The 72,089-nt window shown below is 41.2% G+C and overlaps 1 protein-coding gene across 3 annotated transcripts; it reads left to right on the forward strand.

The window, feature by feature from the left end:
* Window positions 1–4,306: 4,306 nt before the first annotated feature.
* Window positions 4,307–17,121, forward strand: LOC124545105 (pupal cuticle protein 36-like). 3 transcript variants are annotated; one of them, XM_047123920.1, is made up of 6 exons: window positions 4,307–4,412; window positions 11,784–11,965; window positions 13,365–13,459; window positions 13,538–13,946; window positions 14,539–14,993; window positions 16,356–17,121. In XM_047123920.1, the coding sequence occupies exons 1-6, from the start codon at window positions 4,404–4,406 to the stop codon at window positions 16,442–16,444; spliced, it is 1,239 nt and encodes a 412-aa protein (XP_046979876.1). In that variant the 5' UTR covers window positions 4,307–4,403; the 3' UTR covers window positions 16,445–17,121. The 3 variants fall into 3 exon arrangements, with proteins under 3 accessions (XP_046979876.1, XP_046979877.1, XP_046979875.1); XM_047123921.1 differs by having other exon boundaries at window positions 13,365–13,438; window positions 13,517–13,946; XM_047123919.1 differs by having other exon boundaries at window positions 13,365–13,946.
* The last annotated feature ends 54,968 nt before the right edge of the window (window positions 17,122–72,089 follow it).

Genomic DNA, 72,089 nt, shown 5'->3' on the forward strand with positions numbered 1-72,089 from the left:
GGTATAACAAGAATGAAGAAGACATTGGGGACGATGTGGAAATTCTGTACTGCTGTCTTAAAACAAGGTCTGTTAGGAGGATATTTCTGATGTTACCTCCCTTCGATTTGTTACGATGTGCCATGTCCTTGTTTGTATCGCGTTTATCTGATGAAGCAGTTGCACACGTTACTACTGGGTAGTTTGTGATTTTGATGTCTAAGGAAACAAAAGCAAGGAAGGTTGTAAGGCCGGACTCCCCCAGCACATAGTATTTTCCTGTCTTTCAGAGCCAACTGCCGACCAATTTTGATGTACATATCTAAACCACTGACTGTAATCAACAAGAACAGTTTCTTAGGAATTATCTGGAGGTCTGCGTTTTTGATCGAGGCCGTAATGCACACCTGAGGATGTATCTCATCCTTGTTGGCGGAACGCTGTTGAGGTAAATTGTGTATAAAGGCAACTGTTCTGTCGTCTAGATGCCCTAGAAATAGCGTGTTTTGTCACCATTATGTTGAGAGAGGAGTATATAAATCTTTTGGGAGTCCAACGATGTGAAATCGCGTCATATTTCCCTATAAAATTCTACAGTGCTCGACAGTTAGATCCCTCTGCTAATATTTTCTTCAGGATTCCACTGGTGTTCCTGGAATCCTGATGAAGACTGCAACAAGAAGGACCAAAACGTTGAGCTGTGATGAAGTTTTGAATGGAATATAACACGAATGAACGGCTCAGAAGATTGCATCTTCAATGACAACATCGCCGAAAGCTTGCAGACGTACAACACCAACACTTCTTGGAGAGGTCCATTAACACTTCAGTTTCTGTTAAGGAATTCGATACTATCAAGTTTATTAACAATAATTGGCGATAACCATTATCAGTTTTATCAACGGGACCACATTAGAGCTGTTTCTACAAACGCAAGAAGTCCTGTATTGCATGCGCAATCAACGACATGCTGTCTTAAACTATTAACGTACGATGTCGTAGAACCAGCTTATTGTATACGACTTTTGGCATTTTCAGGGACTTATCGCTTAACAAATACGAACTTGTTACTGTCGAAATTGTTTGTGAATCTGACCATTGCAGTGAATCATAAAACTCACTATTGAACTCTTCTTTCTCTCAGATCTACATCAAAGATCTGTCGGGCATCCATGTGGAGTGAAAGAGAAATCCTATAATACAGCCAGTTACAACTAATTTAATGAAAAAAGTGGACACCCTATTCAAGCATTTTCCGGCGTAATAAATGTAGCTGTGAGTCTGAAACGTGTTGGGCGGTGTCACCTAGCGCTGGCCGTGGAACGATTTTTGCGGGAGCGAGGGTCTGGGACGTTTCGGTCAGGCTCCGACTTACTCTGGTTGACCGGAAAGTGAGGAAACTTTAAATACGTGGCTTAAACTCACTAACCCATCACAAGTTTTTCCTTGTATTTACATAGCAATATGAACAGTGTATATGTGTGTTTCAGAGGGTTGGAGAATGAAGAAAAGAAGACAACTATTCAAAATCTATGCATTGTTTGGTAGTGAGAGATGGGCTGTGGGAAAACGGAAACAGAAGAGAATCGGAGCATTTGGAATGTGGTGCTACGGACGAATGTTGAAAATTAGGTGGGATGATAGGTTAAGAAATGAGGAGGCTCTGCGCAGAATCGGACAGGAAAGGAATATGCCGACTCTGACAAAGAGGACAGGATGATAGGACATTTGTGAAGATATCAGGGAATGACTTCCATGATACTAGAGGGCGTTGTAGAGAGCAAAATCTGTAGAGGAAGACAGAGATTTGAGGCCGTAGGTTGCAAGTTCTACTCTGGGATGAAGAGGTGGGCACAGGAGAGGAATTCGTGGGGGTCCGCATCAAACCAGTCACACGACTGATGGCACGAAAACGTTTATTATTTCCGTAGAGACTGCTGGAAAAGTGACAAGAACCAGCATTATGTAAGGAATATAGGAATACAATGCAGCACCCGACGAATCGGTCAGGGAGAGATTAGACTACTTACAGGGTAAACAGAAGCATTTAAGAAATCATTCCTATTGCGTTCTGTATGTGAATGTAATGAAAATAAACTCTAACAAGTAGTACATGCATTTCACGGTGGTTTTTCAGAATATCTACTTAGATCAAAAGAGATATTCATTTACTTTGTCTAAGAGGATGGATGTGCCGTTTATGACTGTAAAAACCTGTTTACTGTGACAGAAGAGCTGATAAGAAATCTTTTATTTTTGAAAGTAGAAAAACATACGAATTATAAAAGAAACAAACGTATTTTGTTCATTAACGAGAGAAACTTAGCGTAGTGAGTGATTACTTCCAAACAGATTTTAACGTCAGTTAAAATTTCATATATTACGGTTTTTTCCGTTCAGATAAAATAATATTCCTGGTCCGGCCCAAGTGTTATGATGATTCATCAATTACCATTGAACATCGTGCTAATGGCTCCATCTTGAAAAGAAAATAAAGGTGCCTTTTCAGGGTAGACGAACGAACATGTCTCCTGAGCGTCCTGAAATGTTGACTAATAAGAGGCTGACCTCTAAGACAGAAATGAAGCTGATTGCAACGCAGAAGGTAGAAAATCGGATAACTCAGGCCTCTTCCAAGAAGGATGGGCATAGCCGCTTTCTGTTGATAGGCCAAAGGCTATACAAGCAACTGCGGACCATTTGAGGCAGCATAGTCTGCTATAAGTTCCTTGCGATATGCTTATGACTGTATCACGACAAATAAATTTTTATTGTTCTCGATTCATATTTATATCTCGGCACGTATGTACCATTATGATTACCATATTTATCTTGATTTACGGAGAAATGATTCATTGCAGCGATACAAGTATTTGGCAGAAAATGATGTAGTAAATAATGGACGAGACTCGATTGCGGCAGGTGCATACTTCTAATGTGCCTCTGTAGTCGCATGCACTAACGACTTTGGTGCACGGCTGTCGCCCTCCTATCTCATTCAACAGACTCCTAAGAATTCGAAACTCGATATCTTGTAAACGCTTGAGAAGCGCACAGCACAATTACTAGAGCAGCATTTTTTACCTGCCTACTACAATTATGCGCAAGTACAAAACCGGTGACCCGTTAAGTGTATGCCTTCCACTGTTTCGGCGAAGCACCTAGTTGTCATCTTCAGGTGATCATGTAGACCATTGGCTGGCTCTGAGCACTATGCGACTTAACTTCTGAGGTCATGAGTCACCTAGAACTTAGAACTACTTAAACCTAACTAACCTAAGGACATCACACACATCCATGCCCGGGGCAGGATTCGAACCTGCGGCTGTAGCGGTCGCTCGGCTCCAGACTGTAGCGCCTAGAACCGCACGGCCACTCGGGCCGGCTGTAGACTATTGGTGGTACGGTAGAACATTTATCAACGACGTGGCGAGCACCGGCGCCGCATTTAGTTAAAGGAAATAAAAATGGAAACAAATAAATCGGACAACTATAGAGCTTTCTTAATCCTGGGCTGGTAACGGGCTAGATGCCTCTCCGTCTGTCCGTGGACGAGTTGTGACAGAGTCTGTTCCTGTTCGAAAAAGTAATGGTGTAGTAATAAAATTGAAGTCAGCAGGGGGTAACGCAGCAAGAAAAACCACTTTGCGCCTTAAAATTCGGTTTTCCTCCTGATGGCCAAAACGCACTGATTTTCCGAAAAACACACAGTCTTCGTGGCAGCCTCGATAAGGACTGTTCATTCATCCACGCAGGTTTTTGGTGTGGTAGAAGTCTGCTTGCGGAATTCCGCCATCGTGCGACACCGTCGTCTGAAGATGAGCAGGTGCTTTGTAGAAACGTCACAGAGTTTAGCGACACCATTCGACGCAACGCGGGAGAGCTTCAGCGTGGCAAGACCGCTGGGACGACCACTGCACTACATCCTTGGGTAATCCTCACGCCGTCGCGTCCGCACCCTTGCCTCGAGACCTGCCTCAAAGCGACTTGGACGCTCGGTGGCTGTTCCAGAGACGTCCGGATGGGAACGCCGTCCCTGGGGCCGTGAAGCGCCCGCGTGGACGTACGGAGGTTTATATCGGCGTCGCGGCCTCGTCACCGCCGGCGCGGACGTCCAGCCCGCGGCCGCGCGCGCCTAATCTAGATGCTGCCGCGGAGCATCTCCAGGCTCGCCCCCCCTCTTCGTCGCGGCCGCGCGCCTCGCCTGATCGCGTTTCGCAAGCGGCCGCCGTGGCCGCGCCGGTGTGCCGCCAGAGTGGGGGCGAGGGCGGCGGCGGGAGAGGCAGAGGGTGCGTTTCGCGACGCGACGTATAAATACGGCGACAGCGCCGGACTCAGGCAACAGCTCACACGACTGCACACTCAGCAGCACCATCACCACCCACACGGTGATCTGACCATCGCAAACACCGACCACCGACATCATGAAATTGGTGAGTACCTGGATTCCACTCCTGCGGACCAACTTTAGTAGCTACCGTCAGGTATCTACATCTACATCTACACCCATACTCCGCAAGCCACCTGACGGTGTGTAGCGGAGGGTACCTTGAGTACCTCTATCGGTTCTCCATTCTATTCCAGTCTCGTATTGTTCATGGAAAGAAGGATTGCCGGTATACCTCTGAGTGGGCTCTAATCTCTCTGATTTTATCCTCATGGTCTCTTCGCGAGATATACGTAGGAGGGAGCAATATACTGCTTGACTCCTCGGTGAAGGTATGTTCTCGAAACTTCAACAAAAGCCCGTACCGAGCTACTGACCGTCTCTACATCTACATCTACATCCATAGTCCGCAAGCCACCTGACGGTGTGTGTCTCCTGCAGAGTCTTCCACTGGAGTTTACCTATCATCTCCGTAACGCTTTCGCGATTACTAAATGATCCTGTAACGAAGCGCGCTACTCTCCGTCGGATCATCTCTATCTCTTCTATCAACCCTATCTGGTACAGATCCCACACTGCTGAGCAGTATTCAAGCAGTGGGCGAACAAGCGTACTGTAACCTACTTCCTTTGTTTTCGGATTACATTTCCTTACGATTCTTCCAATGAATCTCAGTCTGGCATCTGCTTTACCGACGACCAACTTTATATGATCATTCCATTTTAAATCACTCCCAATGCGTACTCACAGATGATTTATGGAATTAACTGCTTCCAGTTGCTGCTATATTGTAGCTAAATGATATGGGATCTCTCTTTCTGTGTATTCGCAGCACATTACACTTGTCTACATTGAGATTCAATTGCCATTCCCTGCGCCATGCGTCAATTCGCTGTAGATCCTCCTGCATTTCAGTACAATGTTCCGTTGTTAAAGACTCTAGATATACCACAGCATCATCCGAAAAAAGCCTCAGTGAACTTCCGATGTCATCCACAAGGTCATTTATGTATATTGTGAATAGCAACGCTCCTACGACACTCCCCCGCGGCACGCCTGAAATCACTCTTACTTCGGAAGACTTCTCTCCATTGAGAATGACATGCTGCGTTCTCTTATCTAGGGACTCTTCAATCCAGTCACTCAATTGGTCTGATATTCCATATGCTCTTACTTTGTTCATTAAACGACTGTGGGGAACTGTATCGAACGCCTTGCGAAAGCCAAGAAACACGGCATCTACCTGGGAACCCGTGCCGGCCGGAGTGGCCGTGAGGTTCTAGGCGCTACAGTCTGGAACCGAGCGACTGCTACGGTCGCAGGTTCGAATTTTGCCTCGGGCATAGATGTGTGTGATGTTCTTAGGTTAGTTAGGTTTAATTAGTTCTAAGTTCTAGGCGACTGATGACCTCAGAAGTTAAGTCGCATAGTGCTCAGAGCCATTTGAACCATTTGGGAAACCGTGCCTATGGCCCTGTGAGTCTAGTGGACGAATAGCGCGAGCTGGGTTTCACACGATCGTCTTTTTCGAAACCCATGCTGATTCCTACAGAGTAGATTTCTAGTTTCCAGAAAAGTCATTATGCTCGAACATAATACTTGTTCCAAAATTCTACAACTGATGGACGTTAGAGATATAGGTCTATAGTTCTGCACATCAGTTCGACGTCCCTTCTTGAAAACAAGGATGACCTGTGCCCTTTCCAATTCTTTGGAACGCTACGCTCTTCTAGAGACCTACGGTACACCGCTGCAAGAAAGGGGGGGGGGGGGGGGCAAGTTCCTTCGTGTACTCCGTGTAAAGTCGAACGGATATTCCGTCAGGTCCAGAGGCCTTTCCTCTTTTGAGCTATCCCTCCGTCATCTATTTCGATATCTACCATTTTGTCATCTGTGCGACAATCTAGAGAAGGAACTACAGTGCAGTCTTCCTCTGTGAAACATAATATATATCGATTACTCTCCTTGCAGTGAAGACAGTTCTAGCTAAACTAGGAACCCACTGGCTTCATCGTAAAATGCACTGTGTCGTCATCTACTGCTCCAGAAACCGTCTTACGGTGTGTGGCGGAGGGTACTCGTGCATTTCTGTCACTTCCCTCCTTTCCCTATTCCACTCGCGGTTAGAAAGATTGGTGGTAATCTTCCGCGTAGACTCGAATCTCTGAAATTTTACGTTCATGGTCTTTTTTGGAAGATATATCTATAAGGAAATATTGGCAGACTTTTCTAGCAATGGACGCTCCCAGAATTACAACAGTGCATCAAACTGTGATGCAGAGCGCCTCTCTTGCAGTGCCTGCCACTGGAGTGGAATGAACATATCGCCATTAGAATCGCTTCAGTCATTGAAACTTCCTGGCAGATTAAAACTGTGTGCCGGACCGAGGCTCAAACTCGGTCCCGAGTTCGAGTCTCGGTCCTGCACACAGTTTTAATCTGCCAGGAAGTTTGATATCAGAGCACACTCCGCTGCAGAGTGAAAATCTCATTCTGGAAACATCCCCTAGGCTGTGGCTAAGCCATGTCTCCGCAATATCCTTTCTTTCAGGAGTGCAAGTTCTGCAAAGTCCGCAGGAGAGCTTCTGTAAAGTTTGGAAAGAAGGAGACGAGATACTGGTAGAAGTAAGGCTGTGAGGACGAGGCGTGAGTCGTGCTAGGATAGCTCAGTTGGTAGATCACGGGAGCGAAAGGCACCTGTCCCGAGTTCGAGTCTCGGTCCGGTGAACAGTTTTAATCTGACAGGAAGTTTCATATCAGCGCACACTCCGCTGCAGAGTGAAAATCTCATTCTTCAGTCATTGTTTACTTTCCACAGAAATGATCTTTATGTGGCCCGGCTGTCTCTTATTTGACCTGAAACCGGTGCTCGAAACAGCTCTTCATCGGAAACTACCGCTTGTAATACTACGCTCGTTGCAAAACGGTTAGTTTTTCAATACGGCAAACTGGGATAATGGTTAAGGTAATCCGAACGGAATAGTGTTGCAGTACTCATCGTACCTTTTCATGTGTTTTCCTGTTTCACGAAATCAGTTCATGTGACACCGACGCGTTTTCTTGAAAGCAATGTCTCGTGCCAAATTTATCGTCTTCCAATCGAGTCAATTACTCCGGAACAGTGTCAACATCAGCAGGTCATTTAACAAAGATTATTCGGTTGCTCCTAGAGGGAAAGTGTGGTTATCTCCGTTTCAATGTTTTGCTATATATCTGAGTATCGACGGTGATCATTCTGCTGTGAAACACACAGCAGACTAACCAGCGTCAAATTGGACACTAGAGGGGAAAAGGTGTTTCCGTTTGCGCCACGAATGAAAGCAACACAGGAAGTGATCCTAAGGGAACAGATGAGTGAATCTTGCTTCGCCGTTCTAGGCAGGTCCCACTGGACGTGGTTTCCGACTTGTTATTCAGCTACGTATCCGTGTCCTGTGTTGTAGACAGTGAAGAATTCCTGAAGAGTGGAGTATCGACTTCGGGGAAGAGTGGAACGCGGTGTCAGCACAAAGCCTGCTACTCTTGAGTAAATAAAGCCATCGACTGTAACGCTCCCGTCCGATGCCAGGATCACCACCAACAGCTTCACGTGTCCTTTTTTCACGAGACACTTCGGAGCGAGCAGCAATTTAATCCGTGATATTGACGTAAAAATTAGTCGTCAGGAACTTTACGCAGCCATCTCTGTTCCCCTTATCGGCAAAATACTTGCACTGAAAATTTTCCAACCCCAGGATTCAGACCTGCTTACATCCGAGTCAAGAAGTACTGCAGATATATGTATGAGCGGCCTCGGTTACGGAAGCGGGTTCTTGCAACTATTACGCTTTACAAAATATCGAGGTTTGCCCACAAAAGCGAAGAGGAACCCGTAGCCTGGCCAAGAAGAGGGAACACGTTGATAGAAGCCTTCAGACATCAAGGAATAACTTCTACGTTGCTAAAGGAAGTAGTAACTGTAGTAAATGATAGAGAAGTTTAACCAGTCAAGCGAAGAATAACGAAGAAGTGGCGGGTTTGGGTTAGCGTGTATCTGTGAATGTCACTCGATTCTGCACATGGCTGTAGTTAAATGCTTAGCCACTCTCTCACGCTGTGACATAGTCGACGAAATACAATCAAGCCGCAATGATTTTGTCCTGGCACACTTTGCTCAGCTGACTGCGAAGACCCTCTTTACGCGAGTCTCGCTAAAAGTGGGAAAGAGGTGTACCACACGTTCCCGAAATGGCAGTTCACGTAATCTAGGAGAATTGGCTACGTCACTTTTTGTGATCGTAACGGCCTGGAGCGGCAGGTAGAAAGTAGACAAGCGCGGTGCGATGCTGCTCGGCGCGCTGCGGTTAGCGTCTGGATGAGGGGTCGCCGGCGGCCGAGGCTTTCGCCGGAGGCGGCGTAGAGCGTCTTCTGGCGGAGCTGCTGCAGGGGTCGCCCCACCGGCCAGCAGAGATCAGGCGCGCCGCTTACGTAACGCTGCATTTCCGCCACTGACCACTGGACAACATCGGCGCACCTCCACGCTGTTCAGTCCTAGGAATTTGGAAGGTACTGTAGGGCGCAGCGGAAGGAGGCGCTAACTGTAACGACATATAGTCAGTTACTGTCAGGTATGTACACACCTGACTGACTTCAAAACAGCGCGAGCCCTCGTGGGCTCTAGATAGTAGGTGCCTTATCGTGGCCCGGTTGATCGGGGATAAAATCCTAGCCAAGGTCTCCGATTTCATTCCTAGTTAGTCTATACATTTTTATCTGTCACTCATCACCTCTTTAACCTCTGTCAGTGTTTATTAAGGTGAAAAATGAGTACTCGCAGACTGTAGATTCCCCAGTTCAAAGGATGGAGAACAGCACGCGTCTTCCCACGAGGACCATGCTCAGTACAGCACCGTTGTGTTGAAATCAACCTTAGGGCTGATGAAAGTTTTGCCTAGTTTTATCCTCCGTGGACGAACAGTCATATCGTACAAATGAGATCATACGCTTGCTGCTGCCTCCTATTAAACTTATCCTTCTAGTACCTTCAAAAATAGTGTGTAAAGTACTCGCAGAATACTTGGCACCGAAACGCAGCGAAGGTGACTGAATGGATGATTCCTACAGTCCTAATTCGGTAATTACATTATTCAATTTTTTTTTCCTTCTAGAACCTGCAATGTAAATACACGGTGAATTGAACTGCCGACAAAATGCCTGAGTTTATTTTCTATATTTGGGTAAGGGACCAGTAATCTCGGTTAACTTGTTAGAGATCAATAATGTAATTAAAATTTATTCGGTTTGTTACCACAATCTGTATGTGCGAAATTATCTTCAGGGCAGTGAAAAATCCTGTAATACGAAATCAGCATGTAACACAGAGCGGTGCAACAACCATCATATGCGAAAGTACTGTGATGTGGTTGCCATCGCTGCGGGAATAGCTTATCAGAGCGTTTTTGTACCGCTATTCCACTATATTGCGAAAATTCATACACTAGATGCATATTGGATAACCCTTCATCAACAGCCTAATCTTAATGCTGTGTGTTACTGTTAACAAGCAAGTTGCACTTCTGCAAAGTGGAGCCAAGGTGGAATCGAGCGAAAGCGAATGCTAGTTTGAGGATAAAAATTAAAGTGGGCATTACTGTTGACAGCAGTAGGCACCACGAGTTCAGGTAACAAGTTCGTTCCCAAACTAGATACACGATGCTTACCGTTGACATGTACACGGTTGTGCGGGTAAATACTGCAGGTAAGTAGTCATCTGAAAGGCCATTACTCTGTACCGCGCTACTGGACACCACATGACATCACAATACTCAGAAAATATCCCGGAATAGTTTTGGTTCACTTAGTGTACACATTCCCTTATTACCGCAAATATACCAACAAGACAGATTTCTGCATAGAGATAAGCGACCATAACTATCAAGTTTTATGACGCTTACGACGACATTTAGTTTCACCACGTTATTACTGTCTTAAGCTGTTGCAGTGGAGCTAAAAAAGCAACCGGGCGTGGCGCACTGAGGTGAGACGCTGTATTCTCATTCCTTAGCAACGAATTTTCAGTCCCCATTCGGAGAAATGATGTGTGTTTTGTGCGGTTTCCACGGTTGTATAAGTCGAATTACGATATGGCTCCCTTGGAAAGGACACGTCCACTTTCCTTCCATACCCTTAGTCTAGTTTTTGCTCCTTCTCTAAAGGCTCATTAAACCCTTAGTCTCCATTCTCTCGAGGGCTTTCTCTCCATCGCTTTACGTCGTTAGTAACAGAAGTCAGCTTGTTTGTATATCTTTCTAACGCCTTAATAGCAACCTAAAGCGACGAAAAGGACTTACAGTTATGTATACGTTAGTAGTAGATCTCCTGTCGGACTTTATTTCTGCATTTAAAGTGATATGTTCCTTTGGTAACTGACATGCCGATTTCATCTTAACTTATTGTAACGATCTGGAAGAGAAAGTCAAGAAATAGTTCGCCTGGTGTAGTGCTGCGCGCTACAAATGACAGTTTTCAGATGTCGTTGTCATACTGTTACAACACTTGCCTTTCTAGTTAACATCACCAACTTTCCCTAGTACGAGTATCCCAATGTTTAATATGGACGCGAACAGTTCGATTCTCACAGGTATACGATATCATCTAGAGCGTTCCCAGGTGCGAGAAATGGCTCTGAGCACTATGGGACTTAACTTTTGAGGTCATCAGTCCTCTAGAACTTAGAACTACTTAAACCTAAGTAACCTACGGACATCACACAACACCCAGTCATCACGAGGCAGAGAAAATTCCTGACCCCGCCGGGAATCGAACCCGGGAACCCGGGCGCGGGAAACGAGAACGCTACCGCGCGACCACGAGCTGTGGACCCCAGATGCAATAAATCTATAGTTCACGGTGTGCAGTTAATAAACAGGTAGTTGCATTGGGATGCATTCAAAACTGATCTACCTAGCCTACGTAATTGATCTAGTTACGATATAGGACCCATCGCCAGTTATCCCTGTTCTAGACGAGTGGATTTAGTGCCAGCACTCTTCTCCCTTACCGAATTACTGCATAATTTCATACACAGATTTTCTACGGTAAACTTCCCCGCAATTATCTCTAAAACTGTTCCTATTTTCCCCAAAACACAGTCTCAACTACGAAGAACTACAATACTAAATTACATTACTGTAACTTCCTTCTTAATTCCAGCGCAATGCGATTTCCCCAGTTCATCGGAAATGCACTGTCTCAAGTATCTCGGAGATTCAGTCACGTATGTCAAGAAAAGAAAATAATTTTAGTTCCTGGTGACGCTCGGTCTAAATGACGCTCGTGTAATTTTTGATGTAAGCAATTGCACGTGGTGCGAAGTGAAGAGGTTCGCGTATGTGGTAACGTATTGTGTTCAGGAAGCTGGTTGCTTGGTGTGTTGCAGTTGCTGTTGGCAGCACTGGTAGCCGTGGTTGCGGCCGAGCGGCTGGACAACTCGTACCTGCCTCCAGCGGGTGCGCCACTGGCCGGCGGTGCTCCAGGAGCCATCGCAGCGCCCTTCGGCGGTCCTGGAGGAGCGTTTAGGCCCGGAGCTGGAGGTGCAGCTGGAAGACCTGGACTGGGCGGGTGAGTAAAGGAGTTTAGCTTTCGATCTGTGTGTAAGGCTGTGGGAGTAGCACCGTTGGACTGCAGAGCGAGCTCTAAAGGCAAACGGAAAATATTTCGCGATATTTGAAGAGGCTGTAGGTAATTACTGTAAGGGAGGATAGGCTATAGGATATATCTAACAACTAAGGACTTTTAGTGCAAGCGCTACTCTGAGATGAAGAGGTTGACAAAGGAGAAAAATTTATGGCAGGCTGCATCAAGCCAGCCAGGAGCTTCATGACTCATAAAAAAATTCCTTCGTTTACGTTAGTGAAAGACAGCTTAGGCCTAATCGTGTCGCAGGTAGCTAACACGGCTATTCCACTTTTGTTGGTCGGGCACATTTGCAACACAGCTTCAAGGTACATGTACAGTATAGCGCAGCGAGAGGTGCACGAATATTGTTTTGTGTCACAAGAAATAGTTCTTTAAGTTCTTTATGCTTGTCGTCAGATGTACAATAGATGAAGCACTAACTCCTTGTAAGTTAGTCTTTTCTAACAAGTACACGTCGTTGTGTGGCCGGTTCCCATTGGGCATGTTCTGCAAAGGTGGGTCTTCTCTCGAAAGGTACCTATGATCCCAATGCTAAAGCATTGCAAGATACGTAACTGCTTGCATTTCATAAGCACTGTGACTCTAATCAATGAGTAATTGTGTGGGACAGTGGAAATTTCTGAAGTATAAGAGGCACATTCACGTAAGATAAGAAACGTTGTTATATACGTTTTCAGAAGGGAAAAAGGTTTACATAACAAAGATTGGTAACAAAAATCATTTATAACTGAGGTCGCTTAACAATTTTATGTTCTTTGTTACATAAGATAGCATCAAATCCAAGAAACTGATACCGATCTAGTATAACTCAGTACTGTTGTCGTAGGCAAAATATTAAGATCAAAACTGTGGTAAGATAGACATGTTTAAGTGTGTGTATGTGTGTTCAACGGCCAGAGAAATTTACAAATAGCTTATGTATTAGAATGTATACTGTGTTTTAAATTAATAGGTAACTATTTCAACACCTAGTTGGTAAAAATTGTTCATTCGTAGTTACCTTTTTGTAGTCGTGTTGCAATTAGTTCCTCAGGGGAAGCCAAACGTAGGAGTGGTGGCAGTCCATCTTCATGACGTGGAAAAATATTATTAGAATTCTATCTATCAATGTGAAATTAATATGTAGCGTCACTTTCGGTACTTCTCATCCTTCCGTTTCAGGTCTATTATCCACGAAGTATTTCATGAAGATGTAGGGGCAACATATGTTGATTTATGGACTCTGACACTTCCTAACCTACAACATTGTCATTTCTGAAAGTCTCGTTGTATCCTGTTTAGTGACCAACGATTGTATAATGTATTGGTGTCGAATGTACAGCATTGGAGGTGCTGGAGGCCCCGGTGCTGGTGGATTCCCAGGTGCTGGCCGTGGTCCTGGAGGTGCTGGAGCCGGTGGATTCCCTGGTGCTGGAGGCGCTGGTGGGTTTCCGGGAGCTGGAGCTGGAGCTGGTGGCGCTAGGCCTGGCGCAGGTGGATTCCCTGGTGCTGGAGGAGCTGGTGGATTCCCTGGTGCTGGAGGCCCTGGTGGATTCCCTGGAGCTGGAGCCGGTGGCGCTAGGCCTGGTGCAGGTGGATTCCCTGGTGCTGGAGGAGCTGGTGGATTCCCTGGTGCTGGAGGCGCCGGTGGGTTCCCTGGAGCTGGAGCCGGTGGTGCTAGACCTGGTGCAGGAGGATTCCCTGGTGCTGGAGGAGCTGGTGGGTTCCCTGGTGCAGGAGGAGCGGGCGGATTTCCTGGAGCTGGAGCTGGTGGTGCTAGGCCTGGTGCTGGAGCTGGTGGTGCTAGGCCTGGCGCTGGGGGATTCCCTGGCGCTGGAGGAGCTGGTGGTGCTGCTGGTGGTCCCGTCATCCCCATCCTCAAGTACGAGAATGTCAACAATGGTGATGGCTCCTACTACTTCAGGTAAGCAGAGGCCAAGTCAGCGCCATCTGGTAATACTTTGTAATACTATTGTACATGTAGACACCGAAACAGCGCCACAGTCACAAATCTAATGAAGCTTTGTCTTCCATTATAACTGGATGTTCAAGTTAGAAGAACACTACACCCCATGGCACATAATATCATGTCACTTTTTATGTGTATGTAATGGTCAAAAGCGAAATGTTCTATACTTGTTTAACTACTGGACACATGTAGTGAATGACTAAACGGCTCTTACAGAGTTTGAGCTTAAGGTCATCTAACTTGATCCAGTGTCTCAATGTCACACATGGTGAATTTCCCCCTATATTAAAAGTTGAACATACGATGACAAGAAATTTTAAATAAGAACCTACTTAGCAGTACACATGCTACCTCACTGTAGTAGCAAAACATTCTGAGCACATTAACAATTCTTGAAAAAGATGACACCACAATTGTATATGACTAGGGGTTTCTCATTGCTGTAATTATTCCAATTGAGTCTGTTCACCTCAGATGCCCCTCCTTCTGGATGATGTAATTCGCTAGATCGTACTGTAATGCTTCTGAATTTTGTAATTTCCAATAGCTATGAAACCGGCAACGGAATCGCCCAGGACGAGCAGGGCTACCTGAAGAACGCTGGAATCCCTGATGCTGAGGCCGAGACCGTGCAGGGCCGCTACACGTACACTGGAGACGATGGTGTGCAGTACACCATAACCTACACTGCCGATGAGAACGGCTTCCAGCCGCAGGGCGCCCATCTGCCCACTCCACCACCAATCCCCGAGGAGATCCTTCGCTCCCTGGAGCAGAACGCTGCTGAGGAGGCAGCTGCGGCAAAGGCTGGAGGAGTCGCTGGTAGTGCTTTCGGTGGTGCTCCAGGAGCTGGTGCTGGCGGTGCCTTTGGTGGGGCACCTGGAGCCGGTGCTGGTGGTCCTTTTGGAGGTCGTCCAGGCGCTGGTGCTGGTGCTGGAGGTCCCTCGGGTGGTGCTCCTGGAGCTGGTGGTGTATTTGGTGGTGGCAGAGCTCCTGGTGCTGGTGAGTTAATAATGACACCTTCGTTAAGCAGTAAATGGTAAATATATGTACGAGTCTGCAGACTTTTGCAAACCAAATCATTCATAATATACCATTGGTGTTAAGATATATAAGCATACCATGTTCCACTATTACAATGTCAACGAATCACACACCATTTTTTAACATTTTGGAATAGTGAGGAAACTCATGAAAAAAATACGCTTCCCTAGATCTCTCAGCTTTGCACTGTCCATTTGTTTTTCAACGCCTACTTAGTGTTGGGAGTACAAATGCCGCTAGTGATATATACATAACTGAGCAAGAAAACATCCAGTGGTTTCCTACGTCACCCTTAAGTCTTCTATGCAACTATGGAGCACTTCTTGACTTTGAAGTAGACAGCAATTTGTGTTTAGTGAATGTATCGATATAGTCTAAAAAAGCTTTCGGTCAGCAAAAAACTTTTTGTGGGCGAAATATTTTCACGAATTTCGTTTTTTATTACTCAGTGATGCAGTGTGGAAGTTTAAGCAGCCAACATACGTATTTATGCGACGTATAGAACTGCGGTTGAGGCGTTAAGGAAAACTGAGAATTTCAGGTGTCAGTGGTTCATCTTCACACGTAACGATAGGAAACTCGAACATTAAAAACCGGTGTATCTGGAAGTACCTGACGTAGTTTTCACTTCACTAAGAAGCTATGTGTTCATCGAACTACGCTTCTCTTACTTCGTGTCAGAAGCATGAGCCTTTTAGAGCTTCATTCCGTACTGTGACAACGAATAGGATGTCGTCCCTTCCTACAGCCATTCCGTGAACTTCCCTTCTCCCGGATTCTATTTAGTACCCTTTCAACAGCTATCTGCTGTATACATTTCATTTTCGTTTTGAAAAGCTTCTTTCAGTTTTGTTTTCTGTGTTTATTGCACTCGTTCCACTTCTATACATGCATATACTCTACACAAATACTTCCTGATTTCAGTTCCTAGCTCTTACATATATGTATGCTTAGTTTAGAATATTTAAGAAAATCTTGTCTAGGTATTGCTAGTCCATATTGCATATCCCAGTTACTTCTAGTATAGTCAATTACACTGCTGACCTAATAGTAAAACTTATCTCCTGCATTTAGCGTGTAATTTCCCAACGTAGTTGGTCTACCAGGGACTATTCTGTTTACCTCTTATGTCGAGATTTATTCTGCATAATCAGTCAGTTTCATCCTGAGGCCAATTTCCAATACAGCTGCATGACAACGACTTGTGTGTCGTCCTGTTTCATACCAAATCCTAGTCCGAGGAAAGGGGAACGTGCTCCCACATACAAGTCAGATTTTCATGTTTACGAATACGATCGTACAAGCTGCTGTTCGTTCCAGGAGCCTTCGGCCGTCCCGGTGCTGGAGCTGGAGCAACGCCCGGCTACTCGCCAGAGAGTGGCTACTCGTACCCTAACCCTGGCAAATAGGCACCGAGGTAGCCAGTAGCCAGACAACAGCCGACAGCCGACCAAACGCAACGCGACTCCGGACCACGACCTCGCCCACCGCGCCAGCCGACCACGCGTAGCTGAACACGTGGCCGAGCTGTTCAAGGCTCTCCTTCGTCCAGCTGACTAACAGCGTCGTCATCCGACGTCCCTTTCCTGACCCGAAGGTGTCTCGAATGCTGCTGCGTTGATCGGAGGGCCATCGACGAATGCTTCACAGGCGACGATCAGGAATTTTTCCACTCAAACCCCTACCTTTCAATACCGAATACCAGCACATCCTCCACATCCTATCTCACCTATCCTTTGTCCCCTTTGTCCTCATCGCTGGTGCAGATAGCGTGTTAATGCCTCTATCTCATGCAGTTCCTGATCGTCGCCTTTGACCCAAGCCGACGAAAAAGCTAGACTACAACTGCAGAAAGTACGAGACAGCTTCACTCTTTTTTTTCTGTTTACTGAAGATACTCACTACTTACTTTGCTTTCGCAGATGCACAAAGACGACATCTGTGATGCTTATGACGACAAGGCACGCTACGAGAAAGTACTCAAGTCATTATTTTTAAAAGACTATTTATTTTTATATGTATATAAAAATGTAAAAAAAAATATTGTGTGTAAAATATATTTTTAATAAATATTGTTTTTCTTAAACTTTCTATGTTTTCATTACTCAAAACGCCGAAATACAGTTCCAATACTATTCACTTACATAGTTTGTAGTATGAGGACCATGGTAAAGGATCAACAACAACTGGTATTAATATTATTTTCACACACACACACACACACACGCACACACACACACACACACATATATATATACATACATATATATATATATATATATATATATATATATATATATATATATATATATTGTAACCTCCCCACAAAAAATAATAAAAATGATAATTATGGATAGTGATTCTGATTTTAGTGGCGCCTCAGAACAAAATTGGTTCCCATTTATAATCTCTGTACAGAAGTGCATTCAAACAAAATCTGTTTCCCATTTAATGTGCCCACAAAATTCTTTTCTCATTTAATGTAAGCTCCAAACAAAAAAATTCCTAAACCTCGTAATAAAAAATTAATTCAGTAACCTGGTAAATTTTGGACGACAGCAGTGCTGCGTCATGGCCCTGTAACATCATTCTGAATAAAAAAAAAAAAAAAAAATTCTTACCTCAATAAAGTCGCCAAGTATCTGCTCTTACAATAACTTTCTCCGGCACAGCTCTGTGCAATGCTGGCCGATAGATTTGTCATTTATGAAAGGAAGCAACTGATTTTTCTTTTGCAACAATCGGAATGATCATGGATTGGAGAAATTAGTAAATTTTTTAAATTGAGATGATTACTTATTAGATATTACTTTATATGACAAAGATTATTATTAGGACATTTTTAAAGATTTGCATGGGAGTTCACATTACATTACTAGATATGCGCGAGGCTGCTTTTTTACCTTATACAATAATACTCAGGCTCCGGCATTGCTGCACCGCGACCGACCCAGCCAACATGATACACCATACCAGACCAGAGCAGACTCCAGACCAGACGCAGACTAGCAACAACTTACTGCCACAGCTACACAGTTCATACTGATTCAACACTGCTCTCTGGTCAGCGATTCTCTTATACCCTGCATATCGCAGGCAGCGCATGTGCAATACATCGAAATTACATCTGCTTGGACCTCTTACATAAAAATACATCTGCTTGGACCTCTTACATAACCCTCCACTTGGGGGGGGGGGGGGGGGGGACAAATATTTGGAAGCGATGGTGAGTCAATTGGACTTGCCATGAGCAACAAATTTTTCCTAATTAACTAAGTTTACAGAGTATATACATATATATAAGTGCAGAACATGAAATAAAATAGAGTGCACATGCACTGAATACAGAACATATCAAGAAATTGCAAAATATATACGCAAACAGTATAAAACATGTTAATAAATGACATAAAGTGCACATGCACTGTATATATTTCTACCATTTTACAAGAACTAGTATATTCAATGAGTATAAAACGTGTTAATAAATGACATAAAGTGCACACACAGTGTATATATTTTTACCACTTTACAAGAACTAGGATAGGAAAGGGAAGGATTGCATCATGGTTGTAGTACAGTAGGTTGCATGTAGCTGCACTGAAAGTCCATATCTTTCTACAGAAGCACAACACCAAGTGAGACAATCTGAAGTTCTCTTCCCTGAAGTATTAATCAGTGTAGCCAAGACACTGAAATGTTGTATTAATATTCAATGTTATTATTTTGGTAGTACATTAGGTACACCAAACAGTGGAACCATAATAACATCTCCATTGTTCAAGGTGGTGTACACCATGATGTGTCAACACCACACTCTTTCACCAACGTAGAATTAGTGCAAAAACCAAAAATGGTGCTCCATGATCATAAGGATGGACAGGACAAACGGATATTGCAGTAATTTTTGGTAATTAGGTCAGAAGGTGAAGGACATTAAGTCTTATGCTAGTCATCTTTGAGAATTACACTAGTCCATCAAACGATTTGAGTAATTGTAGGCACTCATTCCCTAGTTACTAAACATTTCTGTACTATGTATGGAGTCTTACAGAACAGTATTCATAACTCATCTGATTACACCGAACATTGGCACTCACTGGCCAGTTACAAACCATTTTTATGCATTATTCAAAAGTGATCATTCAAAACAAGAGTTAATTAATGGCATACCAGTTACATAATTCATCTAGTTATACTAATCATTGGCATTCATTGGCCAGTTACTAAACATGTAGCAAGTATTGAATATTACAAAACACTGTTCACAACTCATTTGATTGTGGTAATTATTGGCACTCATTGGCCAGTTACAAACCATCAGAAGTCATCATTAATCAAAACAGGAGCTAAGGAGTGTAGCGTCAAGCTACTGGTATTCATATATAATAGCATGTAAGTGACATAAGACAAATTTAATATATAAGAAACAGTGGCATTCATTGGCCAGTTACTAAACATATAGCAAGTATTGAATATTCGAAAACATTTTTCATCACTCATCTGATTGCGGTAATTATTGGCACTCATTGGCCAGTTACAAAGTATTCTTATATTTTTATAAAACATTATTCAGTATCATTCAGAAGTCGTCACTCAAAATGAGAGTTAATTATTGGCATAGCATTTATAGAGTATAACAAAAATATTATTTACAGAAATTATTGGCATAGCAGGTATACATTGCTACAAAACATCATTCAGTATTACTCAGGAACTCATCATTTTTTGTGCTTGCAGTGCATTGCGTTGAGATCGATAATTAATTGATGGGTCATGAAAATATTTGGTTTTGACTTATTGCTGCAAGTGAGGATAGGTAACGTCATTTGTCATGAGTCAGCTGTAGCAAGGTTATGAAACAAGTAGAGTATATGTGATCACATTCATGAATGACACACACAAATGGGTAAAAAAATGCAAATACTAGAACAGGTTTAATGACTAACTGCTTACAGCACATTAATTTCATGAATAGCTTCTCCTGGAAAAAATACAAAATGGATTATTAAGCTGAAAGAAGAAACACATATAATGCTGAAAAGTAGTGAACTTCGAATTAACAGGTAATGAAACGTGTACTCAACATGTATGTACTCTAGCTGTCCTTTCCAAAACATTCAATCATTATACCATGCAACATAAGACATACTGTCAAAACGAACTGCAACAAATACTTAAATAACTACATAGCATTTCTTAGCTAACAGTAAATATATAAACTTCATCATTATTCTCATCTGCAAAGAAAAACTTCATTATTCGTATTACCATAACTTCATTACTATCATCACCTGCAAAGAAAAAACTTCATTATTCATATTAGCATATTCTTCATACAACTATTCATCTTCTTTCATTATCATCTGCAAAAAAGACACTTCATTATTCATATTACCATTTATTTCATACAACTATTAATAGTATAGAGTTTCTTATTTCTAGTATATTTCACCACTAAAACTAAGATGTGTAGTTCTGTCTGACAGCCTGCATCAATCGCCTCGTATTCTGAAAGAAAAATAATTAGTTAAGACTGCTATCATACGATGTGTATAGTATATTCATGTTAATCCTTGTTAATTCTGATCCATTTACTCTTCATGACGAGGTATTGAATCTTCTTTCGTTCATTCCGAAGTGAAACTCCCATTTCATAGCAATCCACTGTGGTTTGTTTAATTTATTTCTTTTACGCGTTATTGCTTTCTGATAATGATGAATAAAGATTAATATCTTGTATTTAAATCATATACCCATTAAATAAAAACGGGTTTCTAGAGATATAATTAAGCATACAGCATAGCATGACAGAAAACGTATTATGTCAAAAACATAGAGAGTGTTGAGGTGCAAAAATGTACACAGAGTATCATAATGTAGCAGCAAAAAAAAAAAAAAGTAAAATAGTCATGATGTTGAGATATCATAACGCAAAATGTCAAAGTCAACTGGTGTTTGTTATATCATAAAGATTTCGTAGTGCATGCAAACAAAACAGGAAAACAATCATACATACATGAAAAATGGAAAATGTGCACGGTCTGATATATAACGACAAGAAATGACTTTCTTTGTGTTCAGCTTGTATGTCGTGTAGTTGATAGAGGTGAGAGTTGAAGACTTTAATGGAGAACGAATTTGATAAAATTAATATGTCACTAGATACAATTGCATAATTGGTCATAAAATATGAAAGTTTATCTGGAAAAATGTGCACGGTCTGATGTGTAACGACAAGGAAAGCGACCTGCTAACCTTACCTTGACGGGCACTTGCCAAGAAAAAATATGATAATCATCGGTAAGTATTCATATAAATATAATTGCATGAGTGGTCATATAAAAATCAGGAAATGGCATTACAGTGTGATAAATCATAAAGTATGTTCATTCAATAAAGGGTTTAATATTGGAGACACGGTGATTGCCTTTACTTTTTCTGGTTCTCAGAGTTTCGACGTGTACTACATTGGGGTGAGGAATGCTGCGAATTCGATATGGACCTGCGTATAGAAGCTCAAATTTACTGCATCTAATCTTTCCTCTGTTGGATAAATAGTGTGCACGTACTAATATCTTCTGTCCAATGTGAAAATCACGACGTGTACAAACCTGTTTTTGCTGTCTTCTCCGGCGCTCTGAGGCACGTTTGATGTTGTTCAGCGCAATGTCAATTATTTCATGGTGTCGTAGTCGACGAGATGTAGGAAAATTTACTAATTCTTTAATTTTGTTAGGTGGTTCAACATTTTTCAATATGACAGGCGGAGATAGCATAGTAGATTCATTAATTACATCCTGGAATGAGAGTATGTGTGTGTCCCAATCAATATGTTTTTTATGGCAGTATATTCTACAGAGCTTACCAATTTCTTTCATTAGTCGTTCACAAGGGTTCGAAGAAGCATGGTACTTGGATATATAAATCGGAGAAGTGTTTCCTCTTCATAACATACGTGTCCATATAGGAGATCGAAACTGTGATCCATTGTTGGAAATTAATTTCAATACATGTCCTACATGAAATAGAAAATTTTTTATAAATGCTTTCGAAACAGATTTAGCAGTAGCTTTGCGTAACGGAGTGAAGGTAACAAATTTCGAAGAGAGTTCAACTGCGACAAAGATGTAGCAAAAACCTCTATTAGTTCTGGGAATCGGACCAAAAATGTCTGCAGTGGCCATGTGTCTCAATTTAACAAGTACAATGGGATGTAATGGAGGAATATGTGAAGTCATATCTGACTTAGCTTTCTGGCAGATTTTACATGACGCTAAAACTCGTCGAATACGTTTCTCCATATTGGCAAAATAACAGTTCTGTCTCAGAATAAGAAAACATTTTCTGGCTCCGTAATGTGCGTAACTTAAATGAGTATACCAAATTAATTTGTTAACAAGCTCGTCAGGAATGCATAGTAATGAGTTGTTGCTGTCAGGGTGAGAGCGGCAAAACAGAATGTTTTTGCGTACAGTGTAATGGTTTCTGATGGTAACATTATTCCTATCTTGCCAAAGGTGTTTCATTTCTTTCCATACGTTGTCTTTACTCTGCTCTTGTGCTATGTCTCGTAATGACGACGAAATGAAATTTTCAAATGCAACTTGTTGAATACACACGACGCTGAAATTTGCTTTGCAGAAGTTGGTTGCGATGTCTTGCTGATTTTTGCTTACAGAACGCGATAGTGCGTCTGCTACAATATTTTGTGTATCGGGAATGTGAACAATTGTAAAATTAAATTCCTGTAAATGAAGATTCCATCTGCTTAATCTGTCGTGTGTAAATTTAGCGGAAAGTAAAAACTGTATAGCTCTATGATCTGCGTAAACGGTAGTGTGTCTTCCATAAAGAAAATGCCTAAATCTCGTAAATGCCCATACAACACATAATGTTTCAAATTCTGTAACAGAATAATAGCGTTCAGCAGGTGACAGAATGCGACACGCAAAGGGGATGTATTTAATTACTGTAGAACCATCTTCTTCAATTTCCTGAAAAATGTGTACGCCTAAAGCGGTGTTAGAACTGTCGGTGGCAATGGCAAAATTTCTAGTGAGATCTGGATGTGATAAAAGTGGTGCATTCAACAAAGCTTCTTTCAGATTCACAAATTCAAAATGTGCTTGGCTATCCCAGGACCAAATAGTGTTTTTACCCGTCAATTGACATACTCTAGGGGTATCTTAAGCAGAGTAATGAATAAATTTACGAAAAAAGTTAATTAAACCCTAAAAGCTGCGGAGTTGTTTCTTCGTCGTAGGAATAGTAATGTCAGGTAAAGCTTTTTTCCGGGTCAGGAGCAATGCCTTCTGCTGAAATTACATGTCCAAGAAATTTTCTAGAAGTATTGCCAAAGTGCGATTTACTGAGATTAACTGTGAGTCTTTGTGCACGAAAAGTTCGTGACAGTTGTTCAAGAATCAGATTGTGTTCAGACCAGTTAGCTTCTGCAATAAGAATGTCGTCTACATACGTTGTGATTCTGTCTTTTAATTCTGTCGGAAGTATAGTATTCAATCCGCAAATAAATGCTGCTGAAGAAATAGTTAAACCGAACGGTAATTTACAAAATTGACAACAGTCACCGAAACAGAGAAAAGCTGTGTACTTTCTGCAGTTCGGATGGATCTGAATTTGCCAAAATCCAGATTTCAAATCTAATGTGGAATAAATAGCAGTACCATGAGATTTGTGTAGAAGTTCTTCTAGTGTCTGTTGGCGATTAATAACAATGTCATTGATGTGACGCGAATCAAGTACGAGGCGAAGTGAGCCATCCTTTTTCTTAACAGTATGGAGTGGATTTATGCACGGACTAACTGCCGGTTCAATAATTCCTTGGTCAAGCATAGCTTGCAATTCTTTCTTAACTTGTTCTCTGTGAATGTACGGAATGGGATAATGTTTGGCTTTAAACGTGTCGTGCTGTTTAACTTGAAATTCATACATAAAACCGGACATAGTACCAGGGACGTTGTCAAAAACTGGAGCTTGCTGTAAAAGAATTTTGCGTAGTTGCGTGCGTTCGTCGTCTGTATTTCCACTGCTCTGTTTAACTTTATCAGAAATCATTTGCACAACGTCATAGACGGCTTCGTCTGGAGTATTATAGTTGTGTACGTACGTATCTGTGAACAATGTGGAATGACAGTATGTTACGTGATGCGGAAATGACCTCTGTACGATTAATTGTTTGTTCTTCTGCAGATAAAGAGTGCTGAAATTCTAAATCCAGTTGTACATTTTCATCCTTTAACATTAAATAGGAGTTTTGAAAGTCAATAATTGCGTCATGTTGTACCAGAGAATTCGTACCTAACATAACGTCTGTTGTCAATAAGGGAACAATCCAAAAATTTGAGTGAAATGTATGACCTGCAATACAAAATGATAAATGTGTCTGTAATTTTACATCTACTCCTTTACCAGATACTGCTCCTTTTTCTTTAATTTTGCCTAATGGTAGCGTAGGATAGGTATTCTCTTTGTTACATTTGTTGAAAGTTTCCTCATTTATAACTGACATAAGTGATCCAGAATCGATTACTGCTGAAAATTTGGATGATCCAATCTTTACTTCAATGACAGGGTGTGAAATGGTTTTTTGAATAACTGGTCTTTCCTGCAAAAGAATGTCTCGGACGTCGTCAAAAGTAATAACTTTTTCGTGAACAAAATTCTCTGTGTCAAAAGTATTGCTTGCGTTGCTGGAAGATACAACCTGTACTGTATCTAGTCAAATTCTATCCGACGTGCTATTATTTGCGGGAGGATGCTATGGCATTTCGACTATTTGTACTGTTCTATTATTTCGTCCAGATGCATTAAGTTCGGGATGATACCGATTGTCTGGTTCATTCATGATAATCTGTTGTTGCGGATGATTTTGCTGCTGGTAAGACCGACTGTTATTAAATGTACGCTGAAAACTGTGCTCATTACTTTTACGTCTGTCATGATAGTCATTTCTATACGGTGCATTGCGATATGAGTTGAAATGGTGTGTTATCTGTACGTAGTTATTTCTTTGTTGCTGTGGATTACTATTTGGCGGAGCCGACGCTATACGTTTAGGCGGCGAAACATTAAGGCTTGGTTGACCTTGCAGACTGCATTGTCGGTTTGGCATGCTAACCGGTTGGTTTTGTTGCTGTTGTTGGCCAAAACCTCTATTGTTATCAAAATGTGGTTCCCATTGCTGATAATTTTGACGATACTTATAATTAAAATTTTGTCTGTTATTAATATTCTGGTGGTCGTCATTTCGCTAGTGTCTAATGAAAACTGTCACTTTCGGTAAAACTTGTCATATCTGGTTTTCTTTACTCATTCTTAATTCTAGATAGATCGATAGTCAAAGAGTTGTTTTGATAGATATAAAGGATAGTAGAAGAGAAGGCAGCAGTGCAGAAAACTAAAGATGAAATAACACTACTACGGCTCGGGGCCCTGTGCACGCTACGGCACATATTCATCGAAGTGTAATGAATCCCCTGAGGTCTATTATGCACTGCAAATAAATTTTAGTTTCTGCGTTACAGGCAAATGCCGACGAAAAATTGAAAAGCAAGTTGTTGTATCCAGTCCAATTCTAGTTTCTGCATTACAGGCCAAGCTGATGAAAATACAAAAGCAAATTGTCGTATCCCGTCCAAAGGATGACCCCATGTTCTGCCATTTTTAAATACCTTAGATTTTTTTACGGATAAAAATTGCTTATAGTCAACGTTATCGTCTCTGAATGTCTGAACAGGTTCAGGATTGTATGATAATCTGTTTGCCTGTGACTGTTCGGAATCAAAGTCACGTACTCGCTGTAAATTACCTGAATTATACTGGCTGTGTGAGTCTGACAAATGTTCGCAAAGTGGCGTATGCTGAGCCGTGTTAGAGGCTGAAACATTTTTCGTCTCTGTCACTTCTTGCTGTAAAGTTGACAATTTTGTACGTAATGTATTATTTGGCGAACCTATCTCACCGATTGTCTGCTGTAAATTTTGGAATTCAGGTGTTTGATTTAAGGAAATTGGTGAAGTATCATCTGATTTGGTGTCATTATTACTTTCGATAATATCAATACGACTGGCAAATTCATCATATTTTTCTGTCAGTACTTTTACCTGAGCATCGTTTTTAGTATCACAAGCATTAATTATTTTTTTTTTTTTTGTATTTTACGTGTGGTTTCGTTCAATTTTTTAACGACTGCTTTGATGGCATCGGGATCCTGTATTAGTTCCAACTTTTCAAGTCTGTTGGTCATTGTCTGAAAGTCTAATGTGTGTGTGTCTGTTTTTGTTTTAGGATCGGACATTTCATCATGCAATTCGGTGTTCAACTATTTGATTTCGTCTGATAGTGTAGCAATATTGTTGTCTACATATGTTTTCGCTTTCGTAAACAATTTACGCTTATCTTCCTGACTCTGTGCAGTAATTGTTTCCATGACTTGTCACTTTACTTTATTCTGTTCCTGTATAAATTTAGGGTAACGCGTTTCACTGTTTTGAAGGTGGTGATTAAAACGTTCGTCAATTTGGCTGTTCTGTTGGTCGAATTTCGCGTCTACTTTCGCATCCAGTGTACTTGAAAGTTCTGCTGACATTAATTTAAACTCGTCGCGTGACTGTGTTGCGTTTTCAGAGCATTGTTTAGCGACTGCACTAATTTCATCTCTAAGTAATTTAGCAGTAGCTGTTTGCATATTCCCTAATTCTTGAGCCACAGCACTAATTTATTCACTACTGCTCCTAGCACAAGCCTTAATATCCTCACGTACTTGGTCTTTAGTATCATGACATTGCGCGGCAACGGCTGTAATCTGTTCACTAAGTTGTTTGAAATTGTTATCTTGCTTATCATTCCACTGCTTGGAATTGTTGTCTTGTTTCTCATTTAGTTGTTTGAGATTTTCATTATTTTCATTAATTTGTTGTTTGAGATTTTCACTAAGTTGTTTGTAATTGTTGTCTTGTTCTTTCTTAGACTGTTTAAGATTTTCATTGGTTTGTTTGTAATTGTTATCTTGTTGTTCATTGAATTGTAGTAATAGTGCTACAACTTGATCCAAACCAAAATTAGCGACTCTATTTTCTATGTCGTGTGCTGGTGTATGTGCATTTGTCACGTTTTGTGTAACCATTCGGTCATTCTCTGATTCACAAAAAGGTTTGCCCATCGGACGAGCACTGTTGGTCGCTAAATCGGAATAAGATAAATCTGACGTGTTTTGTGAATATCGGTCACCTTCGTTAGAAACAATTATCTGTTCACTACGTAAATTTTGCAAATTAGGCGCGTCAAACTGGGCAGCGTTCATAGTATCAGAACGTGCCGCGTCATCAATTGTTACATTTACTGTGGACATAATTGAATTTGTTTGTTCATCATTAGGATCAAAATCATTACTAGTGATCAGTACGCACTGGATTGTCTGTAATTAGACGATTATCACTATTACACTGTGTGTCGCAATTAATATCAGTCAAATTATTTGAGTTGGCTATTTCACTCATGGCACATCGCGATATACTGTTAAGAGTTTTTCGCGGCATTTTCTCACAAATCGAAATTAAGCACAAAAATGAAACAAAGGCAAAGCAAGAATGGAACAAACACAATTAAAAGAAAGAGCTATAAAATCCCGATGATCTGTGAAAGAAAGAGTGACAAATTAGTAAATGCGTTGCGCCAGATGCAAACTACATTTAAGTAAATAAGAGCAGATATATGACTACTTCTCAGAGATTCACAAAGAAATACGATCCTGACCGGTTGTCGCCAAGTGTAACCTCCCCACAAAAATTAATAAAAACAATAATTATGGATAGTGATTCTAATTTTAGTGTAACCTCAGAACAAAATTTGTTCCCATTTATAATCTCCGTACAGAAGTGCATTCACATTTAACCTCCACACGAAATTTGTTTCCCATTTAACGTACCCACAAAATTCTTTTCTCATTTAATGTAAGCTCCAAACAGAAAAATTCCTAAACCTCGTAATAAAAAATTAATTCAGTAACCTGGTAAATTTTGGACGACAGCAGTGCTGCGTCATGGCCCTGTAAGATCATTCTGAATAAAAAAACAAAAATTCTTACCTCAATAAATTCGCCAACTATCCGCTCTTACAATAACTTTTTCCGGCACAGCTCTGTGCAATGCTGGCCAATAGATTTGTCATTTATGAAAGGAAGCAACTGATTTTTCATTTGCAACAATCGGAATGATCATGGATTGGAGAAATTAGTAAATTCTTTAAATTGAGATGATGACTTATTAGATATTACTTTATATGACAAAGATTATTATTAGGACATTTTTAAAAGATTTACATGGGAGTTCACATTACATTACTAGATATGCGCGAGGCTGCTTTCTTACCTTATACAATAATATTCAGGCTCCGGCATCGCTGCACCGCGACCGACCCAGCCAACATGATACACCATACCAGACCAGAGCAGACTCCAGACCGGACGCAGACTAGCAACAACTTACTGCTACAGCTACACAGTTCGTACTGAGTCAACACTGCTCTCTGGTCAGCGATTCTCTTATACCTTGCATATCGCAGGCAGCGCATGCGCAATACATCGAAATTACATCTGCCTGGACCTCTTACATAAAATTACATCTTCTCGGACCTCTTACAATATATATATATATATATATATATATATATATATATATATATATCAGCAGTAGATCCATAATTCCTACTAGAGGTGGACGAGTTACATGAAGTCGTAAACCAAGTGTAAAATTAAAGAGGGCCACAAAAAATTAAAACAAAATTACAAAAATATGGAAAATCAGTGATGGACCTACAATTACTGAAAGAAGTCAGTTCTCTTTGTAGAACAAAGATAATACCATTTCCCTGGCCAACAGCTCAAATGACACTGCTTTGTAAAAATGTGATCGAAATAACTGGGAAAATTGTATTAGAATCAGTCTTCTTAGAATCAGTTATTAGAATAACTGTTACGAGGTATATGCAAGAAAAGTCAACAGTCATCTTAAAATATAGCTGACTCACAACTATTAGAAAAACAGAATGAACACAGGAATGGGAGGTCGTGAAGTGACAGTATCACTGTAATAAGACAAAGTTTATAGAAAAAGAAGAGAGTTTGGTACGAATACACATGCGAGTTTCACAGGATACCAGAAAGTTTCCAACCGCATCAGCCGAACTTTTTCTGTTAGTATTTTTAGTAAGACACGTTTACCCTAAACACTTACTGCAAGTAATTAAAATCTATTATCGAGAAATAAAAGTCATAACAAACACACAAAAAAGAAAGAATGGAAGCACGAGAATTAATTTTACAATAGAGCGAGGACGATTTTCAGTAGACAATATCTTGCCTTCACCAGATACGCAAGGACATAATTTTAATATTTGTGATAAATAGAAGTAAAATTTTGTCTTCTAAAGGAAAAGTCTCTGTGTGTTCAAGAATAGTATTAAACTGTCGTGTTTTAAAACAAGTCTCCCATTTAACTGTTTATTTTGTGACAAATAGGCTGAAAACGTACAGAAGGAATTAAGTAAGTATCACACGATCATATAGAATACAAGACAAGCAAGTAATGGAGACACGTAGTCAATTATTACTAAGGCTCTATTCATTTTGTATGAAAGCCTCAGTTCATCATTGTTAGATGACTAAATGATCTTTCCTATCGTCCAGTTCATCACACTGTCTGTTAAACAATATTTCTTCACAGTGCTGATAAACTTTTACATTTGACAATGCCCGCATTCATTCACCAATCAGTCTCTGCATAACTCGATACTGAACAGAAAAGCAGTAGTTTGAAACAACTGGAAAAACCTCAGACTCTTTACAAAGAAAGAGAACTGAATTAAATTAAAATTATAGTCCCAGTGACGGATCTGTGCTGCCTAAGTAATCACGAATTCAGTGACAGTAGTCGAAGGCCTTTAAACTGTTTATGTAAAAGGTCGATAAAATTAATTAATTTATTTATGCATTGAAATCAATATTCCCTGGCCAACAGAAACAACCGAAGGCGTGAGGCGTGGACAATTGGGTGTGTGCGTCCCTGTGTGTGTGTGTGTGTGTGTGTGTGTGTGTGTGTGTGGGTGGGTGGGTGGGTGGGTGGGAAGGGGGGTTCAGTTTACATGTTCTTTGCCCAATAAATTCTTAATATTGCCAATATGGCGAAAGTCTTTAGAAGTACTGGGCCGTTACTTTCAAATTCAAACTGTGCTGCAGGAAAGCGTAGGCTCACCAGTTCTTCACGAGAACATATGGTGACATCAACTGCTGCAAGTCTGTTGAATTGTAGCGAAAATGCACTGACGATCGCTATTGATAGCTGAAATCTAGAGTTGGAACCATAATAAAAACTAAAGGGATTGCGACTGACTGCTGTGTGCCTCCCCTTCCATACAATCTACAGTCGCTGTGCACAACGATTCCTGTTGGAACCAAAACTGGACACGAAAAGAAGACTAGCAAAAATAATGAAATAATTTCTTTGCTGATGAAGTCTAATACCGTCAAACGTAATCTTTAAGCTGAGGAAGAAAATTTCGGGAATGTACCGTTGGAGAACAACGTTGCATGGTAGTGTATAATGAATTGCAGGAAAACTGGAAGAAGAGAGAACTTAAACTTTTGGCATGTGGTCTGCAGAGGGATGTAGGAATTCAGTAGACAGTTGAAATAGGGAATACGGAGGTTAAATGCAGAAACGGCGAAGAAAGGGACATATGAGAAACACTGACAAGAGGAAGGGACGAGACGTTAGGGTATCAGTGAATAACTTCGATGGTACTAGGGGGGACTATAGAGACTAAAGCCTGTAGGGAATGACAACGATTGGAGTACATCAACAAATAACTGAGAGAGTAGGGTTCAAGTACAGCTCCGAGAAGTAGAGGTCGAAACAAGAGAGGAAATAGTGGTGGACTGCATCAAACAACAACACGGTAGTGGAAGGACCAAAGGCATGCACGTAACATTGTTGCTAACATTTACAAAACGCTGAATAACTGTGGTTTTCAGTACGGAATGCCGTAGTATCACACGATAGCTAGGCCGCTGGCCGGCTGTGCGTAGTAAAGGGTCATCTGTAAGGCTGTTCAAATAGCCGAGGACCAGACGTAGTATCAGTCTTTCGTTGTTGAGTCTTGATAAGTCTGAAACTATAATGGCTGGTTGGTATTTCGTACGTGTTACTGTAACCCGTAATTGAGAATAAACTGATGAAAATTCCTTCCTCAGATCTGGTGTACTTCTGCACCTCTCAGAACCAACGTGTTCTTTGCCTAGTATTTAGCACGTGCTGTTTGTGACCGCTCTTTAGAGAGTGGATATTCAGAAACGAATATTAGATTAACTTCTGTAGTACGAAAGGACCCAAGAGCCAAAAAACGGTAGTTGTATTTCGAAGTAATAATTAAAATTTTACAAAGTGTAGATATTTGAAATAGAGCAACGAAAAGTAGTACAAAGAGAATCCAAGGAAGACATTACACAGCTGCGTTTTCTTTTGAATATAACATATAAACTAATGCGCAGCATTGTTAGCTCTCATGAGTCTTTGTTTCAATGGTTCATGTTCGCAGTCTTCCGTGGCAGTCGGAAGTTAGGTATTATAAGTCAAATTAAATATCATTCTGATAACTGAATTAGTCACTGGAGTGTTGCATAATAGATTATTTTGAGTTATTGGGACAGAAAATAGTTGGACCTTGTCATACTAATAACTTTGCCGATCGTAGTCAAGGCGATTCTGCTAATAAACGACACGTGGGATATAGCGCCCGTGAAAAGACTAAATTTGAGCCGAACAGACATTGAAAGAGCTCGAACCTCTAATTAATATCGTGTCGTGAGATTTAAGAAGCTTAGATACTGTAAAGCCAGAGACATACTTATGATTCATCAGATATTAATGGTAAGGGGTAGTTTCATGGGATATCATATCTTTGGTGATAGGAACGAGACGGAATGTGGCACGGACTGACTGTTATTGTTACGAAACGATCCACACTGGGATCAACTCCTTCTTCATTGATTCCCCAGTGCCTTCCCTCATTGATTTAAGAAACTAATTGTGTCAATAAAACCCCGAAAATATACGAGACTTTCTCCGTGTTTTTTAAACCCCAAAAGTCAGCTAGTATATATACATATCTGTGAATATTCAAGGGTTATTGAGAAAAGCTGATCAACCTGTTACAAACAGAGAACAGGATTTAAGGAAGGCATATTGACTACGAACTAAATCAAATTGTTTGGGAAGCAAAAATTAGGAAAAAATAGACTGGAACCCGAATGCTATGTTATTCGTGAGTAATAAATAAATTCACTGTCTTTGGATCCGTCGTGGATCAAAGGCTATGAAATATCTCTGGGAACTGAAAACGAGATCAATTTTCAACTGCTAGTTCACACAATTAGATTCATGTGATTCGGAGATGTTTTATGGTTCAAAATGGTTCAAATGGCTCTGAGCACTATGGGACTTAACATCTATGGTCATCCGTCCCCTAAAACTAAGAACTACTTAAACCTAACTAACCTAAAGACATCACACAACACCCAGTCATCACGAGGCAGAGAAAGTCCCTGACCCCGGCGGGAATGATGTTTTATGCCCCATCCACACGGCGGGGAATGCTTCTTAACTAGCCGGGACAGTATGTACACAAACTTTTGAGATCAGCTCCGATCTCCAGGCGGGAGGAGCGGGGGGGGGGGGGGCGCGAAGCGATATCTGTGTAGTTACGATGACGGTGCGTGTTCGGGCATATGTTCTCATCCGAGGCAAACCCAGTAAGGCAGAATGTTTCATGTCCATAGTGGTGTTTGTTTCTAGGTGTCTGTTTATAAAATTTCCTTCCAATCTGACATTTACTTTCTCCTGTAAGGAGGTGGGACGGTTGACACATACCGTTATGTGATATCGTTTCCTTCCTCAGCAATTATTTCGTGGTTTTCTTTATTGACAATGTTGGATATGTTAGCTTGGGTGGAAATATGTGTGTTATCCTCATTGGGAAGGAGCCGTCGCAGTGTGGTCTCTACTTCCTGTTTGCCAGCAGAAGACCGTGAGTAACTCTCATTAGGAGAGGCGAGCTTCTCGGGGGAGTAGAGCTGCTTTGCGGAAGTAGGGCTGCAGGCTTGTTTTTGTTGGCTAGAGTCGGCACCTGTCCTCGCTGAGGGCATGGACTGCCGTGCAGAGACTAATTAAGTGTAACATTTTTGCCTTTTATACATGGATATCAAAGGACAGCATGCTGTCGCGTCACCTGAGAAGAATGAGAAAATCAGCTGCTTTCCCTCGAAAATTCCGGTGTATCCAGTCAAACGAAGACCTCCACGATTGTACTCTGCTCGAAGAAGTTGATGAATCTGTGGGACGCTGCTCTAGGGCACTACCAACCCGTTGATTGCTAATGAGCGTTTTGTAAGCCGCATTCCCCTGTTTTTTTGCCAAATAAGCGATGCTCTGGTTCGTCACACTGGACGTAGCATTGAGTCTACTGCACGTGGAGTTTTTCGGAAAGTTGGAAGTTGGGGGCGAAGAAGGACGTATCTGTGCTATTCACGTCGCGGACACCATCTTCTGCTGACTGGGGCACCCTAGTTGATTTTTGGGGGAACGTAAGTGTGGTAATTGCAGTAGCACGACCAATGTTCTGAGTAACTTGCAATGTACTTGTTCTTGGCTCACAGCTCGTGTTGCCTGTTTGTAATTTCTGATCGCTTTTGTCTCCTTAAGTAACAATTCTCGAGTGTGCCAGATGAAGAAATCTTGGTGTTTTTTCCCTTTGCTGTTTTGTTGTTTGCAGGGAACCTCCATATTGGAAAGTGCCGATATCGAGTGCCAGCAAGGGGAGACTGGCTCCAGTCTGCACTTTGTAGAGGGCAGCAAGCTCATCTGCTACTCTGAGGTTAAAGTACAGACGTGAAATCTTCTTAGAGGTAAGTAGCTTAAAAATTGTGTGAGCGTCGATCATGGCAAGGTCAAGAATATTGTAAAAGACGTGCGCACGCCATCGGTGGGTGCCAGCTCGGACACCATAATGTGAGGCCATTTCGTTAACTATATTGACTCCATCCTTATTTTCATTACAAAAACAGTTTCTGGAAAATTCTTCTCAGTATTCTCATTCAGCTGACATCCAGCATGCATGTCACTCAGGATACGGATATTTATTTCTGTAGCCCTTGGTATGCTGTGAGAAGATTGTCGCCTGACTTGTAAGTGTGTTGTATGGAATGTGTAGTCTCCACTTCGCGTTGCAGGAAGGGTCTCCTAGAGTGATCTCCGAAGAGCGCCAAATAAACTTTGAAAGGTGGCTACACTGAGTCACAGCGCCAGAGATCGCGCCAAAGAGTTTTATTCTGCCGCCTCCACTGGCAGTGGTTGTTCAGAAGTGGTGGTGGTTAGTGCTTTGCTGAGAGGATGTTGATAGCTGTACTATTTGAAGCCATGTCGTGTGCAGTTGTTTTGATGGGGTAGACAGCAGATGTTGTTCGAATGGAGAAGTTGTAATGATCAGAGTGTATTTTTAGTCAGTATATATGAAGGTAAAAAACTTTTTTTTTTTTTTAATTTCCTAACTAACAATGCCTCTTGGTCACAGGTTCTGTCATCTGGCTTGTGTTCATGTATTAGACTGTAATTCGTGTTTCTATGTGCAATTATAGTATTTCAGTTTTATTTAGTTAATTCAGAGTAAATAGTTTTTAAAATATCTTGACTTATTGAGGAAGAACCGTGCCAGATGTGTACGTTGAATCACACTTCCACACACAGAACAGTTTAACTTGTGCTTTGTTGTTCATAGTTTTTGTTCCGTAGCTTTTATAGTTGCTGGGGACTTAATTAATTAATTGTGGTAACGGAAATTTCCTTTCATTCTTTGTTGTTATTCTATGCAGTCAGATTGCATACTAATACTAGTCAGGGCCAACCGGTTACGAGACTTCGTAATCAGACAGTCAGCTACTAAAATTAAAATTATTTGCATTGTATATAATTAAGCCCCCATGCATGTGGCGACCCTGCCAGGATCGTCCTTTGGAAATCTTCTGATAGTAAAATAGCAGACAGTAGTGTTGTTGAAGTAATTTGTGGTTTAGTAATTGTAGTCTATATTGCATTTGTAGATTTGGTAATGAACATTTGTAATTGTCTTGTCTTTCTTCTAATGGTATTTTTGCAGAATTTAATTTTTGGTGTCTTGTTTATGCATTTGACAATTTTGTGCAATTATGAAGATTTCAATTGTTCGTTAATCGTGTTTGAGGAAAGCATTTCGTGTGAATGGTATTGTTGGTGTTAAAGTGTCATATTGTGTGTAATTTTCGTATAGTGACGAGTTTTGTATATATTGTAAATGATTACGCGCTCGATGAAATAGGCAAAAATGATGAATAGGGAGAATGACGAAATTGGTCACATGGCGAACTCGCCAACACAGGAGAACAGTATGATGATTAATGAAGCAGAAAACAATTTAATAAGTCGGGAAAATAGTCCGGAACCAGTTCAAAATTTTTCACAATCAAAAAATTTTCAGAATACGAGATTAACGACAGAAGATTCTGGAATAGTGTCGAACACAGATAGCTTTACAGCTTTGACAGAAGAAGTTGATTTTGTGGGAAATGTTAGGAGTGAAAAGAATTTCGAACAAGTTAACATAGAGCAGTTGATGAGTGCAATATTAAATTTGGGATCACGGTTAGACTCACAAATAGGAACAATTAAAACAGATGTGGGAACATTGGCAACACGGTTAGAAACTGATATGGGAACAATGGAAACACGGTTAGACTTACTGGGATCACAGTTAGGAGAAACTGATATGGGAACAATGGAAACACGGTTAGACTCACTTGGATCACAGTTAGGATCTGAATTAAAAACAGTGGCAACACGGCTAGACTCACAAATAGCAACAATTAAAACAGAGATGGAAACAATGGAAACATGGTTAGACTCACGAATAGGGACATGTTTCAAAAAGATGAAAGATGAATTAAAGAAAGAAATGAGAGAAGAAGTACAACCGATTTTGAATTCTCACAATAATAGATTAATTGCAATAGAAATTAGACAAAAGGAACAGGATAGAGAACAGGAAGAAAGAGATTGCGTCATAGTACAAAAATTTTCAGAGATAAATTTACAATGTGCATACGATAAGGAAGAAATATTTGAAAGAATCGAGGAATCCGTACCAAATGACAGAATAAATAACCTAACACAACAATATGAACAGTTAACTACTAAATGTGTTAATACTGAAACCCGAGTCGCGACACTTAATGGAAGATGTAAATTAACAGAAAGAACACATAGGTGACTTATCGGAAAAAGTTGAGGAGATTTCACATAAATTGACAAATCTTAGTTTACATGGGGACAGAGATTCAGATGACACAGCTCCATTGCCATTTCCAGAAACAGAAGAGAACCAGAACCTAAATAAACATGTTCAAAATCAGGGAAAATTTAATGAACGCGTTAAAAGGGAATTTGAGGCATTACGAAAGCAAGTCAAAGAAATTGAAGGCGAAATCATAGGAAAAGACAGCAGAAGAAATTTAGAATCACAGATAGCAGAGGGCTTTGAAGAAAATAATTTATTTCATTTACGAGATGCAAGAAGAGAGCGCCAGGCGCGCGAACTTGACAATAATCGACATTCGGACTGGGACAGACGCGGTAGGTGTTTGTCGCCACGTGGCGAAAACTTTGGCTATAAACACTTTTTAACTGTTCAGAAATTTCAGATCTTTTGCAATTCTAAGAATGATATACATCCATGTTCAAGGTTAGATCAATTTATGTACGCACTTCCACCAAATTGGCCACTAAGTCACAAACTGGAATTTATGTGCGGCAATTTATGTCCTCAGGGGATTCACTACACTAAGTAAATATGTGCCGTAGCGTGCACAGGGCCCCGAGCTGTAGTAGTGCTATTTCCCTTTTAGTTTTCTGCACTGCTTCCTGCTCTTTTACTATTCTTTGTATGTATCAGAACAACTCTTCAACTATCAATCTGTCGAGAAAAGGAGTCAGTGAAGAATAACCGGATATGACTATTTTACCCAAAAGTGATTTCGGAAATTACTGTTTGGACTTACTATATCTTCTGCAGCATTCATTCGTAGTTTAAACGAAATTTTTCCTGTTTATCTTCGTGACAATATTACTTCATATGTTGACGATATTCATATTGCTAAACGTTCTTGGAGTGAGCACAACAAAACTTAGGATTCATTATTACGTATTTTTGCTAGAGTTGGCATTACAGTGAACTTGGAAAAATCTGAATTTGGTCGTTCTCAGGTGAAATTTCTTGGTCATATTATTTCTACAGAAGGTATTCTTCCTGATCCAGAGAAACTATACACTACTCGTAATTATGCTGTTCCTACTTCAAAACGTGATGTTCGTAGTTTCCTTGGCGTCTGTAATTTTCTTAGACGCTTTGTTAGATTGGACAATTTGGCCACACCTCGTTTGTGTGATCTATCTGGAAAGAATTCTAATTGGTGTTGGGACGAGGAAGCTCAATCAGAATTTGAACAACTTCGTGATGCTTTAGTTGGTGCTCCACCTCTTTCACATCCGGATTTATCTAAAGATTTTTGTTTGGCGACGGACTCATCATACAAAGGCCTAGGTGCACATTTATTTCAAGAGATAGAATAAAACGGCGTTGTAGTACAGAAAAGTACTGCATTTGGAAGTCGTGTTCTCTCTCAATCAGAAAAGAATTATTCGATTACAGAACTTGAAGCCTTGGCTGTTATTTGGGCTTTCACGAAATTTCGGACATTTTTGTTTGGCAGACATACTAAGGTTTACACCGATCATCGGGCCCTGGAATTTCTTATGTCAACAAAATTAACGCATGGAAGATTGTCACGATGGGCGCTGTATCTACAGGAATTTGATTTTAGAGTTGTTTACATACAGGGTTCTTCAAATATTATCGCTGATGCTTTATCATGTGCACCTATGGGTTTGAACCAAGGTGCTGAGGAGGACTGCAAAGAAAACAATTATTGTTTGATGTACATTCAAGGTGTTGCATTTGAAAATTTTATTTCGTCGTCGCTCCAGGACATCGCTAAGGAGCAAAATAACGATCCAATCTGGAAGGACATTAAGGAGAAGTGGAGGAGAAAGGAAAGCGTAGCGATTAGACAGTATTATTTAGTTCGCAATGATATTCTTTTTAAACGAAAATCGGTCGACAACTCTGTTTGGTTAGTTTGTATTCCTGATGAGTGGGTTAATAAATTGATTTGGTATACACATTTCAGTTATGCTCACTTTGGTCCCAGAAAATGCTTTCATAAATTACGAGAAAATTGCTACTTCAGTAATATGGAAAAACGTATTCGATCTGTTCTTGCCAAATGCAAATTACGTCAAAAGGCTAAGCCGCCAACTATTTCTCACAGAGCACCGTTGTTTCCTATCATTCCAGCGAAATTAAAGGAGATGGCTGCAGTCGATTTGTTCAGTCCAGTGGTTCGTTCTACTAATGGTTTTGCGTACATTTTGGTAGCAGTGGAATTGACATCAAAATACGTGTGTTTTACACCTTTACGCAAAGCAACAGTTCGTTCAGTATCTAATGCTTTCATCAAACATTTTCTTAAAGAAATGGGTCATGTTGATAAGGTTATATCACATAATGGATCACAGTTTCGCTCTAAAATTTGGCTTCGTACTCTACGGCGTCGTAAGATTAAACCAATTTTCAATTCACTTTTTCACCCTCAATCTAACGTTTCAGAGAGATGGATGAAGGAAATCAATAAATTGTGTCGACTTTATTGTCATCAGAATCACAGAACTTAGGATCAGTATCTTCATATTTTTAAAAACATCCTGAATGAACACCCTATTGATGTTAAAAAATAAAGCACCGACAAATCGCATTTCTCAAATCGTTCCTTTTCCGCCAACACGGAAACTGCGGCATTCTGAAGTTGTGAAACTGGCTCTGCAAAATATTGCATCTGCGGCTGCTAGAAGAGAGAAATCAGCTAAACGTCCTGGTCGTTTAAGAAGCTTGTCAGTTGGTCAAAAGGTGTTAATTAAGTCTCATCGTTTGTCTCACAAAGGAAAAGGCTTGTGTCGCAAATTTTTTGTGCTTTATAACGGTCCATATAGAGTTCACAAAATTATTCATGATAACACTGTTGAAGTAGAAACTCTTAATTCTCGATGCTCTAAGGGAATACATCATATATCGAACGTTAAAATTTTTGTGGAATGACATAGTTTTGAGAAACTAACAGCTACATGTAAACATGCATAGAATACAAGGATACCGCGCTGTGTTTTGGCGGCGGCACATACTCAAAGCAACAGTCAAGTCTGCGCGCCGCACAAGACAGTAGTTGACCGCAAACAATTACTTCCTACGTCACGCGTACCTACAGCTGATCGAGCGCTCAGTGCGAATGCACTGACAACCGTAAACAAATACACAGTCTAATTTCTCTGATTAAATTCAGTATAAAGCTATAGTGACTTGATAAATTATGTTATTAACGTTCATTATTTTTCAGGATACTGTTGTATAAAATATTTAAGAACTTCAGGTAAATTCTGTGTGTGTCCGACGTTAAGAGGACTTGCTATTGAGAAAATTTCAGGGAGAATGTAATTTCGAAGAAGAAAGTAATAAACTAAAAAGGTAACTATTAATTGAGTTTATTTTTCAGGTAACATATTTCCACTTGGTACGTACTTTAGACGTAATTTGCTTTTCGCGATTACGTGATTCATACTTTGTGTTAACTGATATTGACAATGATTGATTAATGAACAGGGTTGTTACTTGTGTATATTATGCATCGCTTGGCTGCACTGCTTTTTCACTGATGTCATATATTTCTATTATGTACCTGCTGTGCTTATTTATTTAAATGGTAATTGTCACATGATTAGTTGTGCTGATATGGTTATGTATGTAAGTTATACTTTGTGATTTATCTGCTTGCGCCTTCATGTTTACTTATTAAGATTACTTATGAACATTTATTTGCTTATGCTGATATGATACTAATGACCTGTTTATTATGTAAGATATATAATTGCTGCTTTGCATATGGATTACATATTTACACATTTTTGTTTTGTTGTCATAACTACTCTTTAAGTTGGTATATAGAAATGCTGATATACTGTGTACAAACATGGAGTTTAGGTCACACTATGGTATTAATTATATATTGTTCGCTTGGCAGAGCCTCGTTGTAGGGATTTTGCTACATCCACTTGTTGACATTAAGTTCGCTACTGGTATATTTACTCGCTATTGCATGTTTTGCTTACGCTTAGTGCCTTATATTTTAAGATAAGAAAATGAACTGCTATAATTCTACGAATGACATTGGTACAAGAAACTTCATTGAAGTCACATCAGCTGGAGGTTTTATGGAAGCCGCATAAATTTATGCTAATAGGAAGGCAGCTAAAGACATGACATACCAACACTAGGTTTAGACCATTGACAGTTATTACACTGCATTCTTGGTGAGCAATTGAAATGGCAAGTGACACTTGACACAAGAAATACTCCACATATTTGCTTCGAACTAAAGGCTGTTAGAGGTCATGTATGCTTTTCTTTTATTTAATGATGGACAAGGTAACCAAAATGTATTTTATAATTCATAATGAGTAGAAGATTTGGGTCAGATGGATTACACAGAGGTTGTGTGTGGACATTGTGTCTTTGGATTGCATGGGATGATGAATTGAAATTGGCACTAGGATTTTATCTGTACTTGTTCAAGGAGACTGACTAGAGGAAAGAGTTGTTATGGAAGTGAAATGATATTGGTGATAAGGTTTATATGTGTCGACGTATTGAAGAGGTATTATTGAGGTATTGAGATTGTGTGAAGTTGATGATTATTGGAGTTTTGGTGGACAAGAGGTAAGGTAAATGATATGTATGATAAGGTTTACATGTATCGACGTAAGAGGTATTATTGAAGTATTAAGATTATGTGATGCTGATGATTATTGGAGTTTTGGTGGATAAGAGGTAAAGTAAGTGAGGAGCATATTTTTTTTGTTGGTCTATATGGAACAACGAGGATGAAGATGGCAGACTAGAACACTCAAGTGGAAGGAAGATTGTCTACACACACACTTTGTTAAATCACTAAGCGGTATATACTTTTTTTTGGAGAGAGGAAGCATTTGGATATCTTGGCACACTGACAGTTGTTCAGAAACCATACATTTTGATTTGGCTTGGCAAACATTGGTCTTGACATGATGACTATGACGTTGACTAACTATTATTGACTGTTATACACTGCTGCCACTACTACCTGATACACATGTCGAACATCAAATCTTTGACAGAATTGCATTTACACAGTTAACACTATTCAATTACACAGTGGTACTTAAATGTGGATGAAAGATGAGCGAGTATATTTTGTGTGTTTTCCTTTCCTAATCCCAAATAATTGGTACCGACCTATCTCCTAAATATTATTTTACTTGTTTGTTGTGGCTTGCACTGACACCCATAAATATTATAGGTTTACTGTTATTTGTGTACTGTAATAGTTAATATGACAATTATCTGATATCATTTGTGTGTTTGTTATAATTTGTATGTTTAGTGTAAGAGCATTGAGAATAATTTTGTAAAAGCAATTGTGTGTGCAGTCAAACTGTTGTTAATGCCTGCACCTGTTCAACATGATGGGTGCCACTTGGAAATGTTTAATTTGTGCTAAAGAACTCTCATGAACTGTCTGATTAGTGATAGTGAATATTATGGACTGTTACCTGCACCTGTTTAATTTCTTCTGATAAACTCTGATGAACTGTCTGATTAGTGATAGTAGATATTATGGACTGTTACCTGCACCTGTCCAACATTAATTGGTGCCACTTAGAAATGTTTAATTTCTGCTGATAAACTCTTATGAATTGTCTGATTAGTGGCAGTGAATATTATGGACTGTTGCCTGCACTTCTTCAAAATGATGGGTGCCACTTGGAAATGTCTAATTTCTGCTGATAAACTCTGATGAACTGTTTGATTAGTGATAGTGAATATTATGGACTGTTACCTGCACTTGTTCAACATGATGAGTGCCTCTTGGAAATGTTTAATTTCTGCTGGTAAACTCTGATGAACTGTCTGATTAGTGATAGTGAATACTATAGACTGTTACCAGCACTTGTTCGACATTATGGGTGCCACTTGGAAATTTTTAATTTATGCTAATGAACTCTGATGAACTGTTAATTAGTGATAGTGAATATTATGGACTGTTACCTGCACTTGTTCAACATGACAGGTGCCACTAGCAGATGTTTAATTTCTGCTGATGAACTCTGATGAACTGTCTAATTAGTGATAGTGAAAATTATGGTTTGTTACCTGCACCTGTTCAACATTGCTGGGTGCCACTGATGGAACTGCTTCTACTGAAATGATGTCACTTGTTAGTGTCTGCACCTGTCAACATTACTGGGTGTCACTAATGGAACTGCTTCTATTGAAATGATGACACTTGTTGCTGTCTGCACCTGTTCAACATTAATTGGTGCCACTTAGAAATGTTTAATTTCTGCTGATAAACTCTGATGAATTGACTGATTAGTGACAGTGAATATTATGGACTGTTACCTGCACTTCTTCAAAATGATGGGTGCCACTTGGAATTGTTTAATTTCTGCTGATAAACTCTGATGAACTGTTTGATTAGTGATAGTGAATATTATGGAGTGTTACCTGCACTTGTTCAACATGATGAGTGCCACTTGGAAATCTTTAATTTCTACTGGTAAACTCTGATTAACTGTCTAATTAGTGATAGTGAATATTATGGACTGTTACCTGCACCGGTTCAACAATGCTGGGTGCCACTGATGGAATTGCTTCTACTGAAATGATGTCACTTGTTGCTGTCTGCACCTGTTCAACATTGCTGGGTGCCAGTGATGGAACTGCTTCTACTGACATAGTGTCACTTGTTGGTGTCAGCACCTACTCAACATTGCTGGGTGCCACTGATGGAACTGTTTCTATTGAAATGATGTCACTTCTTGGTGTCTGCACCTGTTCAACATTGCCGGGTGCCACTGTTGGAGCTGTTTAATTACTGCTGATGAAATGTTATGAGACTGCTATTTGCACCTGTTGACAATTGCTGGGTGCTACTGTTGGAACTGTCAACTACCCTGAGGAGTGCTACTTGTTTATTGAACTATTGACAAGATTTTATGTGAATATTTGCATAAACTGATTTTTTGTGTATTTACTGTTTATGAAATGTTATGAGACTCTTACCTGCACATATTCGTCATTGCTGACGCTATTGATTGAATTGTTTAACCACATGATACTTGTGTAAACTGTTATGTAAAGCCGGCCGGTGTGGCCGTGCGGTTCTAAGCGCGTCAGTTTGGAACCGCGTGACCGCTACGGTCGCAGGTTCGAATCCTGCCTCGGGCATGGATGTGTGTGATGTCCTTAGGTTAGTTAGGTTTAAGTAGTTCTAAGTTCTAGGGGACTGATGACCTCAGTAGTTAAGTCCCATAGTGCTCAGAGCCATTTGAACCATTTTTTTGTTATGTAAAGTCACATGTATGCAAGCATTGGTATTCCCTACTGTATTTTATTTTAGGTTATTGAAGGGTCAGTGCAAAGCCAAAATTTATTTAGTTATGTGATATTTACTTATTAATATTATCTTTTATTTTTGTCTGTAATTTTTTTTTACGAATTTGGTGGTATTTTCACCATCAATGCTGGCAAAAATATCATCAAATTCTAGCCCGTGGAAGAAGGGCATATGAAAGGTGGCTACACTGAGTCACAGCGCCAGAGATCGCGCCAAAGAATTTTATTCTGCCGCCTCCACTGGCAGCGCTTGTTCAGAAGTGGTGGTGGTTAGTGCTTTGCTGAGAGGATGTTGATAGCTGTACTATTTGAGGCCATGTAGTGTGCAGTTGTTTTGATGGGCTAGACAGCAGATGTTGTTCGAATGGAGATGTTGTAATGATCAGAGTATATTTTAGTCAATGTATATGAAGGTAAAAAACATTTTATTATTATTTTTTTAAATCTCCTAACTAACAATGCCTCTTGGTCACAGGTTCAGTCGACAAAGCATCTGGCTTGTGTTCGTGTATTAAACTGTAATTCGGGTTTCTATGTGCAATTATAGTATTTCAGTTTTATTTAATTAATTCAGTGTACATATTATTTAAAATATCTTGTCTTATTGAGGAAGAACCGTGCCAGATGTGTACGTTGAATCACACTTCCACACACAGAATAGTTACACTTGTGCTTTGTTGTTCGTAGTTTTTGTTTCGTAGCTTTTATAGTTGCTGGGGACTTAATTAATTAATCGTGGTAACGGAAATTTCCTTTCATTCTTTGTTGTTATTCTATGCAGTCAGATTGCGTACTATTACTAGTCAGGGCCAACCGGTTACGAGACTACGTAATCGGACAGTCAGCTACTAAGAATAAAATTATTTGCATTGTATATAATTAAGCCCTCACGCAACTTGTTCCATTTTGTTTCAGTTCATCTGCCAGTTCCACGGAGGTGAAGAAGTTGTCCGTCGTGACGTTCCGTAAGGGCGACGCGCCTGACATCTGCTGTCGTGTAAGAGAACTGTTAGCAGTGCCACAGAAAGCAGTGTAGAAGGGGACGGAGGGATTTCCCACCCTATAATATGGTATTCTGTAGCTTCCCAGTATCACTCCGTAGGTCTGCATGTCACCAGTTCATAGCGTTGATATAAAGTACCATTCGACCTCCGAATACTTCGTATATCACGTTCGTTTTGGCCCAAAGTATCATAACATACTTTAACATCTCGTGAATAACGTCAAGGCACGCCGTGAAACTATTCAGTGTCTGAAAACCGATGATACTTATATGAAGCTTCGTTAAAATGCGTTGGGGTCAAAAATGACCCACATGCTACTAATGGCATAGCAGGTAAATTTTTCATACTTCTAGGTGAGCTAGGGGGATGAAATTTTGATGAATTGTACAATCCCATAAATGATGAAAAGTCATGGGAGCGTTTGCTCCTGCGTTGAATATGGAGGGCCCTACGGTGCTCGAAACACCATCTCGGTTTAAAAAATGACCCACATGGCACTTCTAATGTTAAGGACTGATAGCTGAGCCTTGCAGCAAGAGCAGCGGACGCTGCATGTAGCCTGGTCTCCAAGTTCCGGGCGAACTCTGCTAGCTTATATTTTATGGCACCTGGAAGATAACTTTTGTGGATTGGAAGCAATAACACCCCTGCTGGAAATCCTGGACGTCACGGCTCCTTCACACATGAGTGGAGCTAAGTGTTGTCTATTATTGGTACTTGCTGTCGTAAGGCCACATCTGAGATATTGTGGAATTACACCTGTCGTATCAACGCTCCTCCGAGTGTTTGTGTGAGTGGTCATCGGTCAGTGTACCTGACAATAATTTGTTCTTCTAGGCCATATTCCGTGGAAGTGTACGAAAATTCTCTGTTGTAAACTGAATTGATGAAACCGAAATTGTACCATAGCCTGTGTCGAAGACAAGACACTTTAGACATGAGTATACCCTAGTAACTGGAGATGCAGGCGCTGGTATTTCACCTTGTTAATTTACAAGTAATTTTAAGAAGTGTTAAGATTGTAAACTGTATGATTAGCCACTTCTGGAATAACCTAATACTGCCTACATCCTAACCACTCTGAGAGGTTGCTTTATTTTGGCAGATTACTGTTCCCTTCTGAAGTGCGCTGGCAGGGTAGTTCTGGGAGCATACGACGCATTCCTGTTTCCTGCGTCCAGAACAGAGATGTGTTTTCTTTCTGCTGCGGCAACGCTTCCGTCGTCACAAAACATCTTGGTTGGCCGGCAGTCTGACGCTTATACCAACCGCCCTGTGTTGGCTCAAGTTAAGTAAATTTCATCGTTTGATACGTGCCTCGGCGGAGTGTCGCCAATTAATCCAGGTACTCTTGATCTGTTAAACATTGTGAATTCGGTAAGCATGAACGCTTTGAAGCGTGTCCTGCAAGTCCAAAGTTCCTTGTCACCATATTTGCTCTTTAACTACCTGTTTAAATTTTGCACCCATATTGTTAGTTCTGGAGTGTGTTAATCTTTCAAAACCCTCTACTTTTGAGTATGAAATGTTTGTCCCTTTTTATCTGCAGTCATCAGCTAACTCCATTCATTGTGAAAGTTGCCTGTTTGTTGCATTTTGACGGTGATAACCGTCTAATGTAATTTGTCTACTATTCTTGTAATTTTGGGGATTTTATATTTATGTACGGGTCATTGTCAGTATTCCTGCTGGTGTGTACCAGCTGGGAATCACATTTAAATTGTATGCTTTCCTAGCTTTTCTGGTATTTTGGGGGATAATGTATTTTATTGCTTACGGGATTTCATAAGGGTTTATAAACTGTTAAAGGCCTTCCAACAGACGTATTCAGTGGCGTGTCTTGTTATTCCTTCTGTATTTTTGGTGGGTGTTGTGTATTTGTTTAAGGTATTATCCTTGCTTGAGAACTGTTATTACCTTTAGTGGCAGTCATTTGTAATTCATTTACTTGTAAAACTCAGTTTGTTGAACCACCTTCTGTCCCACCTAGTTGGTGTGACTTCTTGCTTATATTCCCAGTTCTAAGCCCCTTTCTTAATGGTATAAATTGTTAAATATTTATTAATGAATTGATCCTGTTCAAGTTATTTAAATTATTGTGAGTATTGTTATTCGTTTGAATTGATAGCGTTCAAGTTCTTTAAATTATTGTGAGTCATTTTATACATTTTTGACAATTTTTCAATTTCTAATCATAATAATTGTTGTTGGGCAAGCAAGCGTTTTCCATGAAATGACAAATGACGAAATACCTCAACTCTTGTTACTAGGCATCACCCCTGTGCTTGATGTCTTCCTCGACAGCGGCGTCATCTTTCAGCAGCATAACTGTCTGTGAATCGGTACCATAACTATGCTACTGTGGTTTGAAGGGCTTTATAGAGAACTCACGTTGATGTCTCGGTGCCGAAATTTGCATGACGTAAATCCTATTAAATCAATGTGCGTCGCTATCGGGCACCACCACCGTGAACGTAAATCAGCGGCCCGTTGTTTACATGAATTACTTCGACGGCTCGTACACATTTTAATGCCACAGACCTCCACAAACCTTCCAAAAAGTTGTAGATCCCTGATACACAAAATCAGTGATGTATTCAGGTCTAAAGACGGACAAACAAGCTAATGAGCTGGTGATCATAATATTTTGGCTCATCAGTTTATCTGTTTCAGGTAGATGATATACAATTTTACCAGAAGTTAAAATCAGGCCCACGTTGTCTACGAAAATGCTCAAAGGTTCATGTGAGGAAATACAAAACCTGTATGCAACATCTTAGAAATAGACTAATCTTTTATATATGTATACAAGAAGGAAACTATGTAACAGCCATCTGTTTCCGCGCTCTAAGATGTCAAAAAAGTGGTTCGTTCGCTAAGCTATTCCAAGAATATTATCATTTCATGTTTGGTTACTATGAAGAGACCGTGCCCACTGCTTTAGAGATGGAACGTAAAAGAAATTATACCGAAAGATGTAATATATTTATATTATCGATGGAACAGAAAATAAAACCGAGACGTCACATCATTCTTCATTATGACAGAAAGCTTAATACTTAATGGAGAAAAATTTCGAATCAATATCTCGCCTCCAGTCTTTACCTAATCTATCATTCAAAAAGCTGTTGGGGCTTTCCAAATCCACGGTTTCGAGGCAGCAGCAGCAGAGTAGAGGACGAAGTTGTTTAATAGCGAAAATTTATAATACGATTAGTAGGAAAAAATTATTTCTTTGATTTTTTCAAAAGAATTAAAAGACTGTTCTTGTGGGACCAACGTAGCAATGCGAATGGAATGTGGATGTGAGCTGACATCCTGGCTGATCTGGTAAAATATTTTAAGATACATCTTTCCAGATTTTTTTAACGTCACAAGACAATTTTAAATTAGTCTGAGGCCAAATATTTCTCCATTGACATGTCTCATAGCAAATACGCTCTTTCAAACGGGCCGAATTTCCTAATATCTGAAAATTTCCTGTAGTATGTTGTGCCCAATGATATAGTAAGCAAAATGGGCTTGTCATGACTCTATAAACTGTACATGTGGCTACATTAAAGGTATTTACATGTTTAAGCTTTAAAATGAAAAGGCATAAACGCAAGCCAACATCTGCAAATCCACCTCCCCAATTAATTCCAAGCGAGTAATCAAACCAATATAACAATTGCACATATCAGTTTTAGGCAAAATTAGGATAAAAACCATTAACCTTGAATAATATTTCGATAGAAATAAAATCTCTGCCCAAGGAAGATGACATATAGGGGTCGAAACAATTTTAAGGAAATAGAAAAAAGAAGCACAATGTATTGGTAGATGGTGGAATTCAAAACTCCACATTCAGTTCCCATGCAAGGAGAAAAGAGTATTATCACGAAATTCGAAATCCTGCAAGTGTTACGCTGCATTACAAGGAATCACTTAAGTGCCAGGTCACAAGTTCTATCTTCAGTCAAGCTCATTTTAGTATGTTTTATAAACAGTTATGTCGGAGAAAATATTAGCTACCAATGACTCAGGAAGAATCAGTACAGAAAGAAGTGGGATACGGAAGTACTAAGGAATGACGAGATATGCTTGAAGTTCTCTAAAACTATGGATACAGCAATAAGGAAGATCTCAGTAGGCGGTACAGTTGAAGAGGAATGGACATCTATGAAAAGAGGACTCATAGATGTTGGAAAGAAAAACATAGGTACAAAGAAGGTAACTGCGAAAAAACCATGGGTAACAGAAGAAATACTTTAGTTGATCGTTGTGAGAAGGAAGTACAAATATGTTCAGGAAAATAGAAAGACAAGTCGCTAACTAATGAAATAAATAGGAGTGCAGGGAAGCTAAGACCAAATGGCTTCATGAGAAACGTGAAGAAATCGAAAAAGAAATAAACTGCCGGTAGGACTGACTCAGCATGTAGGAAAGTGAAACAACCTTCTGTAGAATTAACAGGAAGGGTTGTAACATTAAGAGTGCAACAGGAATTCCACTATTAAATGCAGGGGAGAGAGCGGTTAGGTGGAATGAGTACATTGAAGAACTATATGAGGGTGAAGATTGGGTTGATGTGATAGAAGAAGAAACAAGAGTAGATTTAGAAGAGATAGGAATCCAGTATTAGAATCTGAATTTAAGAGAGATTTGGAGGACTTAAGATTAAATAAGGCAGAAGCAGTAAATAACATTTCATCAGAGTTTCTAAAATCAATGACGGAAGTGGCAACAAAACGACTATTCACACTGGTTTTTAGAATGGTGACATACCACGTAACTTTCGGGAAAATATGATCCACACAATTCCGAATACTACAAGAGCTGTCAACTGCGAGAATTATCGCACAATCAGCTTAACAGCTCATGCATTCAAGTTGTTGACAAAAACAGAGTACAGAAGAATGGAAAAGAAAACAGAGGATGTGTTAGACCAGTTTGGCTTTACAAAAAGTAAAGGCTCAGAGAGGTAATACTGAGGTTGCGGTTGATAATGGATCCAAGACTAAAGAAAAATGGATTAATATTCATAGGATCAATCGACTTGGAAAAAGCGTTCGACAGTGTAAAATGGTACAAGACTTTCTATTCTGAGAAAAATAGGTGTAAGCTATAGGGAGAAGAGTGAAATATGCAATATGTACAAGTGTCAAGAGGGAATAGGAAGTTTGAACGACCAAGAACGAAGTTCTCGGATTAAAAATGGTGTAAGACAGAGATGTAGTCTTTCGTCCCTACTGTTTCCCCTGTACATCAAAGGGCAATGATGGAAATAAAATAAAGGTCCAGGAGTGGAATTAAAGTTGAAGGTGAAAGGATATCAATGATACGATACGCTGATAACATTGCTATCATAAATGAAAGTGAGGAATTATTACGTAATCTGTTGACTGAAATGAACGGTCTAAATATAGGTCAAATGACTCTGAGCACTATGGGACTTAACATCTGAGGTCATCAGTCCCCTGGAATTTAGAACAACTTAAGCGTAACTAACCAAAGGACAACACACATATCCACGTCCGAGGCAGGATTTCAACCTGCGACCGTAGCGGTTGTGCGGTTCCAGACTGAAGCGGGCGGTAACGGTCCAATGAGTACAGAATATGGCCTGAAAGTGATGAGAAGTAGAAAAACTCAGAATAGTGAGAAACTTAGTATCAGGATTGATGGTCACGAACTAGATGAAGTTAAGCAATTCTGCTACTTACACAGCAAAATAACCAATGACGGACGGAACAAGGATCACATCAAAAACAGAATAGCTCTGGCGAAGAGGGTATTCCTGGCCAAGAGAATCAAACATTGGCCTTAATTTGAGTAAGAAATTTCTGAGAATGTACGTTTGGAGCACAATATTGTACGTTCGTGAAACATGGACTGTGGGAAAACCGTAACAGAAAAGAATCGAAGCATTTGAGATGTGGTGTTACATAAGAATGTTGTAAATTAGGTTGACTGTCAAGGTATGGAATGAGGAGGTCCTGCTCAGAATCTTAGAGGAAAGGAATATGCGGAAGCACTGACAAGAGAATGGACAGGATGATAGGACATCTGTTAAGACAAGATACTAGAGGCAACTGTAGAGGGCAAAAACTATAAAGGAAGACAGAGATTGGGGATACTTCCAACAAATAATTGAAGACGTAGGTTGCAAGTGCTACTCTTAGACTAAGAGGTTAGCACAGGAGAGGAATTCGTTTCGGGCCGCATCAAATCAGCCAGAAGACTGACGACTTAAAACAAAGACCACGACTTTCATCAGGAGGGCGACAGAAAATGAATGTCCAAGCGGTGCAGAGAGTAACCTTGTATGCGATGTATGTGTTGCACTTCACAAAACTGACGTCGTCTACATTCAAGAAATGTTCTAAACAAGCCATTAACTTCCACAATGAAAGCCGAATGCAAAATAGGGGCGCCACAGTAATAAAAAAGTTTGGCCCCATCGAGATAAAACGCAAATTTCTCAGGAGCTCCAAACCATGCAGGACGTTTAACTAGCTATCCACTGTTAATGAATGCATTTAAGATCACATTGGTGTAACGAAGTGATGAGAACTGGTGAAATGTGATGGCATGCCAGCGACTCTGAAACAGTCTGCCGTGGAGCTTATCGTGAAACTCCCTATCCTTTGAGGCGTTGCTGTAGACAATGTGATAACATGTTCTATACTAAACTAAACTAAACTTCGTCCGAACATGCCTTGGAATGACCAACTGTAGCGACCGGCCGCCGTGTCATCCTCAGCCCACAGGCGTTACTTAATGCGGATAAGGAGGGGCATATGGTCAACCCATCGTTCTCCCGGCCGTATGTCAGTTTACGAGACTGGAGCAGCTACTTCTCAATCAAGTAGCTCCTCAGCTTGCCTCACAAGAACTGAGTGCCCCCTCTTGCTAACAGCGCTCGGCAGATCGGATGGTCACCCATCCAAGTGCGAGCCCAGCCCGACAATGCTTAACTTCGCTGATCTGACGAGAACCGGTGTTACCACTGCAGCAGGGCCGTTGGCAACATGTTCTATACGTACGTAAAAAAGAAACATCGGGAGCCTTACTTTGTCCATTGGTTACACGTAGTATGAATTACAATGTGACACACATTTCAGGACGGAAAGTTTGCTCTAAGAGAGAACGATTTTTGTATGCAGACCAGGAATCAAGCAGAAGCAAGTTATTTCAACCAGCTGTTGGCGAAATGCAGTGCTCACACAGTAGTCGTAGTTCTCTTAGGACCATTTTCCCATTGTTGCTTCCTATGACGTAAATATTCCATTAACGTAGTGGATTACTACCATGTTCATCACTTAAATTGTATCGGGCATCCTTCAACCGCGCAAACACCAGTTATTGGAACTAGTGTGCCTTGTCCTCCCGTGAATATCCGTAGTTTTTCTTACGCACTTCACGGTCATATTGCTGTGGTCTTATTCGAAATCTTCATTTTCACTATGCAATAGATGATCTCCCATTTACGTAATTATGTTTAGTATCCACCCTTGGACAACGATTTCACTGGGTATTGGGTGTGTGGGTCCCCGTCCGACAAAGATGTTGACCTACACTGCTCCACGCATGTTCGAAAATCACTTTCACTTGTTAAGCACGTACCGTTATCACTTTAATCCTCGCGTTCAATTTCCGCACAGTCAAATGTATGCGATACCACCCATTCCACTGACTCATCGTGCAGAAATGCTAATACTTCATCTGCTGCTTCTTTCTCACTCTCCGAAATTCTTTGGGTTCCTCTCTGTCGAAGTGCCAACTTTGATAACTCTTTTTGTTAGCACTTTAGCACTGTTGTGAGTTCCTCGTAGACTACGCAGTTCAATAACGGTCCGTACCATCGTGCTTTGATCACCATTGGATAGCTCCAGTCCCTCTCCCTGTTGCCATTAGTAGCCAATATTGTGTTTGCATGGCAGACCATAAGTGGGATATGGTATGCCGTAAACATCATTGGCCTTTTGTGACCTCGCAGTCCAGGAGTTTCTTCTTTGTTATAGTCCCATGATTTATGGTTCCAAAAATTTCTCTCCAATTTTCTGCAGCCCTGCGCTTCCCATCAGTGAGAACAGGCTTTGTCCTCTCCCGTTCTCTATCTCCCTCCCTCTCTCTCTCTCTCTCTCTCTCTCTCTCTCTCTCTCTGTCCCTCTCTCTTCCTCTATGTTGGGCACGTGACACAGCTTCCTGGCGCACGGGCGAGCGTACGAGGGAGGCACCGGGTGACGTAAGTCGTCTCTCTCTCTCGGCGTTAATCACTCTGGGGAACGGCACTCGTCGTGACGTAAGTGCGCCGAAAAGGCGAAAGAAGATGATCCTCGGTCTGAGCTGCTCCCGCCACAACTGCGTAACAGTGAGGCCGCTATGTCCTACAATACACCTGCTTCCCAATGACTGCTATGGACACCTGTTCAAATTATCAAAACTTTCGATAGAGGGTGGCCCATATTACAGGGCAGTTCTCTTTCATTACAGTCATTACAAACAGCTAAAACTCTTAATGTATAGCAATACATCTAAAAAATGCACAGAATGTAAAAGGAAGTGTAAAATATGTTTTAACTTCCGTGATAGATCTTCTGTTGGAGGCACCTGCGTCACAGAGCAAACATCTAGGCGACAGTTAAAGCTACACATCCTGTAGTATGACACACTGACGTGAGTCGTCTATAAATGCGCGTTTTGAGTTTAGTATTGTGACATTCAAGCCGAGGGTGACAACATTAAGAGTACAATGGGAATTTCACAGTTAAAAGCAGAGGAGAGAGCGGATAGGTGGAAAGAATACACTGAAAGCCACTATGAGGGGGAAGATTTCTCTGATGTGATAGAAGAAGAAACAGGAGTCGATTTAGAAGAGATAGGGGAACCAGTATTAGAATCAGGATTTAAAGAGCTTTGTAGGACTTAATATCAAATAAGTCAGAAGGTATGGATAACAATCCGTCAGATTTCTAAAGTCATTGGGGGAAGTGGCAATAAAACGACTATTCAAACTGGTGTGTAGAACATATGAGTCTGGCGACGTACCATCTGACTCTGGAAAAGCATCATCCACACAATTCAGAAGACGGAAAGATCTGTCAAGTGCGAGAATTATCGCACAATCAGGTTAACAGCTCTTACATCCAAGTTCCTTACAAGTATAATATACAGAAGAATGGAAAGAAAATTGAGGATGCGCTAGATGACTATCAGTTTGGCTTTCGGAAAGGTAAAGGCACGAGAGACGCAATTCTGACGTTAAGGTTAAAAATGGTAGATACGTCCATAGGATTTGTCGACCTGGAAAAAGCGTTCGACAATGTAAAATGGTGCAAGATGTTCGAAATTCTGAAAAAAGTTGGGGTAAGCTAGAGGGAGAGACGGGTCATATACAAAATGTACAACAGCCATGGGGAATTAATAAGAGTGGACGGCCAAAAACGAAGTTTATTAAAAATGGTGTAAGACAAGGATGTAGTCTTTCGCCCTTAATGTTCAATCTGTATATCGAGAAAGGAGTGATGGAGATAAAAGAAAGGTTCAGAAGTGGAATTAAAATTCTAGGTGAAAGGATATCGGTGATACGATTCGCTTATGACATTGCTATCGTGAGTGAAAGTGAAGAATAATTACATGATCTGCTGAACGGAATCAACAGTTCAATAAGTACAGAGTATGGATTGAGAGTAAATCGAAGAAAGACGTAGGTAATGAGAAGTACTAAAAATGAACACAGTGAAAAACTTAAAATCACGATTGATGGTCACGAAGTAGATGAAATTAAGCAATTCCGCTACTTTCACAGCAAAATAACGAATGACGCACGGAGCAGACCAGCAACGGCAAAAAGGTCATTCCTGCCCAAGATAAGTCTACTAACATCAAATATCGGACTTTATTTGAGGAAGAAATTTCTGAGAATGTACGTCTGGAGTACAACATTGTACGGCAGTGAAACATGGACTGTGGGAAAACTGGAACAGAAGAGAATCGAAGCATTTGAGATGTGGTGCTACAGACGAATGTGGAAAATTAGTTGGACTGATAAGGTATGGAAGGAGGAGGTTCTATGCAGGATCGGAGGGGATAGGAATATGTAGAACACACTGACAACGAGAAGGGACAGGATGATAGGACATTTGGGAATGAGGGAATGACTTTCATAGTACCGGAGGGAGCTGGAGAGGTCAAAAAGTGTAGAGAAAGACAGAGATTGGAATACATCCAGCAAATAATTGAGGACGTAGGTTGCAAGTGCTACTCTGAGATGAAGAGGCTATCACAGGAGAGGAATTCCTGGCAGGCCGCATCATAGCAGCCAGCAGACTGATGACAAAAAAGAAAAATTGTTTCCCACAAAGGATGCATATACACGAGCACGGTTACATAACCCCATTAAAAAATCCTATTGTCTTATCTTTGGATATATGGGTGGCCAAGTGCTCGACACAATGCCGTCATGTCCATTACGAATTATCTAGCAATTTTTAAGAACTTGATTCAGAACTCTATACACGACTGTCGGGGTACTCCATCTTGCTGAAAGTTGTCCCATTGAATCCGTATTTATCTCCAACCTCAGCCTCGCTGAATCAAGTCTACGTAACTGTATGTGGAATCCGTTCAATGAAGAAAACCGGACCTTCTATGCCTTGTGCCGACATCACATCCTCGGTGCTCGTAATTTAGATTCGAAACCTATTCTAAACCCCATATTCGAATGTTGTTTGTCGTAACCTTGCCATATGTGGAAGGTTTGCTCATCCTTACAAGTGTATTAATGTTTCTCCTTGTTCGTAATTCAACAATGACGTACCATAACTCGTACGACTGACATAGTACTTCCATTTCAGTAGCTATAATTTTGAACTACGTACGGTTTCATTTTAAGCTTTTTTTGTGAGATCACGCCAAGACGTTGTTTGTGGCACTGTTTTCTCCGTAGTGGCTTCGTGCGTCGATTGCGGTGAACTATCTTCAAAAAAACACGTATTCTACCAGCATTTTGTGCTGTTACAAATGGCCGGCAAGTGCGTTTCTTTTTCTGACTAAAATTCTGACGTCATTTCAGATGGTTCAAACGGCTCTGAGCACTATGGGACTTAACTTCTAAGGTCATCAGTCCCCTAGAACTTTGAACTATTTAAACCTAACTAACCTAAGGACGTCACACACATCCATGCCCGAAGCAGGATTCGAACCTGCGACAGTAGCGGTCGCGCGGTTCCAGACTGTAGCGCCTAGAACCGGTTGGCCACCCCGGCTGGCTGCCGTCAGTTGCAAATATATTTTTATTTCACCTTACATATTGATCTGTAATCTTCTGGAGGCTACAGAATTAGGGACTTTATAAATTCTTAGACATTGGCTATAAAATATAATTGGCTATAAAATATAAGAAACATGTTACAGAAATGTACTTAGCATGACCAAGGTCCAATGCTTTTTAATATGCCTAATTTTGTAGGCTTCCGAGGATCACAATCTGACGAAACTGGTATATCATATTAAAAATGTATTTGCAACTCACAACTGAATTTTATTCTGAAATACACTCCTGGAAATCGAAATAAGAACACCGTGAATTCATTGTCCCAGGAAGGGGAAACTTTATTGACACATTCCTGGGGTCAGATACATCACATGATCACACTGACAGAACCACAGGCACATAGACACAGGCAACAGAGCATGCACAATGTCGGCACTAGTACAGTGTATATCCACTTTTCGCAGCAATGCAGGCTGCTATTCTCCCATGGAGACGATCGTAGAGATGCTGGATGTAGTCCTGTGGAACGGCTGGCCATGCCATTTCCACCTGGCGCCTCAGTTGGACCAGCATTCGTGCTGGACGTGCAGACCGCGTGAGACGACGCTTCATCCAGTCCCAAACATGCTCAATGGGGGACAGATCCGGAGATCTTGCTGGCCAGGTTAGTTGACTTACACCTTCAAGAGCACGTTGGGTGGCACGGGATACATGCGGACGTGCATTGTCCTGTTGGAACAGCAAGTTCCCTTGCCGGTCTAGGAATGGTAGAACGATGGGTTCGATGACGGTTTGGATGTACCGTGCACTATTCAGTGTCCCCTCGACGATCACCAGTGGTGTACGGCCAGTGTAGGGGATCGCTCCCCACACCATGATGCCGGGTGTTCGCCCTGTGTGCCTCGGTCGTATGCAGTCCTGATTGTGGCGCTCACCTGCACGGCGCCAAACACGCATACGACCATCATTGGCACCAAGGCAGAAGCGACTCTCAACGCTGAAGACGACACGTCTCCATTCGTCCCTCCATTCACGCCTGTCGCGACACCACTGGAGGCGGGCTGCACGATGTTGGGGCGTGAGCGGAAGACGGTCTAACGGTGTGCGGGACCGTAGCCCAGCTTCATGGAGACGGTTGCGAATGGTCCTCGCCGATACCCCAGGAGCAACAGTGTCCCTAATTTGCTGGGAAGTGGCGGTGCGGTGCCCTACGGCACTGCGTAGGATCCTACGGTCTTGGCGTGCATCCGTGCGTCGCTGCGGTCCGGTCCCAGGTCGACGGGCACGTGCACCTTCCGCCGACCACTGGCGACAACATCGATGTACTGTGGAGACCTCACGCCCCACGTGTTGAGCAATTCGGCGGTACGTCCACCCGGCCTCCCGCATGCCCACTATACGCCCTCGCTCAAAGTCCGTCAACTGCACATACGGTTCACGTCCACGCTGTCGCGGCATGCTACCAGTGTTAAAGACTGCGATGGAGCTCCGTATGCCACGGCAAACTGGCTGACACTGACGGTGGCGGTGCACAAATGCTGCGCAGCTAGCGCCATTGGACGGCCAACACCGCGGTTCCTGGCGTGTCCGCTGTGCCGTGCGTGTGATCATTGCTTGTACAGCCCTCTCGCAGTGTCCGGAGCAAGTATGGTGGGTCTGACACACCGGTGTCATTGTGTTCTTTTTTCCATTTCCAGGAGTGTATATACTGCAGTTGCTGAAACGTACAGTTATCAATAAAATAACATTCTCTTTTGTCTAGGCATCCTGTTTTTTTCTTCATTTTTTTTACAATGTACCGATACCATCTGGGAATTTACACTATTTAGAGGACATAATATTAAAACTGTTAAAACTGAAAAGTGACATGACACATTTAAGTAAGAGGTGTGTGAATGACGTTTTCCATTCTATGTGATGGCACAGAAGTAACAACGGCATAATTGTTCCTGACGTGTAGACGCTTAAACAAAAACCTTTGTTGTCCTTTAAGTTCACAAGAACCTACCTTTAAGGACATCACTATTCCAAATTCTTCCATACATCTCACCATCCTCAAGAAATCAACATGTGGATTAATGTTATTACAGTGACTACAAACTTCCACTAGAACCTAAGGATGTCTAAAATTATGCACCATCAAAGGTACTGCAGTAAACTATAGATATGAACCTTTCCTCAGTAACAGCATGTCACAACAGATAGAAATAAACTGAAAAACAAAGAGCTACACACGCAGCTGATAGCGCTCTAGCAGCTGAATGTGTGAAACGTCCATATCTCGGTGTAATGTTTGATAAATTAGCCATATTATTCACAGAATTTACTTTTACTTTTAAGGGCCTCTCCACTCCTGAGCGGTTGCCACAGGGCAATGATCTTCATATTCTCTAGCATTCAAGATCAATGAGGCCTCCCTCTTTCGGGCCTGTCTCCCTCATTGTTCCAACTATTCCCGCTTTCCATCTCGGCCCTGCGCATGGCGACCATGCCAAGATTGCCTTTGGCTATCGTCCTTGCTCCATTCGCCGTAGATGGCCGTACCATTGAAGAGCCCTTTCCTTAGTACTCTGCACTACTAGTTGTTCCATATACCTGCCAGATTCCTCATTTCTTCTCGTCGCTCATCTGGATATCCTTGTTGCCCTCCTTATTCCATTCATTTTACTGCCTGTGCTCTTGTTTGTTGCCGCTACTCCCCGGGTCCATCCTGCGCCATACGTTAGTATACTTTCAACCGCAGTTTGCAGAATCCTTTTCTTTGTTTCTTTTGATATTGTCCTGGTCCACAGAAACGACTATCTTTTGAATATGGCGAGAAGCATTTCACAAATGGTCTTTCGATTTGCTTGCTGTCTTTCATTCAGTTCGTGCGGAACCCTTTACTCCACTTTCTGCACCTTCCACACAGCTTTCATCCTAAGAGAAACGGCTTTCTGCGTCACATTCAACTGTCTGGCAGCCTTCAGCTGAAAATCGAGCACACGTTGGACATTTTGCAAAATATCGGAAAGAGGCAAAGAATGTCTGTCATGCAACTATGGAAATGGTAGGGAAGAAATATTCCTAATGAGATGATTGAGTTTACAAACAAAAAATAATTTGCTGGCTTTCATCCAGTTTACCACACGCCAGTGTGACTACCTAACTGTTACTATCGCGAATATCGTTGTGAAAGAAATGGTATTCCATACCAAGCCACATACTGTAAGACTGCCATATTTTTATAAGTGAGTGACGTTATCTTCGACCTAAAAGTTTTGGGGCTGTGAAGCACATTCAACTCAGTATCATACTGCTCACTGTCATAATACAGGGTGATTCAAAAAGAATACCACAACTTTAAAAATGTGTATATAATGAAAGAAACATAATATAACCTTCTGTTATACATCATTACAAAGAGTATTTAAAAAGGTTTTTTTTTACTCAAAAACAAGTTCAGAGATGTTCAATATGGCCCCCTCCAGACACTCGAGCAATATCAACCCGATACTCCAACTCGTTCCACACTCTCTGTAGCATATCAGGCGTAACAGTTTGGATAGCTGCTGTTATTTCTCGTTTCAAATCATCAATGGTGGCTGGGAGAGGTGGCCGAAACACCATATCCTTAACATACCCCCATAAGAAAAAATCGCTGGGGGTAAGATCAGGGCTTCTTAGAGGCCAGTGATGAAGTGCCCTGTCACGGGCTGCCTGGCGGCCGATCCATCGCCTCGGGTAGTTGACGTAAACTGTTTATACCAATGTTTAATACACCACCTATCAGGAGGTTTAACACCATACTTCGTTCGAAATGCATGCTGAACAACTGTCGTCGATTCACTTCTGCCGTACTCTATAACACAAAAAGCTTTCTGTTGAGCGGTCGCCATCTTAGCATCAACTGACGCTGACGCCTAGTCAACAGCGCCTCAAGCGAACAAATGTACAACTAAATGAAACTTTATAGCTCCCTTAATTCGCCGACAGATAGTGCTTAGCTCTGTCTTTTGTCGTTGCTGAGTTTTAAATTCCTAGAGTTGTGGTATTCTTTTTGAATCACCCTGTATAATATTACAAACCAGTACCGTTGGTGTACCAGTCTCAGGACTGAAGATAACAACAACAACAACAACAACAACGTTGGTGTACCAGAAGGAAATGCAATGCAAATGAAGCTTTGAACGCCGAATTCGTTAAGGCTATAACCGGTAACTTAATGTTTTGTTACACGTATTGCACCGCAGCAAATGACGCAAAACTACACTCCTGGAAATGGAAAAAAGAACACATTGACACCGGTGTGTCAGACCCACCATACTTGCTCCGGACACTGCGAGAGGGCTGTACAAGCAATGATCACACGCACGGCACAGCGGACACACCAGGAACCGCGGTGTTGGCCGTCGAATGGCGCTAGCTGCGCAGCATTTGTGCACCGCCGCCGTCAGTGTGAGCCAGTTTGCCGTGGCATACGGAGCTCCATCGCAGTCTTTAACACTGGTAGCATGCCGCGACAGCGTGGACGTGAACCGTATGTGCAGTTGACGGACTTTGAGCGAGGGCGTATAGTGGGCATGCGGGAGGCCGGGTGGACGTACCGCCGAATTGCTCAACACGTGGGGCGTGAGGTCTCCACAGTACATCGATGTTGTCGCCAGTGGTCGGCGGAAGGTGCACGTGCCCGTCGACCTGGGACCGGACCGCAGCGACGCACGGATGCACGCCAAGACCGTAGGATCCTACGCAGTGCCGTAGGGGACCGCACCGCCACTTCCCAGCAAATTAGGGACACTGTTGCTCCTGGGGTATCGGCGAGGACCATTCGCAACCGTCTCCATGAAGCTGGGCTACGGTCCCGCACACCGTTAGGCCGTCTTCCGCTCACGCCCCAACATCGTGCAGCCCGCCTCCAGTGGTGTCGCGACAGGCGTGAATGGAGGGACGAATGGAGACGTGTCGTCTTCAGCGATGAGAGTCGCTTCTGCCTTGGTGCCAATGATGGTCGTATGCGTGTTTGGCGCCGTGCAGGTGAGCGCCACAATCAGGACTGCATACGACCGAGGCACACAGGGCCAACACCCGGCATCATGGTGTGGGGAGCGATCTCCTACACTGGCCGTACACCACTGGTGATCGTCGAGGGGACACTGAATTGTGCACGGTACATCCAAACCGTCATCGAACCCATCGTTCTACCATTCCTAGACCGGCAAGGGAACTTGCTGTTCCAACAGGACAATGCACGTCCGCATGTATCCCGTGCTACCCAACGTGCTCAAGAAGGTCTAAGTCAACTACCCTGGCCAGCAAGATCTCCGGATCTGTCCCCATTGAGCATGTTTGGGACTGGATGAAGCGTCGTCTCACGCGGTCTGCACGTCCAGCACGAACGCTGGTCCAACTGAGGCGCCAGGTGGAAATGGCATGGCAAGCCGTTCCACAGGACTACATCCAGCATCTCTACGATCGTCCCCATGGGAGAATAGCAGCCTGCATTGCTGCGAAAGGTGGATATACACTGTACTAGTGCCGACATTGTGCATGCTCTGTTGCCTGTGTCTATGTGCCTGTGGTTCTGTCAGTGTGATCATGTGATGTATCTGACCCCAGGAATGTGTCAATAAAGTTTCCCCTTCCTGGGACAATGAATTCACGGTGTTCTTATTTCAATTTCCAGGAGTGTACATACTCGAATCCCACGCACGTTGCACTGTCCATCTCAACAGACAACGAGACGTATCTTGCTAAGATTCACATCAGAATAATAACAACAGCGGATACCACTGGATGTCGACTTCTCTCTCTCTCCTACTCAACCGCTGACAACCACTTCCTCAATACAAAATTCTAGTTATAGAATTTATGTGTTAATTTGATTCAGACATTACCATGATAAAATGGCAGATATTCCTGTATGAATACATACATGACGATGAGTGTCAACAATATATTTTACATATTTTATAGCAAAAAATTAAATTTAAAAACAGTTTTTTACTTAATCTAATCTGCATTAGCAACGATTTGAGCTCTTAAATAAATGCATGCGAGTGCTACCCACCACAAGAAACAGCTTTGCGTGATACGCAGCATTAGATTAATAATTTGGCCATCACGGAATATGGAAACACCATCACACTGAAACAACCCCCTAAAGTATTCCTCATTACACTTGTGAAATAAAGGTCACCTGATCATTTGAAAAGTTGAAGAAACTAGGATTGGTAAATGGAATCGACATATTAATACCAAGTACTTATTCAAATTCAAAGCAGACATGGAGTCATGTAGCAGTGTGACACCCGAAAAACAAAACACAGAAAACTGACATGAAGTACTGAAGATAATTGACATCGTCAGGACGACTGAAAGAAAAGCTAAATCAGAGTTCCCCATCTGCACAGCTCACATATTCAAATTAACAAGAGAAACTGAGTACTGCAGTCATCATCTCGGAGCAGAGTGCTTGCAATATTGATAGCAGCCACTCTTCGAAAACGTCTTCATCTAGTTGCTGGGTAATCCCACAAGCGGGCTATGATGTGGTAATGGACGGCAATATATGAACATGCGTGGCATACATTAAGGGAGTTGACTTATTGGAGGCACACTGAGCTGTTCTGTTTTCGCTGTTGGTGCAGACGTGTTTACCTTTCCAGGTGGCTAATCATTGGGGCAGAAGCACCAGCCATCCCTGTAGACTCTTCGTGTTCATCTCAAGTCGAGCCATTAGCCAGCCGCTCCACTATTTGACAGATAGGAATCTGACCCGGAATTTCTTCTCATTTGGAAATGCTAGAATTCTGAGCATCTAACTCCGTTATTGGGCAGTGATTTGAATTCATGAAACAGATAGCCTGAGTCCTCGTCATTCTGATTACATTGCACGTTGAAAATTTCTTTTCTATGCCTTGCATACAACCAGGTGAGGGTGCACGTGTTAATTAATTGTTCTACACTGTTTGTGACCATTGTGAGCATACATCGTGAATTGCTGCATGCATGTAATATTTGTTGAATTTTGTTGTTAACTGTACAAGACGAGTGGTTACTGAATTTTCTGATGGTGTGTGGCTCGTTGGTTCTCATGCATGCGTCCTAGTGTAAGCTCTCAAGTTGATTTGTGTATATGTGCGCGCGCTCGTGTTAGTATGAACTTTATTAATATAATTTCGTAAGTTGTAGGGGAGCACATGATTATTACCATTATTATTATTGTTACTCCACTTTCGCTGGATAGTCCTACATGTCCTCTATTGGGCGCCTCAACTGACATATAACTCAAAATAGTCACCTGTAACTTCCGTATGCAATGTGTAATAGAGGTATCTCTCTCCTTTTACTAAAGCAGCTGGTAAACTACTTAAATTTGTGCGCTTCAATTGCAATCTTGAGTCAGCTCGAGCTCTCGTCGTATTACCACCAGTGGCTGTTGCTATTGTTCTGCCTGCCTCTACTACCTCAGTGAGCAAGGGTTAATTAAGGGGGTCCATGTTAACTGCTTCTCGTCGTTCATCGGCTGTAAATGTTAAACCCACTTTCCAATTGACTATCAGGATTGTTTTAGTTTGAAAAAGTACAATGAGCTACAGTGCGTATCGTTTTTCATTAACTAGTTGTCAGAAGGCAACTCAATTACATATCCCAGTTTGAGGATAGTATTATACTAGTTTTATAAATGGTTCAAATGGCTCTGAGCACTATGGGACTTAACTGCTGAGGTCATCAGTCCCATAGAACTTAGAAAATTAAACCCAACTAACCTAAGGATATCACACACATCCGTGCCCGAGGCAGGATTCGAGCCTGCGACCGTAGCGGTCGCGCGATTCCTCACTGTAGCGCCTAGAACCGCTCGGACACTCCAGGTGGCACTAGTTTTATAACTTTCGTTTTAATATTATTTCCGTAGTTACTGCAGTGTCCCTACATAACATAATATGAGTGTAATATTCTGGTTGCGAGTACCATCGATGATGCGCGCCGGAATACGATACAACGCTCTTTGCTCTGACAACGCTTTCTGCTGAAACAAAAAGAGGACCACTTATGTATTCTTGTAATTGTGTTTTTTTTATGAAGATAAGTTTGCCTATAGAAGTAAAGTGAAGTGCAGAGGACAGAATGTAATCGCGATTATCAAGAATAACAACTGAATTTGTGAAAAAGGTAAATATCTTTACGACCGTTTATTCGATGTTGAATCCTCGGACTTTCATAAAAACTATTAGTGTGTTTATCAATACAGTGCATATGATAGTTTTTGCGATTTAACAATACTGGGCGAATCTGCTACTCTTACGGTCCGAACGAAGCACTATACTTCGCCGTCAACTTGCATATTCAAGACGTTCGCTAAGCGAATAGTTTGTTAGTCAGAAGATATCATTCTGCCACTGTTGTTCAACCTTATCATTCTGAAAGTACTTCCAGAAAAGAAAATCTTACGGCGACTGTGAATATTGTAGCTGCTAAGGGAGATGGCGTCTTCATCGCGAGTTGTAGCAGTTTCCCCCGACTTTGGCGTTTTATGAGAACCCGAGAAGCAGAAACCTCCGGCCGCCAACTCATCCTGTACTTAAACCCGTTCTTGTCTTACAGCAGCCAAGAAGAAAAACACATTCATCTATATCCAATTTTTTTCGCAGATTGTTTGTATTAGACAGGTAACACTTTTATAATGTATGCATCTGAGCAAAAAAATTCAAAAGAGAGGTTTTTAATGCAGTACCTATCTTTATTTTTGTCAAAGACAAAAAGTCAAAGGTGAAGAACAAGTTAATTAATAATATTTTCTTTACGACGTATAAGCAATTTCATTTCAGAGTATATCGCTGTCATTGATACACTGGCCTGCAGCACGCTATTTCCCAGATGCAAAAAATAGCGCCTTGTGCTGTTTGCTGGGAAATTTTGTTAATTACGTTATTAATAAAACAAGGATACGACAGCACCATAGAGTTCAAGGTACACATGCTGTGTGAATACAACAAAATTAGAAGTTATTCGAATCACAAGAAAAAGTTCGGTAATATGTTGAAAATTATATTTGAAAGTATGGGCATTGGTTAATATAAAACAAAGAAGATTGTGTTGACAGTGAGGTATTGTAGTTCGCTTAAGGATATTATTTAACTTTTTACTGTAAATGTTTGATGTGTGCTTTTTCTACTTCAGAAAGTAGTTTTTGAAATTTTATAACCTAATGTACAGAACTTATGTGGCAGTCACATTGTGTGTCTAATAGTGTCAAAACACAAAACATTAAAGCTGCATTATTGATTTATAGTATAAATATGAAAATTTACAGTTTTTATGGAAATGTCTTTATCGATTTGTCAAAACCATATAATTGTATCTTATATAATTTTATATTCAATGGCTGGCAATTTGTCCTGTTCATTTTTGCACTGTTACGTGTAAGTCAGTTTTCTAGTGCAAGATCTATTATATACATCTAATCACTTCAGATAATCAGATAATAGGAAAGCTAACCAACTTTACAACATCTCTTTTCCGCCATTCTCAAGTATTTAAGACAGTGTCTAACATGGCATAAATCTTCCATATACTGTATAAGTTTTGGTGACTCCATGTAAGTGCGTGAAATGCTCATAGCTAGTCTGACTTAGCTGAGAACGTTACAGATCAGTTCCTCCCCTTAACCTGCCTCTCCCGGAGATAATTTCCTTGTGTACATAAATATATTAAAATTGTCCCCAAAACTCTGCTGATATCCTTCATAAAGTGCTATTTATACTCCTGTAAAGAGTGGAGCTCATATGATTCAAAGTGCAGTTTTTTTTTATTTATTCATAGTTGAAGAAGTTTGAATGTTTTTATAAAAACATTTCTTGATGTTTAAATTATTTCTTTCTGGTAATTTACTCATTAACACCATCTTCTGTTGTACTTCTTCAAAATCAGCGTAACTGCATGATCAAACTGACTTTGTTTAAATCATTTCATGTATAACTTGTGTGCATCGTTAGTACATGTATTTAGTATGTATTTGAAATGTGTAACAACGTTCCTTAAATAAATGTTTAAAATAAAGTGGACAGCGCGCCGGCTTGTCGTGCCGGGGGAGCCAGGCTCCATTCCCGCCTGCGTTGGAGATTTTCTGATCTCAGGGACTGGATGTTTGTGTCATCTTCATCATTACTTCATAATCATCGAAGCGCAAGTCAAAAATGTTCAAATGTGTTTGAATTTCTACGGAACCAAACTGTTGAGGTTATCGGTCTCTAGACTTAAACACTACATAAACTAACTTAACGCTAAGAACAACTCTCACACCCATGACCGAGGGAGGACTCGAACCTCCGTCGGGAGGGGCCGTACGATTAGTGACATGGACGCGCAAGTCGCCGAGGTGGCGTCATTTCAAAGGTCTTGCACCAGGCGATCAGTCTACCCTATGGGCGGCCCTCGCCACACGACATTTTATTTTACCGGCCGTTGTCACGAAATTTTGACTCAAAACTATTTTCCTTATCCTCAGTAGGCATCGCCTACATTCCAGCCTGGCAAACTGTTATGTTAAGCGCAATTTTGAGGCACACCATCTGCTGTAAATTTATAACTGGCCGTTGCCACTAAGCATTTTGTTCTTAATTAATATGTATTAATTGGCCAGGAGGCCTAGATCATTTGTAAAATTTTGGAGTTCTATGCTTTTTTATATTGCCTGTGAGGCGTCCGTATTTTTATTAAGCTTTTATTTTCCTGTGGACCTAAAGGAGCAGTACCTGGTCTCTTTCTGGATCGAAAGGATATCATGCTACATGGGATACGCGCCAGTTTCGCACAAATTGTGTTTACTGCATGAAAATATGAGAACCATTATGCCTATATGCAAGTGGGGGAGACCATAATAAATAATATATATAAGCCACAAAATGTGTCATGGTCCGCAGCTCGTAGTCGTGCGGTAGCGTTCTCGCTTCCGCGCCCGGGTTCCCGGGTTCGATTCCCGGCGGGGTCAGGGATTTTCTCTGCCTCGTGATGACTGGGTGTTGTGTGCTGTCCTTAGGTTAGTTACGTTTAAGTAGTTCTAAGTTCTAGGGGACTGATGACCATAGATGCTAAGTCCCATAGTGCTCAGAGCCAGAGCCATGTGTCATGGCCACAGGATGTTTTCGCAATTACTGCCCATCCAGCGATTTATGATGGAGATTTTAATAGTCACCACGGTCGCTGTAACTATGCCCGTGATAATGAGTATGGTATTGTACTCAAAGACTGGGCTGAAAATAAAATTCTATACCTGGGTTTTGATATCAAGGATTTGGAAACTTTCAGATCGGCCTCTTGGCGAAGAGATTACAATACGGATCTCTGCTATGTGTCCTGAGACTGCAAAGGGCACCCATTGCCTATATCCAGATAGATCATATCTAATTTCCCACACAGCCAGCACTGGCCAGTAATCTTCGATGTGGGGATCTCTGTCCCAACAGGGAGATCTGTACCACGACCCAAATCGGATTTGGAGGAATTTTGCTGAACAGCTAGATAAATACATCTTTTTTCACCAGAATCTAAAAATTACCCTCGATTCGTCGCGCCTGTTCTTATTGCTGCTAAGAAGTTTATCCCTCGTGGGTACATAAGGGAATATATACCAGGCTGGAAAGAACGTTGTGAACAACTTCATGAACAGTATAGCGAAACTGGCGACAGCGATATCGCAGACGACCTCCTCCAAAGTCTTGACGGTGTTAGAAGATTACGATGGTGTGAGATGGTAGAAAATGTAAACTTCAGACATTCAAGTAGAAATACATGGAGCCTTCTGCGTAAAATGTTCAAATGTGTGTGAATTCCTAAGGGACCAAACTGCTGAGGTCATCGTTCCCTAGACTTACACACTACTTAAATTAACTTATACTAAGAACAACACACACACCCATGTCCGAGGGAGGACTCGAACCTCCGGCGGGAGGGGCCGCGCAATCGTGACATGGCGCCTCAAACCGTGCAGCGACTCCACCCGGCCCTTCTGCGTAAACTTGCCGGAGACTCCAATAAACCCGGGCAGAAACCTGGGATTCAGGTAACCAAATCGCTGACTATATAGCTGAAACATCTAGATCATCCCGTCACAAAAAACATACTTCTAAAATAAAACAAGGACTCACCTTTCTAAGAGCTCAGGATCCTAACGAATCCAATTTCTCTCCAGCATTTACACTGACAGTTGAGGTCCTGAAACAAACTAAACGTCGTAAATCACCTGGTCTGGATAATATACACCTGGAATTTCTGATAAACATCGGTAATGGTGGAAAACAATGGCTGATCCGCTTCTTCTCCACCATTCTAGATGGTGGACCACTGCCCAACGACCTAAAGATAACAAAAATAGTAATTTTGAAACCAGATAAACCAGCTGACCATCCGCAAATCTTCAGACCAATTTCCCTATTGAGCTGTACTTATAAACTCTTGGAGAGGCTAAGCTGTAACAGCGGCTTCATTCTGGAACATATCCCAGCTGAGTAAAGGGTTTCAGGCCACAGAGAAGTTGCTGCGATCAGGCACTGGCCCTAACAACTTTCATAGAGGCTGGTTTCCAAGAAAACGTGGCAGTCGCGTTCGTAGACGTAACATCGGCATATGGTTAGTCTGGGGAGAAGGGATGGTACACAAATTACTAAAAACAATGCGATGCTGAAAATTTATAACTCTCATCAACATCATGATAAACAGTAGATATTTCCGTGATTACTTGGGAGAAAATGTGAGCAAGGAGAGGAAATTAAGTAATGGTCTACCACAGGGCTCCATCTTAGCCCCCTATTATTCAACCTATATAACTCTGATTCCCCAATACCAGGTCAATAAAATTCTGCTTCGCGGAAGATATCGCTCTTGATTGTAAGCCCAAGGATCTAGGTCGTGCGGAGAAATTCTCACAGAATATCTAGCCGTTATGAGGGCCTATTTTAGCAAGTGTCGACGTAAACCCAGTACAAGTAAAAGTGAAGTGTGTACATTCCATCTGACAAACAAACAAGCTAATGCGCAGCTCAGAGTGATACTTAACGGAAACACTCTTGGCATAACAAGTACCCCAAGTACCTTGGTATCACCTTGACTGCACACTTTCATGTTGAAAACATCTTGAAAATACTGCTGCCAAAATAGAAACTGATAACAATATTATTCATAAATTGTGGGGAATGACTTGGGGAGCTTCAGCAGATACCTTTCACACGTCATCCATTGCGCTGGTCTTCTCAGCAGCCGAGTTTTGTGCTCCGGTGAGGGTAAACAGCTGCCACACTAATTTGATCGACGTTCAGTTGAACTACACTATACGGTTAATAACTGGGGCGTTCCGACCAACACCGATTTATGCTGAGCAACATCCATCTACCCGCTGTCCGCAGAAGCGAGACCTTGCTTAGGGAATACCGCAAGATACAGGAGAACCTGGAATTACCCATAGAGGACGACATACCAAGTTTACGATGAAATAGACTCCGTTCAAGAAACCAACCATTACACCAAGCAGAAGAGCTAGATGGCAGTAATACTGGTGTGAGAGATCTGTAGGACCGAAGCTGCCAACTTATTGAAAATCGTGAAGAGCTTGAGTGGTTCTGAAAGTGTAATTGCGATACTGCTGACACAGAACTCGAAAGGAAACTGTGGGTGAAGCAGAACAGAGCATGGACGATGCGCAGGCTCTCTTTACAAATGGGGTGCTACTTAGTCTCCAGCTTCTGACTGTAGGGCTCCGAAACAGCGACACAGAAAATCAAGCATATTAGAGATGAATGCCCCTTGCGTTCCTACCAGGGGAGCTACCTCATGAAAGCTGATGACACTGCTCTTGTATGGATTAGGAACCTAGATATTGACATTTAGTTAGTTTTCCATGTAGTTTTGTTTCTTTATATTCCCGTTATACATGGTATTACTAATGTTATATACCTATAATTTTAAACTGCGTGTGAGCCATACGAATAAATAAATAATTTGTTTATTACATCATTATTTATACGTGTAAGGGGCTTATATATACAACGGGGGCTATCTACAATGGTGGCTAATGTAGGTGTTACGAATGCCAATAAATGACATGAGAGGTAACTCCTATGATTTGTTCATGCTACATGGGGTAAATGGAGATCATATTACACGTGTGGGCTGTGCTGTACTTAGAGATCATACACTTCCGCTTGCTCTTGTCGTTTTATATCGTCTCTCTCATATGTCTTTATTGACGGGGATGCCAGTAAATCAACAGAACACAAACATTTAGTTTCTGACCACAGGTTTTAGCTTCGGACTGCGACTTAGCAGTTATTCATAAAACAGAGTGAAGTTGAGGAACCATTTTGTTCCTAATTATGTAATGAACAAACTAACTGCAGTTCGCAACAGTCATCCATTAAACTGTTTAAATGAAAGGCACTTATTTTACATACTTTTAGCAAGAAGTTGACACTATGATTAACACAATCAACATCAATGTAAGTTCTGCCTCGATGATTAAAAACACCATGCCCTCGCTAACTCAGAAGAAAATGACACGTGTCCGAAACAGGAGGATGAGTAATGGGAGTGTTGAAAATAAAAGATGGCGAATTGCAGGTTTCAAAACGATTAGATTCAGTCAGGTCCTGGCACAAAAGAATTGCTATGGAGAAGCAAAATTATTTCAAAAGTATGAATGAATACCTACCTGAGTTGCACAAATAGTTTTACAGTGAGTTGCCTCAAGACTGAACAGAAAAATCATTAGTAGAGATAGAAATATTACGTAACTTGTTTGTTGTACTTAGCACATTCAGTGTTTGACTGCAAATTTATTTAAAGAGTCAGTGATTATTTGTTGATTTTGGATCATGTCAAGTGATAACTTGCTTTCCTAAAGTCAGTGAGCAAGTGCTAATGTGGAGCTAGTTCACATTTACGTTCATGTTATTTGCACAAGTTTATTACGAATTACCGAGAAAGTACGTTTTGCCACTTATTTCTTTTAGCATGATAAGCCTTCAATTACTTTACTGTGGAGTATTGTAATATTTATTTGTTCCACGTTTCTCGAGAGCCATAAGAGCTTCCAGTTTAAGTGTTTATTTTTCGCGTAGTTAGTGACTCTCCATGTTAATAAACCCTATAAGACTTTATTGGTCCCATACCCTACCACTATGTGTAGGGGTGGCAGCAAGCTTTGAGGCGAATGTGATGAAGCAAGAAAACACTGGGTAACACTGCAAATGTTTCCTTGATATGGTATACAAGTACGTATATATACTGTCTAAGGCCGGCATCAAGCTCCACTAATGGAGGGCGTAGCATACACGATGTCTACAAGGAGAAGCAGTAGACGGAATCGGTCGAATAGAAACTGTGTTACGATGGGGCGAAATCACTCATGTCTCATGGAAACGAAAGGTTAGGATTTATTTTGACATCGATGATGAAAATGTACTTACTACATCTTTTCTGTCGAACACGACAGTGAACACATCTAGTCCCGGGATCCGTTTCCTTACGTGAGAACTTTTGAACCACGACCAACGGCCTCCACTGCCAGCTGCAATGTACGAAATATATGTAACTAAACTGATACAGAATGGTGAAGCAATCTGTACCTGTCACTTTACAGTAAACATGAGAAATCTTTTTTATCACAGCTATCGAGCAAATTATGAACAAGTGTCTTGGTGATATCTGTTTTACAAGCTTAGAGAAGCAGTCAGAGGTAGTTTCCAGGGCTCCGTGTCCTAATGCTGGACACATGATTAGGGCCTGCACCAGTAGGAACGAAATATCAGGCATTTAGGTAGGCTTTATACCAGAACCTAATAACTATAAAACATATTTCACCATGGGAGTCTATACTGACACTGGAATTCTGCATCGTATGTGAAAATGCAAAGAACGTTTCAAAAGGATACTATAACCACCTATTCTAGCCCATACGCGGAAAGACGTGCACGTCCCAATATACACTGCCTCATTCCGTGCCCAAAAGGCATACGTCTGAAAATGAAATAACACAGTCAGAAATTACCTGCATGGTAATATAGATATTCAAATTGGGATAGAAGTGGTGTATTTTTAGCACATTGCTAGATA

Source organism: Schistocerca americana, chromosome 8 (genome assembly GCF_021461395.2).
Source record: "Schistocerca americana isolate TAMUIC-IGC-003095 chromosome 8, iqSchAmer2.1, whole genome shotgun sequence".
In the NCBI taxonomy this organism is placed as follows: domain Eukaryota; kingdom Metazoa; phylum Arthropoda; class Insecta; order Orthoptera; family Acrididae; genus Schistocerca; species Schistocerca americana.

Excerpts from the sequence above, each read along its gene's own strand:
- LOC124545105 (XM_047123919.1), top strand. Across the intron at positions 13,947-14,538 it reads GATGGCTCCTACTACTTCAG|CTATGAAACCGGCAACGGAA; the intron begins GTAAGCAGAGGC and ends AATTTCCAATAG. Across the intron at positions 14,994-16,355 it reads TGGCAGAGCTCCTGGTGCTG|GAGCCTTCGGCCGTCCCGGT; the intron begins GTGAGTTAATAA and ends TGTTCGTTCCAG.